Here is a 72,089-nt window from a genome sequence, read left to right as displayed (position 1 = left end):
CAAGACCTTTTCTAGGCATGGGACATTGCTTTCCATATGGGAGACCGAGACCTACAAAACAGCTAAGTCCAATCTAAGGAAAGGTGTTAAGGAAGCAAAGCACTCCTAAGCAATAATAGGAGCATTTTAACAGCTCTGACTCCCGACGCATATGGCAGGGCATTAGGTCCATCACAATTACTTTGGTTTAGCATACCCTGACTAGAGCTGCTGATTAGCTGTGCATACTGTATCTCTGTAAGTCATTGGTACTAACACAAGTAATATTTAGAAATGGTTACTGACTCTCCCCGTTTCTCTTCAGTATCCTCATATGGCACTTGGGGCCACTGCTGTACTGCCAAATTGTTTGCCGGAAAAATGGAAAGTCATTTCAGTTAAAGAAGCACAGTTGTCATTTGGTAGAAGGGTCTTTTAAATCAGATTGTCCTGCATAGCACTGACTCGGTAGAATGGCATTTGGAGGCGACTTGTTGTGTCTAGCTTGTCACAGTCCTTTTCTACAATTAGCTAATAGACAAATATTGTTGCTTTTCTTTTATGTTAGTTTCTACTCCGAGTTTTTTTTTTTTTTTTAAACAAATCTGCATCCTTATACAAGATAGATAATACCACTCACTAAATACAGAACTATTCTTGCATTTTACCTTGAGTAGTCACGGCATTCCATACCTGAACTTGAGGGCCACTGTGCAAGAACAAAGTACTACTAGACTGGCCATCTAGCTCTGTGAAGGGGATTACTTGTATTACATTTTTGGATATTGAATTTATCCCCATTTTTTCACACCCAATTTTTCTGAAAGGGGTCTCTCTGAATTGCCACTCCCAAGATTTCTTCCATTATTTTCTACAAGGTTTTTTTGGGAGTTTTTTTTTTTCCTCTTAGGAAATCAAGGTTGTGGGTGTGTATTTAAAAACTACACAACAGGACCTGATAAAGCCAATTGAGGCATTCCTTTTGTGATTTTGGCTATACAAGAAATAAAAACTGTTGTTTCTGTTGCATGCCAGCAACTAGACTAGGATAAAAATTAGTCATCCTTTTGTATTAAAATTTTTAATTCAGTGTTTTTAAATTAAAATCATCTTTATGAAGAATTTAGGATTTGGTTTTTAGGGCCTGCTTGGCTTTATATGTGAAGAGCTTAAAATGAAAAATGTATAAATGGCGTTTGCACCAATGGACATTTTCTTTTTTGTTGTTGTTGTTGTTGTTTTATGTAGGGCTTGGTAAACAGGAATGTTTAGTAAGTTAAAAGACCTGTCCAGATTGACTTTAATAACTGTGGCTCTTTCAAAAGACATGAGACCTAACAATGAGCTATGCTGGCAAGAGTAAGGAATTTTTAATAAATTAAAAAAAAAAAAAATTAATATGAAACGTCGAGTCCTTGAAATTAGGAAATTATACAATCAGCATTTCTACCATTTGGCGTAGGGTGCATTGATTTTACATGGAACAAGAGTGCTTTTGTTTTATACGTAACATCTGGTGCTTGAAGTACAGAAAAAGTTAGGAATTAAAAGTTTAGGGTTTGTTTGAAGCCTTCTTGACTTCATAAGTAATATTCAGTGACTGAAATTTAAAAAATTCTTTTTGTACCGATTTTTAAAACAGGAAAACTTCAACGCTCGCTATATAAGTTTAGATATGTAGCGAATGTGGTTTTTTCTTATACAACTAAAAAAAAAAAAAAAAATTGTCCCTAATGACTGGAGTAGGACAGGTGGTTCTCGGTCCATGTGTCAAGTGATTGGGCTGGGGCTTATGTGGCAACTTGACTGAATTCTTTTCTACTAGTAGCCATTAAAGACTTTCAAACTACCTAAATTTAATTGTAATTTAGACTTCTATTTGAAAACATGCTATTTTAAATAACATTGTTAAAAATTGTTACTATATATTGTGTACACCAACATCCGACACATCCACCTTTTTTTAACAAAAGAATGATCAGCTCGATACAAAATTGGAGTAGAGGCGGGAATTTGCTTAAAGTAGTAAAGACTCGATTGACTTCAGGGGTTAAAGAGAATTTGAGGACTTTAGTCAATTGTAACCAATTACTGGCTTAAGATTTTAGCACAAATTCCACATGCAGCTTAGAAGGATCCTTTTATAAGCCATTGGTTAGAAATTCTACAATAAAAAACATTCTTAAAACTTCAGATTTTTTCCAAAAAATTTACAAACAAATTTATTGGTCTTGGCCCCTTAAAAACATTAATATGTCAATTGTGTTTTAAAATTAGTAGAAAATCTCAGATATTCAAATATGTACACTGATTTGATCTTCTGTATGTGTAGATATATAAATAAAATGTACACAATTTATCCAGAAGGTCTCTAAAGATGTCAGATGACTGAAAAACTGGAGCATTGGTCAATCCCTCTAACATAGATGTTAATTATATGCAATGCAAAGGTCCAGTCTATCAATAGTTGAGTGTAACCTTTGTGTTTGTGGACATGTGTATATTTCTAGCTCATTGCTTTGGTGATTCACATGCTTATCCCAGTTTGAAATTGCATATGGTGCAAGTACCAGTTTCAAATGCAATTCTGACTGGTGTGCAAAATTGTTTGTGTGACCCATCAATTGCCTATATTGATGTGTACAGTGTATATCCTGTGAAGTATGTCATCTCTATAAAACATTGAGCTGGGAAAAAAAAGGAAGAAAGTGTAATACAAGAGCATGACAGCCAATTTTGGATGAAACCTCACAGGCAGAATTAGACATGTCTACAAGGCTTGGTTACCCTTGCAGGGACTTTAGTGAATGAAAGTATGGTAGCCACTAAGGCCACAACAGAGATGACAATACCTGAAGGAAATGCCAATAATGTGAAAAAAAATTGTTCTTCCTGACTTAAACAGAAAAGATCAAGTTTCCCCTCAAGAAAAGTGTACTTCACAGGGGTGCTTGGTTAAGTTAGAAAACCGATTTAAGAGATGGAGACTGGATGATAAAGACTTTTCAATGCCCCTGAACTTCTTATAGAGCACCATAAACACAATGGAGATTTTGGCTTCTCTGTTTAACCCATCCAGTATTATACAGCAAAAGCACAGAATCAATGAAATGGTAATGAAAATTGTTTTAGCATTTTTCAGGACATTGCTACCATAAATGCAATGTATTTTGCACAAAGAACACCGATCATGGAGATAAAATAAAGCCATGAATCATAGCATCTTCTTGGAGGAAGAAGCTTCACAACTACAGACCTGTTGTGATGAACAGTACATTCCTCTCTTGCACTTCCATTGAGTGTTATTTTTCTTATTCCCTACAGCTTATTAGAAACTGATTTTGATGAATTGCAACTAAAAACTGTTGTGGCTTTTAAGAACAAGAAAGGTTGTGATGTTACCGAGGGATGAATTGCAAACTTCCATGTACCATATATAGATTTTTGTTTTTGATCTCTTTGAAAACACTACAATGTTTTCTACTTTTGTCACTTAAGACTTTCAACCGAGATGTAGGAAGGGGGAGCTCTACCCTGATGTCCAGTTTGAATTGCAAATTTGTAACCAGATTGCAGATGTGAACAACCCATAAATAACCACTGCAGAAAGGACATTACGAAAGCAGTTGTGAACAGATTTTTAACTATCAAGTTTAGTCAGAATATTTTTATCTTGGCATAAGCAAACACTTGACCAAGTTTGTGACCAAAATAATTAACACCATTAGTTATTATGCATTTCTACATTATTACACATGTTTAAAATTATTATAATTCAATGCATATTTTTCAGAACTACAAAAAGTTGCAGATGACCTGGACCTCTTACTGCTTCAGTAGTGTTTCAGCTTAGTTTTGAGGAAAAATAATTCTAAAGTGAGTATGTGGAGAAGGATATATAGAATGCAAAATTGATGAACCTACACAAATCTGAGTTTGCTTAGTTGGTAATCCCTTGGGTTTAATCTAATGATCCATCGCTTGTTGATTTACGGCACTGAAGCATATTTAGATGACGTGAATCAATTACCAAACAAAACACAATACCTCTTTGTAATGTTCTAACAAAGAAAAGGTGTGCTGCATGTTGCTGGCTAACTGAATTATTGTTACCTGGCTAATTAGCCCTAGATCAGGGGTCCTCAACTCTGGTCCTGGAGGGCACAGTCTAACCCTTTTCTTAGTGACCCGTTTTTGCTGCTAATTAACGTTTGAATTAATTTTAAGATTAATTTAAGATTTTAAGATTTGCTCCCTGAATTTCTTCGTCTTTCCTCTGAAGGGCCTCAAACTCCAACCAATTTCACTCTAACCAGTTGCTTAATTAGGCGCCAATTCTTGTCATTGATTAAACCTGTTCTTTAATTCCATGGCTTGTTGCTACTCTCATTGTGCAATGGCAGACATTTCCAAAATTGTTGATTTTCTCATTCCTAAGAGTACGGTTGAAATGTTTTAGGGACCTGAGCAGATCAGCATTCCTGATACCTTCACCTTTCCTTATTTTCAGATATTGTATGGCGGACACAGTTTGCTGGTCATGTTTTTTGCTAATTTTGTATGTCATTTATTGGCTGCTAATTAAGGAAAAAGAAACAATTAAGGGGTCGGAGTTTTCAAGAGCAAATCAATTAAAATGATATTCAGAAGAAGTTAATCAACAGCAAAAACAGGTCACTAATTAAGAAAAGGGTTGGAACGAAAACCTGCAGCCACTGGGGCCATTAAGGACAAGAGTTGGGGAACCCTACCCTAGATAGACCCAATATACACTGAACTAAAAATTAACTCAACTGCACCAAAAGTCCAAAAAGGCTTTTTAAAAAAAAAAAAAAAATATATATATATATATATGATTTATGAGCATTAATACAAGATTAATTTCAGCCTTCTCCAAGCATGGTCAAATGATGGTCTTCTACCTAGTAATTCTACCCCCAAATTGAAGGGACTGCTCTGTACCATTAAAACAGCTAACACACTCATGCTTCAGACGACTTGACTTACATTTAGAATTAAGGAGACATGGATTTGGTTAAGGGACCTCCTCACACAAGTATTTATTGTAAGTTGTGTATAACCACAAAGAATCTGTTTATTATACTGCTTTTCTCTAAATTCACGGTCCTAAATTTCAAAGCCAAACCGTTACTTGGAAATTACCTGATCAAGGTAACTTATTAAAATTATTAATGGCTCCAGACAGTCATTTCCAAAACAGAAAGGAGACCCATTTTACTCTATAAAGTCTCAGATGTTAGCAGTTAAATATATGCTTATGTATACAGCACTTACACGGTCTCAAACTTTTCAATTTTTAGTAATCAATTTCAATTCTGGACCATGAAATTTAGCATGGAACTCCACTTTTTTTTTTGTGATTTAGTGATGGTTTTCCAACACTGCAAAGCAGTGCCTTACCTTTTAACAGAGAACAATATAGTTTTATATTCTGTCAGGTGAGACAAATAAAACTGAAAGCTATTTAAAAAAAAAATCCCCTATACAAGGAAGGGAGAAGACGGAGGAAAAAAAAAAAAATCCTTGCTGGTACTTGTGGAAAAATCAAATCGATAGCAATTCCTTATCTCTGTTATTAAATAAGCCATTTTAACAATTCATCACATTTCAAAAGCAATTAATTCCACTCTGTGTGTTAATCAGCTCTTAAAAAAGTCGGCCAGTCTCTAGGTCACTCATTAGTCTGATCAAGTTCTTGACCTAATCCAACTGACCCACAAAAATGTAATATTTTAGAAACATGACACCAATTTATCTGGTTTTTACAAGCAGGAGCACAAAAGAAAAACTGAGAAAAAATCATGGGGTATAAAATCCTACCACACTAATACTAGATTTAAGGAAAAAGAAAAAAAAATGAAAGGCAGTGAGTTTATAAAAAAACAAATCTGGTTACAAAATGTACAAAAAAATAACACATAGAAACAGAGATATCTGAAAGCATTACAAGTGAATGGTAAATGTAATTTAAACAAAAATCTATTTTTTTTTTTTTTCTAAACAAGGATTAAGAAAACTGCCCATGGTTCCAGGTCAGCTTATATACTGTTCTAAAATGGCTGCCAAAATCACATGACCTCTCCCCTGTGACGTCACAGCCTGGTGTCCTTCTTGTATCTTAGGAAACCTTCAGCAGTTAAAAGAAAAAAAACAAAAGACATAAAACTGTGCAAAAACCCTGTCGATGCAATGTAACACCTTAAAACACATCAAATTTGTAATTAGTAAATATCAAGTCTGCTGTACTGTAACTACCCTTGATAATTCTTTCTTTACCTATGAAAACATGGCACATGGCTTAAGTGTTGTACAGGGAAGAATGGAAGAAGAAAGGATTTACCGTATTTTTTGCACCATAAGACGCACCTGACCATTAGACGCACCTAGGTTTAGAGGAGGAAAACAAGAAAAAAAATATTCTGAACCAAATGGTGCACTAATATGTTTAATAAAATATAGCAGAATAATATTTCAACCATGTAAATTCAACAGCGGTATTAAGAAACATCACTGTCATTAACAAATAAGGAGAGACTTTAAGGTTCAAGCACTCTTCTAGTTTTATGGAAACCCCAAGAACTCCTCATCACTAGTGTCAGAATTTATTAAGCTCAGTTGCTCACAATCACTTTGCAGCATCACGTACCTATCATCACACAACATAACCTGTCCAAAGCAACCAGGGGACAAAGCACGTTTGGACCAATGCTCCCTGAAGTTATATCGCCAGTCTAGTCCCATCTATATTTGTAATGCCACAAAGCCCTTCATCTCGTGTTTTGTTGTGGGTTTCCAGTTTGAAAAATGAGAATGCGGTGCAAGCACAGCCCTCGATTAAAAAAATTGCTCTGCATACCTGTTTGTCTCGTCTGACAGTAGCTGAAAGGCAGCTTCAGGAAAGAACAGCCTGAAGTAGTCCAGCGGCTGGTAATCTATTGAGTCCAGAGTCCAACTCAGTGATAATGCGCAAAACATATGCGCTGAGTATTTTGTTTTCAGCACTCGCTTCGCTCCCTCATGAGATGTAGATGCTATCTTGCCTTTGTTTATATTTGTTTAGATTTCGCAACTCACGCACACGCAAGGATTAGATGCCGAGTCAATGAGTCTAACATTCCTCCAAGCACAGAGGGAATGCCTGTAACGTAACAGTGAGTTTTGTCGCCCTCTACCCCTGGATGTCGACTTTTGTCAGTTATTACACATCATGGTCTGTGATGCAATATTCGCTCCATAAGACGCACAGACATTTCCAACCTTCTTTTGGGGAAAAAAAAGTGCGTCTTATGGTGCGAAAAATACGGTATGCTTATTTGGTGGTTTTTAAGTGTCATAAAAACCTTTGTTTGTGTAGATAACACTGAACCAACTCTATTTTTTTTTTTAATTACATTTTTGTTATTTCACCACTTCAAATAAAGAATCAGTTTTTCTTTTTTATTTTGGATTGGTGTCTAATTCCACTTGGCTCATAAACTTCTACAGTAGATGCACAAGGTGAATTATGCTGGGCCGAGGGTAAGGGGCATCACGAAGAGTACATTTATTAATTGATATTTAAAAATCAGTTGATGTGTTCATGATAGGAACATAATGCAGAGATACCAAACAAGGAACAACCGCGTAGTATTTTAAAATTGGCAGTATAGCCATGTAGCCATAAGTCTGCTGGTTCAATTATTGCCATTGATTTGTACTGTGACAGTAAACAAGTAACTAAACCTGTTAATTGTAAAAACAAGGAGCCTATTGAATTATGCAGATGTGTTAGACAGTTGTTTTACTCAGAAGTTGTTCCTGTCTTGTGCCTGAAGCTGCCCAGTAGGGCTCTTGCTCCCAGTGATGTTGAAGTATAATAGGCATAATTAGAAAATAAACGAAATAGATAAAAAAGACCTAAACTACTGTAGAATAATCTATATACATGAATAATACATTTGTACAGCACCTTTCCAATGCTCCCATACTTTGTAATACTAAAAATCACACATTATACTTTTATTTTAACTTTAAATTTAATTTACTTTCAAGGAGTTAACTTGAAATGTTGCTTATGTTTAAAACATATTATTATACAATGTGTACTGACAAGAATATGCAGTAGTGTAAATTTATATTAAATGGTGAATGTATTTAGGTATTCTATTTACGCCTGAAAAATCTACTTTGGTTTTTGCTTGATCATTTTTTTTAATTTGCAAATTCAACAAATCAGTAATATAGTACATAATGTTGGTTCCTTCCCCATTAATTCAATAGCTATACAAGGTAAAATTACTACATCAAAACATTCTTACCTTTAGGGATTGTCAATCTATAAAATGCATATATTCAAACTCATTTTGGTTAAATACTGTAGAGTCCTTCAACACTCAGCCATGAACTTATCTTGCCACTTAATTACCTGCATCCTTCACTATTGTTTAAGTCAAACCCAACCCCATTGCTGTGTGCCCTTCTGAACCTCAGTGTCAATTATCCACATCCTCCGATATTTTAAAGCCCATTTGCAAATCGATTCAGCCCAACTCCTCTTCCTCTTCTGTTGGTACAGAGCTATCCTGCAGCTTTGATTCACAACAGCCGACTTCATCTAATAAGTTTCAGAACTTAATTATCAAATCTCTGCACTGGCATTTAGTAATATTGGCATTTGACATCCTTTCCTTTTTGTCAAGATTTATGAACTTACATCTTATAAGAAAGTATTTAATAATCTTGAGACACTGAAAGGAATTCTGGGTATATTATCAAAAAATGATGTACAGTAGAACTGTGTGCAGATTTTTTCTTAATTAGCAGGAATGACTGTGTATTCATGAGTGTCGTCAGCTGGCTAAGGCTTCTCTTTAAGTGCCATGCTAGTATTCTGGATGATTTATCTGTAATGCTAGAAGTACAGATTGTTTGTTTGCCTTCCAGAGGTATTACCAGCAATCAGAATGTATCCACCAACCTTAAGAGTGCAACTTTAGAAAACACATCATTCGTCTAATAAAGAAATTGGCTCTATTTTACCTTTTCTCTGTTAATCGACCACCGGTAAAAACATAAATCCCCAACTATCAAAGCAAGATGCACTCAACTTCCAGAGCAGGGCTGGATTATGTAAGTATTAAAGAGTGGTTTGCAGATATTTACAAATATGAAACCTTACTGGGCATTAAAATTGTTACAGATTTACCAAAAATTATATTGTTGAACTTCGAAGCTTCCAAGTCAGAAAACCTTGAACATTTGTTATCGTGTATATATTTGTAGCTCTGCCACCTAATAAGATGTAATGTGGTTTCTGCTGTCTGTCTGGTTTGCTTGTGCAGGTATTAGGATAGCCCATACAGACTGTGATTGACAGCAGCGCCTCATAAGGAAGGACATCTGGTTTATTTTTTCTGGTGTAATTTGCATAAACCGCGCCATTTTTCAAAACAAGGGAGGACAGCTATCAAGAAAAAAGCCATGTTGACAATTCATCACATTTTGGAAGCAATTAATTCTACTCTGGGCCGTAGGAAAAGGTTCTGCTGCTCCAAAAGAATTATCTGTTAGGAGGAGGTCAGTGATTCACTCCTGGAATGCGAATTATGCATTCTGTTATTACTAGCGGATTCGGGTGAGCTTATGAAGACCTTTTTTTCACAGTGATGCAGACTGACTGTAAAACATTTTTCAGTTAAGACTTAAATTGTTTGGGGTCGGCCGGTGTTCTATACTTTAATCACCTGCTGTTAACAGTTGGCTGGAACTTTGGACTTGTGTGTGAATTTCGGAAGGGGACTGTGGTATGATTTTTCCATTGTATATATTTTTTATTTGCACGTAGTAGGGTTATTTTGGGTGGGGCAGGAAAAGGATTGTAACTGTTTTTCATCTTCTTGACTTTCTTTTTTGTATAATATATTCCACATTGTCTTTTTATACTGTATATATTTCATTCGTCTGTTTGAGCTGAATGTTTGAAAAGGGAACATATGGAGGGGCGCTCTAAGGTGCAATATTAGGAGTTAGGAAGGTGCGCGGTAGTAATCAGCCCGTTTCAGCGTGTCTGGGCCGATTCATTACAATTATTGAATTTTTGGTGTAAGATATTTGTGTGGTTTTATATATGTAGACAAATTCTGGAAGGAATTATTAAATGTGAGGACTTCAATTCAAAGGAAACTTGTTATACTTTGAAAACATGTCTCTGTGTTAGAAGGCTTATGCTTTGAATGCCAATTCAAAGCCTCACAAATGCTGTCATAAAGAATGCTGCACTTGTAAATTAAAAATTGACAAAAGGTGAGAAAATCAACAGTTCTTTACAGTGAGGAAAACCTGAGGGAAATATTTATGATTTTGAAAGCTGTCAAGAAATACGAACTTACTGTAAATATAATTTTGAATGCAAGTATATGAGTGGGGGTGTCATGGTTTTGGGCTGTGTTCTTTCGCCAGTACTGTTGGTCCAAGTATCAAGGGTATAACTTCAAAACACATTATTTAAAAGGTTATGGCAGTTTTTTAAATAATAAAATATCTGATAGAAAATTGTATAAATTTCCAGGTTACCTCTTAGGGAATGAATTTGATATGTTTTACTCAGATTTTTTTTTTCAAATGAGATTCATTTACTTCTTGAATTTTCTGCTGATAAAATTGAGTATCAAGCCTATTACTGTAGGTTTAGAGGCCACAAAGTAGTTTTTCCCCCTTTTTCAATATAGCTGAATTGGTAATATTAGTTCATATCCTGGACCAGAACAATAGAGCATGCAGCACATGATGACCAAATAGAGGTGGTCATCAAAATTGACAACTTTGACTTTTTTAATATGTAATCCTAGTTTCCATGAGACCATTACTTATGCAGTCACCAAAACTATTCAAATGCATATGTGTACGTAAGGATTCCTGTTTCTCTTTGCATACTGCTGGCACTGGATAATAGCATTTTTATTTATTTATTTATTTTAACATTGCATTAATTTTATTAAAATCAAATAACATTCCATACAAACAAACTAGCATTTAAGCAAATCAACTCCCACCCATGAGAAAGAGAGCTAGGGCAGCAGAGTAAAACTTTAATAATAGTAAAAGTATGTAAGTAAATAAATCAAAATAAATAGAATAAAAAAGAGGGGAGAGAATCTGCTTCCTCAATTTAAATGCTTATTCTAAAATGTTATTGATTAGATCCTAACAATTTTTGAAAAGGTTTTCTACAGATCCTCTAAGCAAGAATTGGATTTTTTTCAATTTTACATAATATATGACATCAGTTACCCTCTGACTTAAAAGAGGGGAGATAGGATTCTTCCAATTGAGCAAGATAAGTCTACGTGCCAATAGTGAAGTAAAGGCAATTACAGTTTGTTTGTCCTTCTCCACTTTAAGCCCATATGGAAGTGCACCAAACCCAGCTGTTAGTGGATTAGGAGGGACTGGGACTCCAAAGCTGTCTGAAAGGCATTTAAAGATTTTGGTCCAAAATTATGTTAATTTGGTGTAGGCCCAAAACATGTGACCCAATGAGGCTGGAACTTGACTGCAATGTTCACAGGTTGGATCTTGCCCTGGAAACATTTTGGACAGTTTTAAATGAGACAGATGTGCTTGATATATAATTTTAAGTTGAATAATTGCATGCTTTGCACATATGGAGCTCGAGTAAATTCTATGCATTGCTACCTTCCACTCCTTTTATGAGATGTTGAGTGAGAGATCCTTTTCCAACTGTACTCTGGGATCTTTGAAAGGGAGGGACTGATCAGTATTTGCATTTTTAAATGAAAAAGGAATTTGGAGAACCTGAATTATCAAAACAACTAGCCAAAGGTTGAAACTTTGAGGAAATGAAATATATAAACAGAGCTCAGGATGGGAATCAAAGATTAAAGTCAGGATAAAGTACAGGATTTTGTAGCCAAATGGAGACATGTAACCAGAGTCAAATAGAGCAGACTTTAAACAAAGTGAAAAAACAGAAGAATAATTGATAATTGGAGTAAACTAATAAGAATGATCACTAAATGGTTTCCTTAAATTCTCAAGATGGTCAAGGAATGCACATGATGACCCTTATATTGTTGTGTTGATGATACCACACAACACACACTCCCAAGAGTCTTGCATGGTAACTGCATAACATCTGTTAAATACAGGTGCAACCCAATAAATTAGAATATCATCGAAAAGTTAATTTATTTCAGTAATTCAATTCAAAAAGTGAAACTTGTATATTATATAGATTCATTACACACACAGTGATATATATCAAGCATTTATTTCTTTTCTTTTTGCTGATTATGGCCTACAGGTAATGAAAACTCAAAATTCAGTATCTCAGAAAATTAGAATATTACATAAGCCCAATAAAAAAAGTTAATTTGAATACAGAAATGTTGGCCTACTGAAAAGTATGTCCATGTATGCATTCAAAACTTGGTCAGGGCTCTTTTTGCCTGAATTATTGCATCAATGTGCTGTGGGATGGAGGCAATCAGCCTGTGGCACTGCTGAGGTGTTATGGAAGCCCAGGATGCTTTGATAGTGGCCTTCAGCTCGTCTACATTGTTGGGTCTGGTGTCTCTTTTCTTCCTCTTGACAATACCCCATAGATTCTCTATGGGATTTAGGTCAGGCAAGTTTGCTGGCCAATCAAGCACAGTGATACCATGGTCATTAAACCAGGTATTGATACTTTTGGCAGTGTGGGCACATGCCAAGTCCTACTGGAAAATGAAATCAGCATCTCCATAAAGATTGTCAGCAGAAGGAAGCATGAAATGCTCTAAAATTTCCTGGTAGATGGCTGCGATGACTTCAGACTTGATAAAACACAGTGGACCAACAGCAGCAGATGACATGGCTCCCCAAATCATCAATGACTGTGGAAACTTCACACTGAACCTCAAGCAACTTGGATTCTGTGCCTCTCCACTCTTCCTCCAGACTCTGGGACCTTGATTTCCAAATGAAATGCAAAATTTACTTTCATCTGAAAAGAAGAGTTTGGACCACTGAGCAACAGTACAGCCAGCCTTCTCTTTAGCCCAGGTAAGACACTTCTGACGTCTGTGGTTCAGGAGTGGCTTGACACAAGGAATGTGACAGTTGTACTCCTTGTGAATCTCCCCCAAATTCTTAAATTGGCTGTGCTTCACAATCCTCTCAAGTCTGCAGTTATCCCTGTTGCTTGTGCACCTTTTTCTGCCACATTTTTTCCTTCCACTCAACTTTCAAACTTTATGCTTGAATACAGCACTCTGTGAACAGACGGCTTATTTAGCAATGACCTTTTATGGCTTACCCTCCTAGTGGAGGGTGTCAATGACTGTCTTCTGGACAACTGCCAAGTCAACAGTCTGTTTGTGTGGCCTACTGAACCAAACTGAGAGACTATTTAAAGGCTCAGGACACCTTTGCAGGTGTTTTGGGTTAATTAGCTGAGTGGAGTGTGACACCAGGAGTCTACAATGTGTGATGGACGGCCTGCAGCTCAACTTGGCTGGGACGCCCCGAGAAGAACAAGATGGGGGAAGGCAGCTTCTCTAGGACACTGCCTCCCTCAATACGCTAGATGGCAGCTCCCCTGGACTGCAGCGGTGTCTCATATTCCCAATGGGCACTATGGGACATGGAGTTCGGAAACACAGCCCTCCTGGGTACCGTGGGTGCTGCCAGGGGATGCTGTGGGAAGATGGGAGTCTGCGTGTTCACCTTGCACAGAAGTACTAGCGGATCATGTGGGCAGAAACCCAGAAGTACTTCCGGGCTGACAAGAAAACTGAAGTTCTCCATCTGACCTGGAAGTACTGGCAAGTCACAAGGATGGAAGGGAGGAAGCACTTCTGGGTCAAGGACTATATAAAGAACTGTTGGAAACCTGGCAAGTGAGCCTGAGTCGAGAGGAGATGGACAACGCTTGCTGGAAGCTGTGACGGAGAAAGAATATTGTGTTTATTGTGGTGGAGGTGCTTTGGAATGCTGGAAAGAAAGAAGGAGAAAATTAAAACAACTTCTTAGTATTTTAACCTGTGCCCAGAGCATCTGTCTATTGGGTAAAGAGGGGTGACAGTGCCACCTAGTGTCCATACAGTTTATATTAGGTATAATGCCTAGAGTGGCCTGGAAACCCCGCAGATTTTTTTTTTTTTTTTTCCAGCTGTCTGGAGTTAATTTTTGTTTTTTCTGTCCTCCCTGGTCATCGGACCTTACTTTATTCTATGTTAATTAGTATTGCCTAATTTTATTTTATAATGTTTGTCTTTTTTCACTTTCTTCATCCTGTAAATCACTTTGAGCTACATCATTTGTATGAAAATGTGCTATATAAATAAATATTGTTGTTGTTACAATATTGAATTTTTTCACAATATGCTAATCTTCTGAGATACTGAATTTTGGGTTTTCATTACATATGCCATAATCAGCAAAATGAAAAGAAATAAATGCTTGAAATATATCGCTCTGCGTTTATTGAATCTATATAATATATGAGTTTCACTTTTTGAACTGAATTACTGAAATTAACTTTTCGATGATATTCTAATTTATTGATGCACCTGTAAATCACTGTGCCTTTAAGAAAACATTATGGTGCCATGAAAGAATATAATTCATTCTTTTATCATTAAAAATACTTCAAAATTAGAAATAGATAGAACCAATTGATTCTTTGGTATTGAAAACTACGAAAAAGATATTTAAAAAAATGTACACAGCTAAAAAGCAAAGTTTGCATCCCAAATGTTTCTATTGGAGTGAGGCTTGCCATATGATCACTTGTTTTTAAAAGTAAAAAAAAAAAAGCTCTGGAAAACCGAAGGGCCTACTCTGTGCTAAGTTAAGGCAGTCATTTTTAGTCAATCCCAATCAATTAATTGTTTGAGTCTACCAATCTGGATTTATGGATTGTTTGAATGTTATGCTTTGGTCAGTTCTGGTCCTGTGGAAAATATTATTAACTCTGTATTCTTAATGAGTACTTAAAACTGAACAAGGTTCCTGCTAAAGATAATTTAGAGTATGTGAATAGCAACTCGATCATCAAGGGTTTGGACAGGTTCACAGCATATTTTTTATTTTTCAAATTGGTTGTCTCCATTATAAGGAGATCTATTTTTATATTTCTAATTCACCAACTCACAAAATAATTTTGACTTCAGTTCTATTCTCTGGTTTCCAACTGGACATTTGAAGAACTTGTTTCTTGTGGAAATGTAATAGATCAATGATTCCTTTTGTTAAGCAATGTTTTAAATTAGAAAACCTGACCCCTGAACACCATCAAATGTTCTTAGCAAGCAAAGATCATGAAATATGACCTGGGCCTTCTTTACCTAAGGGAAAACTTTATGCCATGTCCAATCTGACTCAAAAACTATGAATAATTATATAGAAGAGATAAAGGGTAGCATTTTCAGAACTTACATAAATTACATATCCAAAAAAAAAATAACTGTTCCCTCCCTTTTAACTTTGATAAACCAGATAACTAATTCAGAGTTTGATTTTAGTAGTGCTTATAATTTAATTCAAGTTTGTGAGTGATGAATTGAAAACAGCCTGTAATACAACCACAAGCCTTTATGAATATCTTGTCATGCCATATGGTTTGGCCAATGCTCAGGCTATATTATTTTTAAGAGGCATTTTGGAAATGTATGTTCTTCTCCATGTTGATGGCATTTTAGAGTTTCCTAGATGTAAAAATGCATGTGATTCATCTTAAAGAAATTTGTTTGTTAAATTAAAGAAATGTGAGTTTCACCAGTCCTCAGCTGAGCTTCTTAGTTATAAAATGGACCAAGGCTACATTTCTGAGATTATTGAACGAATCCTACCATTTGTATAAAGTAGGTTCAATGTTTTGTTGGTTTCACAAACACAAATAGATAAGTCATTTCTAAATTTAGTTCCATAATTGTTAACATCCATTTACTAAAAAGTCCAGTAGTACTTTTTTATACAAAAGAGGCACACATGGCATTTGATCAAAACATCTGGATATTAACCTACTGTAGCAAGTAAGTGCTATCCTCCCTCAAAAGGCCATCAAAATAAAAACCTTATACTGTATCTATGTGAATTTTCTTAATTATCTAAAAATGAAGGAAAAACAATGATGTGCTGACAGAGAATTTCTTCCTATAAAACTGGCACATTGGCTACAGGGGACAGAAAAACTTTTCATGATTTATACCGGTCACAGAAATGTAATTTATTGGAACTCTGAAAAAAAGTTAAAATCAAGGTGGGCTCAACTGTCACTTTATTTTAACCCATTTTAATTTTGTCATTTCTTAATGATCAGGAGACAAAAATGGAAAAGCTGGTGCTTTGTCTCATCATTCTGAAGATAAAAAATTTGAGAAGGAGCCAGAGAATAATATACCTACAGAGGAATTTCTCCACATTACCAATATCGAGGGTGTGACGGATCTTAAAGAATTATGAAAAATAAACCAGGTTTCTACCCTCAATAAATACTCTTTTTGATCTTACTTTTATTTCACCCCTGCTCTATCCAGGATCCTATCCACTCTTTCACAGAGGTCTTCACTTGTGAACCTGGAAGAGATAATACTCTACAAAACTGTCTGCCCCAGAAGCAAACCAAAATTTCAATCCCTGTAATAACTGAGTTCCACATTATCACTACTGTTTCTTTCTAGGGAGTGCTTTTGAGGTTACTCATTTGGGCTACTCATCAATACCTATCATTTGAGAGTTATCAGAGTCAATATCCAGCTCCACAAGGTTCTAAAAATGGTTGGACACCTTCGGCTTTGGGGTTGACTTCTGGACTGTGTGCAACTCTTGCCTTCCACTAGTATCTGACTGCGATTCATGTGCTTCTTCCTCTTGCGTCCGAAGCCTATTCTAATATCACTTCAGGAGTGCAAACCATCTCTCTAAAGGCTCCTGGGCAAAATTTGCCAATTCCATTAACAGATTAGGCTAGCAATGTGCTCCTTAAGTTCAGCGATTCTGAGCTCAAAATGATGGATTTGCTGGCATCTCCTGCAGGTGTAAGACTTTGTGAACTAAGCCCTTATTTTAGTAAGCCTCCATAAAATTAAGTGTCTTAAAGGACTTGAATTGTATTGGTTTAAAATTGGTTTGTGCAACTATTAAATATTAATCCCTTTTAAAATGAAATGTTAAACAAAAATCAAGTATGAGTCTAAATGAATGGCTGTTCCTGTTTAATACCCACTAGACCACTCAAACAGCCTGTTATTTACTGTTAAAGACACTTTCACTACTACTACTCCTACAACAGCATCATACCTTCTTCCAGCTGTTACTCGTGCAGTTCAAGCTGTTTGCTGAACATTTTTATATCTCAAATAGAGACTTTCCCTTTCTCCTTTTGGCTTCCCTAAGAAACCTGTTAATTTGCTTTATTTGCTTTTCTTTCTTTCTTTCTTTCTTTCTTTCTTTCTTTCTTTCTTTCTTTCTTTCTTTCTTTCTTTCTTTCTTTCTTTCTTTCTTATTTAATGCATCTATCAGTACACAATACCTGTTAATTCTAGCATTCTTTTGCGTAATTCCTAACATGGAGATTCAATCATTTATTTACTATTAACAGACACAAAGCTGATTAATTGTTTACTTACTGTGGGACTGCTTCTGCTTGTACACCTGCTATTGCTGCTTCACTTACGTACTGCTGAGCTGCACACACATCCCCATTTACTCACAATGTTATTTGCTCTTGGGCAGCTTAAAATGTTTGTTTCAGGGAGAAATGGTGTAACAAATACTGTCTGCCCCCCTAGTGATAACCAAAAATGAAGCTGAAAAGACACTGTATATTAATTTAGCTTCACTCAGAAGCAACAAGCAGCACTCTGCTATCCAGTACAATGCACCAAACAAGGATGATATCAGCATACTATACTCGGGAGAAGGGTTGACTGTTAGGGGGTTAGACATTTGCAAAAAACAATAAATGCTACAAAAATTGAAATGATCTGAACATTCAATAGGTCATAAGGTTACTCAGCTGCCACTCATATTAAATACATGTTTGTTAGTATTTTCTTACTGTTTTTGCAGTATTTTACTTTACATTTTTGATTTTATTCATTGTTTTAATTTTATCATATTGACATTCTTTTATTTGTAGGCATCGCCATTTTGTGTTTTGCATCTGGATGCAACTACTTTATATTGTTATGGTTGGCAGATAATCAGATGGCACTGGAGTTGTATCATTGCCTGTTACCTATAAAAGGGCAGAGTGGTGGATCTCTGGTCAAACAATTTGTGCTGGTAAACTGGAAGGTTGCCACTTTGAATCCTGGCAGTGTCAGATGGAGTGCTACTCTATTGGGATTTTGAGCAAGGCCCTTAACTTACAATTGTTCCGTGACATTGCTTAAATAGCTTGACCCAGCAGTTGGGCTCCAAGCATCTCTCTTCCTCTCTGTGAATCTTTTGAGAGTAAGTTGGGATATTGCAAGAAATTTTATATGGCAAATGATGTGAATTAAAAGATAGTGGCATGGTGCACGTTGTATCCTAGTCTTGGTATAAATTACAGTCAACTGTTTACTTGTTCTTATTTTGCATTGTTTTCTGGCTTTAACTTTTAGTATTTGTTTTGGCTTAGATACCTTACCTTCTTGTTCTGGTAATGAACTAATGTACAAAATTTTACTACAGTTTTGTCTCAATTTTGGCTATGTTCACCTCCTGGTCCTTTTTCAATTGTCATTTTAGGAGAAGACTTTTTTACTTCAAGGCAAAATAGTGTCCTTTTGTGTGTATGTGTATGTTTAAATATTTTTACACACACACACACACACACACACATATGTATATATATATTGTCACGCACGAGCGCATGGGGAGCAGTTTAAGGACTCAGACCACATCGCGACAACTCATGCCGAGGGACAGCGGCGGCGCACTAACCTTTCTCTTCTTGTTTCATCAGCCAGAACGAGGACTCGCCGGCGTAATAAAGCCTGGAGTAAACAAAAAGACGCCATACTTCCGGGTTCCCTTCTACCCTCCAGTTCAGAGACGATGACATCTATCTCCCATCATGTATCTCGGTGTCCCCAGCATTCCTGTTCAATTTCTTGTCCCCCTGTATAAATGTTCCCCGTTTTTCTTCATACATTGTCCGATGTGACCATTTAATTTTGTACTGTGGAGACGTTACTCAATTTCTGTTACAGTAAACCGGTGCAGAAACCCCAAAAGTTTATACTGTGTGACTTTGTTTTCTTCACAATATATATATATATATATATATATATATATATATATATATATATATATATATATATATATATATATATATATATATATATATATATATATATCAGACTCTCGTGGCCCTGTAGTTAGGATATAGTGGGTTGGATAATGGATGGATGGATGGATATATATATATATATATATATATATATATATATATATATATATATATATATATATATATATATATATATATATATATATATATATATATTCCCCTGGACCCATTTGTTTATAATGTCTTGATCATTCATTGTTTTTTCATGGATTTCTTCCACAGTAACATATCTTTTTCCCTTTAGTCTAAATTTTGATCATCTGTATCTAAAATAAGTCACAGGGATCTGGCAAATAAGGGGGATGAAGACAAATAACAACTACATTATTTTTTGATCAGAACTCTTGGACTGACAACGCTGTGTGTGCTGGCAGATGCATTTTCATGAGGTAAAATGCAGTTTTGGTTTGTGCCACTTTCCGAAATTGTTTTCTCTGATATTTTCCCGTCAATGCCACAGAAGTATAATATAATGTTACTGATTAACACTTGGAACAAACTCTTTATGATCCAGTGTTAAAAATGTGACCATTATTTGTCTTTTGAAAATATGCCATGGTGGCTTGGAGAAACAAATCTCCCAAGTCACCTGTACAAAAGAAAAAAATTCCAGAAATTTGCACTCGATCAACTCAGCATGATACTCCTCCTCAGACTGGTTAACCAGACTGTATTCATAAGATCAGAACTAAGAATTTCCTTGTGTTATATATACATGATTATATACTTACTATGTACATGATTATAAATCTTGCCACTGCTGCTAGTAATCTTTTAACCTGCAGATTCACCGTTCAGTAAAATTATCTTTTAATAAATTCATAAAATTACTACATAAGGCTTTGTGGGCAACATATGCCTATTTTTGAGATTCTGTTTTTCCTGGCCAATGGCTTAATTACTGCAAATATTATTATGATGTGAAATTTTCACAAATCAATGCTTGATAACATTTCTACATATTCCATATATTTACATGTACAGGACAGACAAATATTTTGATATAAAGAGGCACGCTGGCATATATTTGGCTCCTAGATAAGTTTACAATTTCTTAAGTATCATATCTTAATTCTTATATAATTCTCAGCATATTGGCTTTTTTTTGAGATTTCTGTGGCAGCTAATGAATAATCTCAATTTGCCCTGCGTCTTTTTAATATTCTAGTCCTAAATAACCTGCCCAAGTTCCCTTGATGAAAGCTCATCTTTTAATTGGCATCTCCTCCGACCTACAACCAATGCTGACACTTGTGAGAAGGATAAACGGGATAAACAAAGTAGACCTTGTATGTCCTTTTAGCCCTGACATTGATGTGTTGACAGTTATTAGAAATGAGCATTCCAATACAAATATCTAGAAACGTGTAAGCACAGAACTCAGACATTCCTTGACATTAAGCACTTGTGTTAGATTTCAGTGATTACAGTTTGGTGTTAATCTCTTAAAGCAGCAATACTCAATGGACAATAAACAATGGACACCAATATGGCTTATTCTATTTTTACAATATTTTAATAAGCTGACATTCCAGATTGTAATCAAAATATGTCTTGAACAAGATAATATGTCTATTTCTTCAGTCCTTAGAACTAACAATGATCAGCGTAATTCATATATTCCATAAAATAAACATGTTATTATACAAAATAAAGAATAAAGATCTTCAAAGTACAGGAGTTAGGAATTGATGTGTTGCTTCTTTCTAAATACTTTTTGTAAATTACCCACTTAATGATAAGAACATACAAGAACAAACAAAATATAATTAGCAGCTGATCTTCATAATGTAAACCTGCGTGAATTAATTTTTAGCTGCTTTAAACAAATACCTATTGTCAGTTACTGAAATTAACTTGTTAAGTTGGCTATGAGTTCATAAATACCAAGTCTGCTAACAAATGTTTCAAACGTATGCCCCCAGCCCACTGTAAGAGGAGTAATAATAATAATAATTCATTACATTTATATAGCGCTTTTCTCAGTACTCAAAGCACTATCCACACAGGGAGGAACCGGGAAGCGAACCCACAATCTTCCACAGTCTCCTTACTGCAAAGCAGCAGCACTACCACTGCGCCACCTGTGAGTAGTTGTCAAAAGAGCTTAAACAAATGAGAAGTAAAATATTAATAAGCAAATGAATATAATAAAGAAGCAAAATGAAGGCAGAGATCAAGTAGACATCTGTAAATGAAAGCTAACAAAAGTGAAATCTATGAAAAAAGAATAAAATCCAAGTTTAGGATTTCCTATACAGAAGTTGAAAGAGAAATAACCTATTGAGGGTTACAGGTAGTTATTTGAATTTTAAAAATAGGTAGTTCAGATCAAATCTTGTCTGAAAAAGAAGGTTTAAAAACATTTCAAAGAAGTATAAATTGTAATACCCTCTGTTGCTCTTTTGATTTTTTTTGGCTTTGTTTAATGTTATTTATCCACATTTTGGCCCTTGGGTCATGTCTTGTCTGTTTGTTTGTCAATTTGCCTGTTTGCTTTTTATTATTCAAGCCAAAACAGCTGGACCAATTTTCACAGAATTGTGTGAGTAGGTTGCTGTTGGTACAACGTAAAATATAGGCTATGTGACATTTTACAAATTTCCTCTGGGGTTGTTAAATATAATTGAGGAAAGTCCAAAAGCTGTGCATTATTCAGTCTTAATGAAATTTTGCATGTAAAATAAGTTGAACCCATTTAACATCCAGGCTACAATGGCATTATGAAAAATTTCATCAGGAAGAGTGGTCGAAGTGCATGACATTTTTCATGTATATTACTGTTGATACAACTTAAAGGCCTCGACTTTAAGGCCTTTCAAAACTTCCATTAAGAAACATGATTGCCTGTGCAAAACCAGAACCAAGGTATCACATCAAAATGGTCCATCCAATGGTAATGAATTAGTCGTATTGCTTAGGTTTGGCCTAAGCACAGTGGTACAGTAAAAGGTACATTCCACATTAGCAATTCATTGGAAATAATGAGTTGTGATGGGGATCAACACAAAAATTGTGCATCACTCAAAAACAGCTACACTGTATGTCTGCCTTTATTACATTTTGTATTTACATTATTGCTCGTGCATTTTAAAATAGAGGCTTCATTGAGTGTCAAGGATTTCATTGGGTAGTCATAATGGGAGGGCCAACACCACAAAAATTAGGCATTGCTCCAAAACAGCTGAGTGGAAGTTTGTGAAATTTTGCTTGTATTTAACATACTGAGTTTATGGAGTTTCCAAAGTTTCATCATGAATGTAGGTTCAATAGTGGAAACAACACAAAAACCAGTAGTTTACATGTAATTATTATACCTGTCATCTAGTTTATTAATGTGGGATTAAACATCTATTTGTGAAACCACAGTAAATCTCTCTGAATATAAAATCCAACGTCTGTCTGTCTGTCTGTCTGTCTGTCTGTCCGTCCACTTTTCACAAGGGAACTACTTGACGGATTTAGATCGGGTTTTTTTCTATAATTTACTTGAACATTCCGGTTGACTTTGCGACCTCTCTCATCACGCTAAGTATCATAGTTTGCTTTTTTTTGCATATTTACACGAATCTGAGAGAGACGCAGCAGGCCGTGGGGAGGGGGTGGGGCCCTCCTCACTCACGATCCAGCCTCAGGGCGTATCTTACATTCCCTTAGCCAGGACAACTTAACAACTTAGATCAAGTTTTTTTTTCTCTAATTTGCTTGAACATTCTGGTTGATTTTGCAACCTCTCTCATCACGCTAAGTATCATAGTTCATTTGTGGTACCGATTTATTTGCACGAATCTGAAAGAGACGCAGCAGGCTGAGGGGAGGGGGCGGGGCCGGGGCCCATCTTGCATTCCCTCAGCTAGCAAACAAGAGAACTATTTCACGGTTTTAAATCGGGGTTTTTTTCTATAATTTCCTTAAAAATTCAGGCTGATTTTGCGACCTCTCTCTTTGCGCTAAGTATCATAGTTCACTTGCGGTACTGATTTATCTGTGCGAATCCGAGAAAGATGCAGCGGGCCATGGGGCGTGTGCCGTCAAGAGTGGGGAGTCGGTGTACCTCTGCATTTTGGAGTGTACCTTGCCTCCACTTAGCTAGCAATACCTTTTTCTTTATTGATTTTTAAAGTTTGCCCTGTTTCACTACTTCGGGGACAGCTAGTTAGTGAAATAAAAAAGAAATAGCATTTATGGGTCCAACCCAGCAAAGACTGACCACACTGATGATTGTATTAAATTGACCACATATCCGACACATGATGGGCTAACAGGCTACCTACTGACATTGTGAGGACACTACAGCTACATAACCATACATGCTCGGTGCACACCACATACAGGAAAGTCTTCGTACAGCGAACAAAATGTACAACTTGTAAAGAAATATTCATAATGTAAGGTTAATCTCTGCATCCCATCTCATCTTTCTCACTTTCTTTGGCATATTTTCAAGAGACAATGGAGATTACATTTTTGGCATTGATGGGCCAGTTTATAAAGAGTTTGTTCCCCATGAACAGATTATTAGTCAGTGGCATTACATTGTATTGCTGAGCCATCTGATGGGAAGTATCGAAACGAAAACATCCAGAGCAGTGTAGCATGTAGAACTGCATTTTGTACCATGACAACACACCTGCACACACCAAAAACAGTATGTTTTTTACTTCACACTCCCCATATTTGCCATCTCCCTGTGAGTTTGCTTTGTTTCAGAAAGTAAAATTTTTGCTCCATGAAGGAAATACTGGAACAAACACCAGATGCTCCAGACATGGTAACAAAAGGTGCGCATAGGAAAAGTTTCTAAGAATAAGAGAAGTACTTGGAGAAGTGTATTGCATTTCTCATATTTTGAAGATGAATAAAAGGGAATTATACGTTTTATAATGAAATTTTTAACAATTCCTATTTATTTCTTGGCTAATGATTAATAAATACACACAACCAAGTAAGTAATTAAAAAAATAAATGTTACAGTCTTGTAGCAGTGTCATAGAGATGCTGTCCTTCTCTTCCTCCCTTAAAATGAGGAATGCATTAAGTAAATACTGTAAGTCCATCCATCCATCCATCCATTTTCCAACCCGCTGAATCCGAACACAGGGTCACGGGGGTCTGCTGGAGCCAATCCCAACCAACACAGGGCACGAACCAATCCCGGGCAGGGTGCCAACCCACCGCAGGACACACACAAACACACCAAGCACACACTAGGGCCAATTTAGAATCGTCAGTCCACCTAACCTGCATGTCTTTGGACTGTGGGAGGAAACCGGAGTGCCCGGAGGAAACCCACACAGACACGGGGAGAACATGCAAGCTCCACGCAGGGAGGACCCGGGAAGCGAACCCATGTCCCCCAACTGTGAGGCAGCAGCGCTACCCACTGCACCACCGTGCCGCCGCACTGTAAGTCTCCTTAATTTATACCTATTTTTGTCAGCTTTTTTTCTCTCTTCTGCCTTAACAGGAAACTCTTTCTACAATTAATATCTAACTGTTCAGACATCTTAAGTCATGCTTTGTATATTCCTTTATGGTACTTATTTATCCTTGCTGTTAATTTTGTACAATTGCATATACCTTATACCAGTACAGTTCTAAACTGAAACTCAGATAATGAAATAGTGAAGTTGGATTTCCATTTTGGAAAATTTGAACATTATGCAGTGAAGTGAATATGAGAATAAGAATAGCAAATGTATGGTCAAAATCAGCCACAAAATCAGAAATTTTGTATTGTGAGGTTTTCAGTTGTTCCTTTATTAAGATCTGATCCAAGCAATTTTTAATATCTTGTTGTTATTAGTTTGAAAATTCAACCTAAGCAGTTTTTCAGCTTCCTGTATAGTATTGGAGAAAAATCAGCTGTTTTATTTCTTAAGAATCATAACAGTTGTCTTTATATAATGGTAAGTGTGAAGTCTGGGATACATGTACAGTAATTTTAATTAAGTAAATATTAACTATGCAAAGAAATGTATATTTTATGGCTTATTAGGTATAAAAGGAAAACTTGAGGTATTACACCAGAAAAGTCTAAGATGGGAGAAAGAGTTAAGTAAGAAGTATGAGGATCAAGGCGATTTGGAAGAGAATCTGCATCATTCCTACAAACTTTTCTATGAATATTATTTTTTTTATTAAATATATTTTCAAATTAAACATTTATCTTTTTATTTTATTTTTGTACTTTAATATAATATTTCTTAACCAGTCTGTTGTCTGTTGTCACAACCCACATTTTTCCATTTAAATGTTTTTGTGACCCACCAAGGGTGTATTAAGCCCCTTGGCATATCTAGCACGAATGTCAGAGCATCCCTGTTGGTTAATCAAGCAGAAATGTTAGTGTGGGTGGGACACCTCTTGGCAAATTGAGCATGAACCCACTTGCAACTCACTACCATGATAAACAATAGCAGAAACACTGCTTTAATAAATAAGCTAAACTCTTTTAATATTCATTTGTTTTAGATTCTTGCATGTTTCTGGTCTCGGAGGGACACCCTAGAGGTTTAATTAAAGAGTTAAGCAGCGTAAAAGATTTTTAAATACCAAGTGAGGCAATGGCCTGCAACAGTTAACTTAACCTGTGTAAAGTCTCAACACAAGGTGCTAGGGCTAGAGACTTCAAACTGCAGTGCGAACCTTAAGAGCCCTAAGGTCACCATTGTCTTCATATCTCTCACTCCGTAGCCTGGGAAAGAGAGATGTATAACCTAGGGATGCCACTAGGACTGGATCTAGACAACCTGATTAGGTGGGATGTGGCAATGACCTCATGAGTGTCCCCATATACATGCGTGTAAATTCAATGAATAGCATTAAGGATCTGAACTTAATTTGTGTTGCTACAGTGAGCCAGTGTAGTAGCATCCTGAAAAGATTTTAAATTACGCTGCCACCAACAAATCATAAGGTAGATCTCTTTTCTGTAAGGTGTCATTAATAGTGATAAGGCTTACAATGGTAGTATCATCAGCAAATGTAATAATGGTGCCAGAGCTGTGCCTGATCAGACAGCCATAAGTAAGCAAGGAGTACATTAGTGAGGTCAGCACACTGTGGAGTACCTATGTGGAGGAAGTAATGCTCCCAGTATGCACATCCTGTGAATTATTATATCTAAAACTTTGTACTAAGTCTCACAGCTAGCTGATCAACGTTGATGGTACATTGATAGTGTTAATAGTTCTAAATGCTAAGCTGTAGTCTAAGGTGTGCCAGGATGGTATGAAGTGCAAGGGACAGGCAACAGAAAGCTGGCAGCATTCTCTGTATCACATTATATTACAGGACACTATAGCACCTGTTGGGGACATAAGTGGCTGCTTTTCCAGCACTATTACTTTTATAGCTACTTTATAACACGATATTTCACTTTTATACACTATTTGTTTTTTACTCTTTACTTTAGAACATTATTTGCGCATTTCTGGGTTAGTATTCCATTCTCTAATTAAACAGTAGCTAATGCTCTTGTTTCACCTCTGGCACTTTTAAATCACTCTTCCCTAAAAAAGTTTTCTCTCACTCTCTCCATACAACATAACAGCTTCAGAATTCCCATGGTTAAAATAAAAAGATGTGATTTAAGTCAAGTCCCACCTCAACTGGGAAAGGCTTTTCATTATCAACATTTACCAGCATGCTGGTACTAAAGTATTTACCTAAAGTGATGTGTGCATGTAGCAGAGATATGAGTGTCATCATCTGTGTCACGTACAACTATGTGAAAAAAGTTTAAAGTCAGCTTTAGGTGTGCTTCAGTTGAAAGGATTAGAAAGTGTTAATTGGAATCATTTCAGAGTGCTTAAATACATGGCTTAAAGTCTTAGGAAGATAATATGCTAATCTGTGTTAAAGTTGGAGGCTAAAGAGATTACAGCTCTCTAGTGATTTACAGTGTATATATTATTTATTTATTTATTCACCAGCAGTCTCTGCTAACCTGTAAATCTGTCTTTGTGACCCTCATCATTTTCTAAATTGCTAGAAGGCAAATGGAAATACGAAAAGCTTGATAACAGTAGAAATAAATAAATAAAGCACAAAGGGGAGTTAAGGCAGACTTCAGGGTGACAGACCATGCCAGTGAGTTTCACAGGTCAATGTTCAAAGTACCTTTAAAACTGAGTAATATGACGCTTGGACCAATGTGATCAGCTATTGAACATAACATTAACAGAAAAGGATAGACAACCAATTAAATGACTCATGGTCTAATTGTACAGGCAGAAATAATTTAGAAAATTAAAAAAGTGAAAAAACTTAACATTGCAAATAGTATTTGTATTATCATGGAATTTGGGAGACTTACCAGGTTCGTTACTAGTTTGGTCTACTCCTGCACCTTAAGAGTAATACACACAGAGATACACACACACACATTCGAGATCCTGTTTACTCAACTACTGGTAAAAATGCGCAGGCAAAGGACAGGGTCAATCGTAGAGGTGCTGTGAAGGGCATCGGAGGGAGAGTCTCAAAACTGAGATCCAGACCTAGAACATGGTTTGCAGCTCCAATTCAGTAAAGGAAAACAGCAAAGAGACCAGAACATCCGCATCTCCACACAGGGAGATTCGCCTGCTTGACTACAGCTGACCAGCATGTAACACCTCTGTTGCACAGCATGTCAGCACAGCAGTTAACATCTCGGTTGTGCCAGCATGCCAGTGCAGCACATAACATCCCTGCTGAGGCATCTGACAACAAAGCGCTCCCAAACACTGCTGATGTGCCATCAACAACTGCTGCACTACTGAAGCAGGAGAGAAGACCACCCCTCTATTTTGATGAGTTTGTACGCCATTGCAAGGAGTTGGAAGTGGTTGCTGGGGACAGCGACTCTGAAGAGAGGCCTATGCAATGGCGCTGATCAAGTTACATCAGCAAGGAAATAGTCAGCAAAAGAATAAGCTGGTATTACATCATCAATAGCAGGCACGCCTATAAAAATGGCAACTCTGCACAGTCATACATGCTTTTCCAACTAATGTGGCAAAAGGCAAGCAGTCCTTTTATGGATAGCAAGCCACCTCAAAGAGCCATGTAAAGAGCACACAATTCAGCCATTGTGGTTGTCAGTGTCGTAGCTGTAGCTGTGGTGCTACAGTATGACTGAAAAAAATAGAGTCTGGATATAGTCTTATAAAAGCTTACTGAAAATCAACATTGTAAAGAGTGAATGTTGTCATTGGTGGCTTTTAATTTAGTAATTGGCATGATGCATAAGTTTACATTCTCTGACGTTCAAAATAAATGGTCTCTCTCTCACTGTTTCTTTCTGTCTCAGTCTCTGACATTGGTTCTTGTTTTGTTGCTCTCTTCAGTCATTTCTTCTCTTCTGTGGTTCCACTACTCGGTCCTTCAAATGGGCTTTAGTTAATAATGAAATTCCATGTTGGGGCTCTGACATTGCACACATTTGATTGGCTAGCTGTCCTTGTAATGAATGACCCTTTCCACACTTTCACACTAATTTTCATTCCCTAGTAATAAACTAACTGAAACAACAACTACACAGTTTTCCATTTCCTCTACCATTAAGTTATAAACTGAATGAAACAGATGCATTAAAGTTATAAATTACTGATGCAATATAGGAAGAATGTATAAGAGAGAAATACTAAATGTGAATTTCCTCTACAGTTAAATCACTTTAAAAGTTTTATAAATTAAATTCATTCTGGTTTGTTTGAGCGAAATTAAAACTTAAAATAACCAGTCTGTAATTTCAAAATTTGACAATTTTACACTCCAGGGGCCTCATGTATAACGGCGTGCATAGAATTCACACTAAAACAGACAGACAAAAAACAGAAATGTGTGTATGCACAAAAAAAAAGCCAGATACATAAAACTGTGTGTACACCTAGTTCCACACACTTCCCCTTTACAAATCCTAATGAACGTGAAATTTAACGCATGTGCATGTGCCTACAGCCCCACCCCAACTCCTTTCAGAATTTCACATATTTAATATGCAAATCAATATAAATATCACCTTCCATTGGGTGTTTTGTTAAAAAACAATGGAAAAATCAAGTGGAAAAAAGGAATTTCAGGGAATGCGAATTGGAGTCAAGGAAAAATGTACAATTTGTTGCCTTGAGCAGTGGTATAAGCAAAAAAGGAAGTTATGGAGTGATACAGAGTGGCAGAGATACTCGAAAGTTCAAGTTCAGAAAGTTGCCCATTTCCCGAAATAAAAAAGAAGCGGTCAGATATCAAAGTCAATGTGAAAAGGCAAATTGCAGCCCACCATCTGTTTATTCTGTTTCAGACAATATTACAAACGCTGACCCCTGTGCCGATGAAACGACTCCATGCAGTGATGGTGCTGCTGTACCCAACATATCTTCAGATGCTGGCTGCACACACACCTCTGCCTCAGAAATCACTGGCCACCATCTTGCTTTATGTAGACAGACGCTGTTCTGGAGTCACAAAATGCAATAGTGGATGCTGTAAGAGATGTGGCCAATGAACTAAGGAATATAAGTGTTGTTCAATGTGAGATTAACCACAATTTAAATATATTGGTTAAAAAGGAAACTCTGCACCTGATTACCTACTTTTACATTCTGCTAATTACATTCAAATGATAGATAGATAGATAGATAGATAGATAGATAGATAGATAGATAGATAGATAGATAGATAGATAGATAGATAGATAGATAGATAGATAGATAGATAGATAGGGCGGCACGGTGGCGCAGTGGGTAGCGCTGCTGCCTCGCAGTTGGATGATCTGGGGACCTGGGTTCGCTTCCCGGGTCCTCCCTGCGTGGAGTTTGCATGTTCTCCCCGTGTCTGCGTGGGTTTCCTCCGGGCGCTCCGGTTTCCTCCCACAGTCCAAAGACATGCAGGTTAGGTGGATTGGCGATTCTAAATTGGCCCTAGTGTGTGCTTGGTGTGTGTGTGTGTTTGTGTGTGTCCTGCGGTGGGTTGGCACCCTGCCCAGGATTGTTTCCTGCCTTGTGCCCTGTGTTGGCTGGGATTGGCTCCAGCAGACCCCCGTGACCCTGTGTTCGGATTCAGCGGGTTAGAAAATGGATGGATGGATAGATAGATAGATAGATAGATAGATAGATAGATAGATAGATACTTTATTAATCCCAATGGGAAATTCACATTCTTCAGCAGCAGCATACTGATACAATAAATAATATTAAATTAAAGAATGATAATAATGCAGGTGAAAAAACAGACAATAACTATGTATAATGTTAAATATTAACGTTTACCCCCCCAGGTGGAATTAAAGAGTCGCATAATTTGGGGGAGGAACGATCTCCTCAATCTGTCTGTGGAGCAGGACAGTGACAGCAGTCTGTCGCTGAAGCTGCTCTTCTGTCTGGAGATGATACTATTTAGTGGATGCAGTGGATTCTCCATAATTGATAGGAGCCTGCTGTGCGCCCTTCACTCTGCCACAGATGTTAAACTGTCCAGCTCCATGCCAACAATAGAGCCTGCCTTCCTCACCAGTTTGTCCAGGCGTGAGGCGTCTTTCCTCTTAATGCTGCCTCCCCAGCACACCACTGCGTAGAAGAGGGCACACATGAAGATGTAACACTGTCCGATTTGGCTGATCATTTGGTGGGTCAGGGTCAGGTTCATCCTAATGCATCTATTCAGGTACAGGCAAGCTGTGACAAACTTTCTGTGGACTATAGAGCAGCACATTAATATAGTGGAAATGCATTCTGTTTACATAAGCAAATTCATTCTCTGAAGGTGCCTTTACAGTGTAGCATTGATGCCGAGCAACACAACGGATCGAGTCTTTTCATTTTACATGGTTATTTGCGGTGACTCGCTATTATTAAAAGAACTGCTTGCCTTATGCCACACTAGTTGGAAGAAACACCTGTGACTGTATGGAGCTGATGTTTCTATAGGTTCTCCAGCTATATATGATGTAATGCCAGCTCATTCTTTTGGTGATTCATCCCTGGCTGATTTAACTTGTCCAGCTTTGTTGTAATAGCAATGTGTGTGCAGCTGACTGCTCTGATTTACATCTGGAAAACAGGACGTTGCTGCGAATTGTACTTTGTTGTTTTGCTGTTCAACCACTGTGCAAGGAAATCATATATCTGGATGATAAGCGGATAATACCATCCTGTACAGTTGGTATGGCACAACTCGATGATGTTTGTGAAATACCCAACCTGTCAGCAAGTTCATGATGAAAATCTCCTGTGGCTGAAAACCTGAGAACGAACAGAACGTGCAAAGGAGCAGGTAGAGCACAATTCATCAAAGTCTGCCATTGTAAAGCCGACGCCTATTCAGCACACAGCTCTAAGAGGATAGCTCTTGGAAATCGAAATTGACTTAGAAGACAATTATCATCATCATCTATAAATATGCACTCTTTTCTAATTCTTCCATTTGCAATGTCTTCTAACAACACTAAAGCAGCTATGGTAGTCGTTACAGAATGATTACAATCAAGTGAATTAAATTTGTGAATGATATGCAATTAATTTTGGTGTATTTGGTAAATCCCACGTCATTGAAGCAAATACTTTATAATAAAGAAAGGTAAATGACACAGAAACAGTAGTACTGCTTTGATGCTGGGTGCTGCCAGTTTGCAAAACTGAGCAGAAACGTGCGTACACAAGGTTACCATGAAAATGTGCGTGGCTTTACTCCAAGTTTAGTTTTTATAAATCTCAAAGTGTGTGAGTAAATGGACGTACGCAACATTTTTGTGCGTATGCACCATTTATACATCAGGCCCCAGGACAGTATCCACTGATTTTTGGATCATATTTAATTTAAGTTTAGAGCTGGGTATGAACCAACTAATTACAGTGCCAGTCCATTGTAAATGCCCTTTCAGGGTTAGCCACACTTGTCTTAGGGATTAATAAGGAGTGTTACAGAATCTGAAGAAATATGAAGAAAGTGTGCCAACTCCACACAGACAGTGAGTGAGACTGAAGCCAGTCTTACTTTGTAAAATCATTATCAGTACTGATTTTATGACAGTAAAATGCCAAAGACCACTTTTTATTACCTTGTTTTTTTCTTATTTATTGCACTTCAGAGCTTCAGTAATAATCAACAGACAGCCATTTCCCCCTCCAATTTGCAGCAAGATTGATGTACAGAAGAGGGCATCTAAATGTAGATGAAAAATATTGGGTCATGTAATTAAAGTCACGTCAACTTTTCTTTGCCAATATATTTACACTTTATGTTGCTTTCTCTGGGGAGCTTCTTTTCTTGAGTGCTGCTGTAAAATTTTCCTGGCATCCAGTATACAACACCCCAATACAGAATACCTGAAGTTTCTTTGGCTAGAGTGTCATGTCCAGGTAATGACCTGTCTAACCTTAATATGCTGGACACTACTTTGTGTCATATTTCTTTCTAAGACCCAGGCAATGGTTTTTCTTTGATGAATCTGAAACCTTATTATCTGGATGTACTGAATAGACATTATTTGTTAATATTATTTACAACAGAGGCATCTTTTCTACAGAATAATGTATTATTTCTTCCATCCATCCATCCATCCATCCATTTTCCAACCCGCTGAATCCGAACACAGGGTCACGGGGGTCTGCTGGTATTTCTTGTCTTATATTATTTTGTGCTTTCTTTAAATACCATCACATTAGCAATTCAATGCACTCAACTAACTTAATGCTAAATATGCAAACAAAACTATCACAACTATGCAGGAGCCATAAAGCATAAGGCAGCAACTCGGGAGTACCATTCTGTTCTATAAGATGTCATGAGCTTTTTCCAGGTTCATAAATGACATGTACAGGGTCCCATGTGGTATGCCTAAATCTGTCACAGTCTTGCCATTCTCATGGTTGGTACTGAACCTGAACCTCATTGTTTTGTCTTACATTTGGTGATCCCACATATTCAAGGGCATTTTTGGGCTAAGCTGTTATGGTGAATCCTGGTATTCTTATTCAAGAATGTTCACTTAGATTAATTTATAGCCATTGATGAACTGGATTATTCTTTGACTGACAGTGAAATTCCACCAACGATGAGCAATGTCTTATTTCCTACTCATGATTTACAAGTGTAGGATATTAAGGTGAAGGAGTTGTTTGATGAGTGTACAGATTTTGAAATCTGAGTGTTCAATCCCTATTGTCTGCAGGTGATGTTGATATATAAGTGCCTTAAGGTTATGTTGGTGAGTCTAGGGTAGAGGAGATACTGATACTGTCAAGCAGATTGGTATAATGGTGGCATTTCTGCCAATATTTTACTTTTTCATGCAGGTAAAGTGGGTAGTAAGTTGTTGGTAAACTTTTTAATTTATCATTTAGTCTACATCCTCATCTTCACCTATGGTCACAAGTTCTGAGTTATGTCTGAAAGAGTGAGAATATGCATAGCAAGCAGTTGAAGTAAAGTTCCTATGAAGGCTTTTTATGACAGGGTGAGGACTTAAACAATACTTGGGTACTTCAGAGAAGATCCAGTGCTTCTCTGAGGTGATTTGGGCATACAGATAAGATGTTCCTTTGGCACCATCCATAGCAAGTGTACAAGTGATGGCTCACCAAGAGAACTCCCAGGGGTAGACCCAGAACAAACTGATGGGATTAAATCTATCTGTCTCTTTATCGGCCTGGGAATGTCTGGAGGAGCTTGAGATTTATGCTATGGGTAAAGTGACCTTGTCTGTTCAGGTGACGTGGTCACTGCAACCCTCACCAGGAAAGTTGTTTAGAAAGTGAAATGATGTTAAATCAATCACACGCTCTATTCTTTATGCCTCTTCTACACTGTAAACTGTTGGTTTACTTCCAAGTCCTGACATCCACCATTGCTGCTGATTTTTTTGTTTTTGTTTTTTATTTGTTTTACTATATTTATTGTGGATGATGCAGTGGTTGAATGAATACTCCACCCAAAAGTGATTTATTTTATGTTACTTTCATGTATTTTGTAATGATGACCAAGAAAAAAATTTAATCTCGTGGTCTCATGGAGAACAAAGATTAAAAAAAAACAGCTAATGGTGAAAAATGCTGCACAGTTGAAAACAATATAAAAAATATCTGGGGGGGGAATCTCACATTACTCATGTCACATAATGCCTATTTCAGTAATCCAGTCATTTGCTCACAAAGTGCAAAAATCAGTGAGCATCATAAACAGGAAGCACAAATCACATGGGATTGAGCTTTTGAATTGAAGCGAGGACTCTTGACCAATGAATTAAGGGTAGAGGTGTATCTTCACTTCAAGAGTTAAATTCCATGAGATGTGTGTTTCCAGTTTATGGTGTGAGCAGTTTTTTTCTGTAAGCATTTATTTAACAATATTTTAGGCAAAAGGGCTTGCGTCTTGCACATTGTTAGAAAACAACTTGATCACAGACATGTGGATTATGTGACTTGAGTAAAGTGAGATTTTTTTTTTTCCTCAGACATTTTTCATATTGTTTACCTTTGTACAGAATTGTTCACCATTGACGTTTATAACATTATACATTTTTTTATATTCTTTATCCATGAAAACATGAGATTAAGATTTTTTCTGTCATCAATACAAAACAAAAGGTGCATGTAACAACTAAAACATATCATTTTTGGCTGGAATATTCCTTTAATGCTACTTCTTTATTGTTTCATTGAAATTCTCTGAACAATACTTATTACATAGAATGTTTTCAGTACATGGAAGAAAAGTTCTTAAGGAGAAATCAAGTGCGATTGTTATATTTTATCAAGTTAAAGTAATACAGCTGTTTTGTACTAGTCTTCTTTATTTATTCTTTTTGTTTATAAATGTTTCCAGTATTTTACATATAAAAAATGAAGATAACTGTCCTCTAAATTTTATGGTCAGCTGAATGTCTTTTTTTCTAGTAAGGAACAATTTTCTAGTATACTATTTTCTAGTATAGTCACACTTTTTCTAGTTTCTAATTGCCACCAAAAAGCAAACAGAAAGGATCTGTAAGTATAAAACTCTGTGAGAACTCTAACTGAAAGTTGTTTAGCAGGGAATGTTGTTTGTTCTTAGCATCCTCCATTTTCTTTCAATTATCATTCAGTGTAAAGTTAAAATTGTTTAATAGGACTGAGGATCTGATTGTCTTTACCTGTATATTTCTTAACATGTCCGAACCAATATTTAACTTGGTGGGTATATGGGGGAAATTTCAACCTGTTCAACTGACATATGTCAGGTAAATCACTGAGACCTGAAAGAACTGTCTGACTGAACTGGAGTGAAGTGTATTATGGGGAAGCTGAAAGGCAAAGCAGGGTCACAGAATGTTTTGCATAGCCAGTTTGCTTGTAGCTTATTGCAGACTTTCATTCCCATGGCAAAGTAACCTTGACTCTGATGATGTCTTATTAACATAAGTATTATGAGAATCTGCCTGCTTTTCTACCAAGAGAAAAGCAGGTGTTCACTTTGGACAAGAAAAGGGAAGAAAATAACTGCCTTTTATTAGAACCTTCTTCAGAAAAGAGACTCAGTTCAGTTTTCAGTTTTGTTTTTAGTTTAGTTTTAGTTCAGGTTGTGTTTTGTTGACTTTCTTACGGTGGCCCTGAGGGGCAAAGCGTGAAAAAAACACACACAATAAACATTAACAAAAAACACATAAAACAAATTAATAAAAAAACACATAAAACAAATTAACATGAAACACAAACTACAAATTAACATGAAACACATAGAACAAATTAACAAAAAACACATAAAACAAATTAACAAAAACACACACAACAAATTAATAAAAAACACATAAAACAAATTAACATGAAACACATAGAACAAATTAAAAAGAAAATGGAAGTGGACTCTCAAAACGGAAATGACATAATTTTAATGAAGAGAAAAGGAGAAGGGAGCTAGAACTTTACACACCCATTCAATCCATTTTGTTATTTCGCTATTTTACACTACTGTACTGTGTTATGTAATATGTTTTGTCCGTTTTGTGGCGTTTCCATAGTTCAGCAGGCATTATTTTGCCAGAGCTGTGGAAAATCTGTAACTTTTCTGCCCCAAGAATTAAAAGACGCTGTTGGGTCTTCAGTGGAAAAATTAGAAACAACCCACAGAGGCAAGTATCAAGCCAGGGAGTGTCATTTGCATAAACTTTATCGCGGTTTCTTAATCAACATTCTCTTTGACTCTGATTAAATGCAGAGACAGGGACAACCCTACACGAGTTCCTGAGATTTCGAAGCTTAAAACAAAGTGAGCGGCTTCAGACATCAGTTAAGCGAAGAATTACTAAAAATGTTCAGGTACGTTTGCAGTTCTGCTGTTGACATTGTTGTGTGACTATTCAGCAGCAGTGATCTTCACAAATTAATTTATGGAGAATTTTGTATTTTTTATACAATTAGGAGAAATTATCACAATGTTTCTTTGTTAGTCAGATTTTCGTGGACGGCGTGAAGTGAGTGTTTGTTAGGGAAAAAAAACTTATTTATAAAATGATGGCAGTGGGACTCAGGCAGGTGGAAATTGTGACTTCTTATCTAGACTATTTTAACGGCACACTAAGCCAGTGTTTCTGACCCATTGGTCATTTCACCGACTGACTTGATTCACACTATAATGTCTTCACAATTCCACCCCATTTTAACTGGCGGTACCAACAGCACTGCGCGATTATTTTTCTCGTTTATATTCGCGCGATTTTGACTAATTCGATTTATACGTGTGGGTCATCAATGAACATCTAAGTAAAACTGGGTCATAAGGCCATAAAGGTCGAGAACCACTGCTTTAATGCTTCCACGGTTTTACACTGCAGGTCCAGTTAAACTTCCAGACACACACTTGGAGCTAGGAGCGACATGTCAGCCTCTCCATTTCAGTCGAGATAGCAATTGAAATTTCGAATCGTAACATTTTACATATTTTGGAATTCAAATCTGTAATAGCAGCGTTACAGCACACGGCTTTATTTTTTATTACGTGACTGAAGTTAGCCGCTCATTTGAAGCTACTTACTCGACTGGCCTTGCAGAGCAGCTGCTCGCTGCTTTGACGAAAAAGTACTTTTGTAACAGTGATGTAAGCGACATTTCTGTGTTACACAGAAAATTTTTATACGTGTCAAAAAAAACAAAAAAAAAAAAAAACGAACTGAAAGTTCTTTTTCATATAGTGCAGTTCTTACTTTACTGTTTGACCAGGACAAATACTACAATAGTAAAAATGTCAGCACTCCCCAGGATCCTGATCAGAAAGTTTTACCAGTCTAACATTGACCTGACCTTGAAATCTCAGGTCTCAGTGACCATTAAAATGAAATGCATATTCAAGCTGTCTACTCAGAGTTACACTTGAGACCTGTTTATTATCTCTGATGGGAGGTCTTAGTTGAATACAATTTATCTTTACAAAAAGAAACTTCAAAAAGCCTATATACTTGATCAACAGTATTAATTTAACAAATGTGTGCTCTGTATTTACACCCATGAGAAATAAAGTATATCCATTCCCAAAAAGTTTATCTTTTTATATTAACAGTGTGATAGTTGAATAAGATGTGTACAATAAAACTGAATTTTTATCCATAAATAATGTGTGGAGTTGTGAGTGATGTCTTGTAATAATGGAGCATATAAAGCCTGATTTAGGATTTTGTAATATGTGATGTACTTTCTGGGGCTTGTCCAAAACTTACAAGGTTCTACAGGTTTTGCTTAAGTGTGACACATAATCAAATAATTCTGCAGTACTTAGTTTTAAAAGTTTTAATAAGATTCAAAGCTAAACAGTTCACACAAAAATAAAGTTAAAAATGATTACAAGGAAAGGAAATGTTGTGTATAACTTATATATATACACACACACATATATACATACACATATATATATATATATATATATATATATATATATATATATATATATATATATATGTGTGTATATATGTATATATATATATGTGTGTGTGTATATATATATATATATATATATATATATATATATATATATATATATATACTAGCAAAATACCCGCGCTTCGCAGCGGCGAAATACTGGCTGAATATTTAAATTAAGAAAAAAGTAAACATTTTTAAAGTGAGGGAAAATATACAAATAATTATTTGTTAAGGATCTCTTTGTACACGACGTTGTCAGTTCGTCCCTCTGGTTGTAATATGACCAAGCTGTGTGCTGAGCTTACTCTTGAGCATGCAACATACAGTTGGCCATGTGAAAAGCAATCCTGCCTCAAATCAATGCCAACCTTTTGTAGTGTTTGTCCTTGAGACTTATTAATTGTCATTGCGAAGCAGAGCCTTACTGGAAATTGAATGCGTTTGAATTGAAATGGGAGATTAGATGGTATAACGGGGATGCGAGGAATAAAAACTGTGTCACCCGAGGCACTGCCAGTAAAAATAGTTGCTTCAATCAGGTTGTTTTGTAGAGATGTGACCTGAAGTCTCGTGCCGTTACAAAGTTTTGGTGGCTGTAAGTTTCTCAGTAACATTATTGGTGCCCCGACCTTCAAAATGAGATTATGCTCAGGAGTGCCTGGAGGATTTAGAGTGTTGAGAAACTCTATCGGATAATGCACCGCGTCTTCTACTTCTACAACTGAATCAACAGATTGATATGTTTTTGGTTGTGAAGGTAGTTCTTGAAGTAAAATGTGGTTTATAGTCGTAGTCATGTCATTTTTTGGTGTCAGGATAGCTCTCTCTCTTAACCATGACACGTTATTTTGGTGGAGATTTCGTAGATCGGGGTAAACATTTTGAAGAAGGCTTTGTAAGGTATTCACGATGAGACAGAGATTTGTAGGAATATTTATTTTACGATTTTCTTGTATGAAGGTGCCATCACCTATACTCATCAGAAGAGCAGAGAACTCCTCGGCTTTTTTGTCGCCTTTCAAATGAACTCTCATGTTTATTTTTAAAGTAACAACATTGATTTGTGGCCATAAGTATGAAGATTTCAGAGATGCTTTAACTTCATCAGCGCGTGTTCCTCTGGGCACGACTGGAAGGGTTTGGCGGAAGTCTCCAGCCAGTAACACTGTCAAGCCTCCCATAAGTTTGTTGGTGTTTCGGATGTCTTGGAGGGTCCTATCTAAAGCCTCAATACCTGCTCTGTGTGCCATAGTGCATTCATCCCAGACAATAAGCTGACAATGTCGCAGCACTTCAGCCATGTTGCTTTGCTTTGATATGTTACACATGGGGGATTCAGTATGGTTGAGGTTCAGAGGCAGCTTGAAAGCTGAATGAGCAGTTCTGCCACCCTCTAGAAGAGTTGCAGCAATGCCAGAAGAAGCCACAGCTATGGCAATGTTACGTTTTGCTCGGATTTTTGCAAGGAGAAGGTTTATTAGGAATATCTTACCAGTTCCTCCTGGAGCATCAAGGAAAAACACTGTGCCAGTGGCTGATGCAACGCTGCTCATGATTTGGTCATAAACTGACTTTTGGTCACTATTTAGCAAACGCTTGTTATTTGTGACTATATTGGCCAATTGCGAGGTGTTGTAAGATGTCTCTTTCAAGTACTCGGGATTTGACGTAAGTTGTAGCAGTTGTGTTAAAGGTGAAGGCAAACCGTAATGATGAAGAGATTGACCTCCAATACCAATAACGTAGTTTTGAAGCAACTGTAGACAGTTGTTATAGATCAAATTTAACCACTGGTGGACTTCTGTTCGTATATGATCTTTTTCAGTCTGTCTCCTAATATCATCTGCTATGCTGTCTTTATGTTTTTCCCATAGGTTTAAGGGGTTTTCCATTTGGCAGAACACCAACATGACAGCAAACAGTTCACGGATCTTTTGAGGTGAGCGAGACAGAGCAGCTTCCTGTAGAGTCTCGTCCCAGTTGATATCGTCATGTAATAAACCGAGTGCCCTGCAGGCTGACTTATAGGTCGGATGTAGGACACCATCAACTGTTCTGAGAGATTTGAAAGATGTGGGACCTGTGATTTTGTTGAACAGCAGTCGAAGATGGTAGCATTCAGAGTTATTCGGGTGTACAGTGTAGACCCGTCCCAGCACATTATGCTTTTTCACTCCCGAATGTCCTGATACAGGGTTGCCTTGTTTTCTTCGACGAAACATGTTGTTTGCCCACACATAATATGATGGAATTTCATTATAATGAAGTTGTTTTGCAAAATCATCGTGTTTACAAAGGTCAAAGAATGCTAAAAGTGTGGTTTGTGGTGGATTGTGTACTTTATCGGCAACGTTGGCTTCTGTGAAATAAATTCTTTGTCCGTTCTCAAGATGCACAGCAAGATGAACGACCGGAAGGTAACGTTCGTGAATGGGAAAACAGAAAATGCGCCAGGCTGCTTCAGAGCTACTAATGTAACGACCAGCTTCGTATCGAGATACTTCGTCATTTTCATTTTGTATTGTAAATACTGCCTGGTCACTTCCTTTGTTAACATACTTGCAGATGTATTTGATTGATTTTACTGAAGTGCAAAATTCGACATTGATGTGAGCATTGACGAAGCGGGACAGCACAGGACTATAAGGGACCACCCATCTGTTGTCGATATGTACTCCTTTTATGTTAATTGTATGACCTCCATCAGCAGGTCCGCGCCGGCGGTACTGAGGGTAACCACCTTCTCCGGTCTGAGTTTCTGAGATGAACGGACGCGGGTACTTCTTAGTGCATATTCTGTTGATCATGCAGGGTGAGTTGATATTATGAGGTCCACATGGGCCGTGAATCATGGTGGATTTTACTATTTTGCGTAGGGCAGGGTCAGTCTGTGGATCAGGAATTTCCACACGGATGACTTCATCGATGAGAGCTGCTTTAATCCTATCTTTTAACCACAATAGAATGTGTGCATGGGGAATACCTCGCTTTTGCCACTCTATGGTGTACATGTAGCAATTTGTACAGCCAAAAATGTTACTCTTCGTGAGCAAGTCTATGATTTTGCGAATCTTGAGATGAAATACACGACTGATAAGGTCGTGGCGATCGTGAGGTTTTTGACGTGGAAGGAGAATTTCAGTGATCTCAGGCCATTTAGGATTGCAAGTAAATGTGATGAATAAGTCAGGGCGGCCATAATGACGTACGTATGTCATTGCGTCTTGTGTATGCTCGTGTATATAGCGAGGTCCTCCAGTGAAAGAAGATGGTAATATCACAGCTTGACCAAGTTCTATTAAATCAGTGTCTTTTTTGTGAATAGCATCTTTTAAGTGAACGTAATTTTCAGCTCGTAGTTTTTTCTGATTTAGTCTGATATAATTGAGTCGTTCAGATTCAATTTTTGCATACATATCAACTAAAAACTGATTTAATAAAGTTCGGAAGAAAAGGATAGTATTATCATGATGTTGTCTGATCATAAGGCGGTATGAATAGAAGTTTGCTGCAGAGACGGTTTTGTTCATAGGTAACTTACTGGTAGCATGAACTTGAGGTATAGACACAGAATAGCCGTCTTCACCATAGCAGAACATGAGAGGATATTGAAGTGCATCATAGGATCTGTGGGTTTCCTTAATGCGTTGTAGTTTATTGTCTCTGGTTTTCAAGACAATATCTCTACTGTTGAACGTTTGCCCAACGATGACAACACCAACTTGATGAACTGTGGGTTTATTAAATCTGCCTTTGTGTGCATGTAATGGTTTTTTGTCTGTGTGAATGACAACTTTGAAGTGTTTGTCATCATCTGAAATACTGTCCATTGTGGAGTGGAAGTCCTGGATGTAAGTGTTACAGTCATAGAGCATTTTTTGTAATTGCTTGACCAGGGGTATGTTAAGTCCAGAAAAATTAGCGCAGCGGATTTGTGCTTCCTTTTCATCATCCCCGACAAAATAAATTTGCAAAAATTTGTGTTTCTCTCTCGGCATAGGTAAAAGACTGCCAATCAAGTGATACACTTGTCCCTGAACTTTAAATGAAGGCATAAAATTTCCCTCAACGATTTGTTTAGCACCAAATGACGTCATTTGAAATGCGCTGTTGTACTTTCGAATATTGTTCAAGAAATGCTCAGTTTGAGGATGTTCGCCATTTAGCAGGCTCTCAAGAAGGTCAGGAAGCTTACGTAAAGGAGTGAGAGAGACTTTACCACCATTACAGCACAAACCAGGAGACTCGCATTTCCACTTCTGAGCCTGACAATAGTCACAGTGAACATCAATGGATCCAATGTGTACTGTTTTGTCAGACTCATAATGTATGTTTGGGTCATACGCAAATCCACAATTGGCTTTTTTGAGCCAAACTTGTTGTTTTCGTATGATCCGCTTTTCATTATTGGGATCGTATCTAGAAACAGAAGCTCTATTAACTTGTGGATTTGCCTCCGTGTATTTAGCGACAGCGTCTCTATGAACTTGTGGATTTGCTTGCGAGTATTTAGCCACAGCGTCCCTATGAACTTATGGATTTGCTTGCGAGTATTTAGCGACAGCGTCTCTATGAACTTGTGGATTTGCTTGCGAGTATTTAGCCACAGCGTCCCTATTAACTTGTGGATTTGCTTGCGAGTATTTAGCCACAGCGTCCCTATTTACTTGTGGATGTGCCTGCGAGTATTTAGCTACAGCGTCCCTATTAACTTGTGGATGTGCCTGCGAGTATTTAGCCACAGCGTCCCTATTAACTTGTGGATGTGCCTGCGAGTATTTAGCCACAGCGTCCCTATGAACTTGTGGATTTGCTTCTGAGTATTTAGACACAGCGTGTTTATGAAGTTGTGGATTTTTGTGCGAGTATTTGGCGGCAGCTGCACGAAGTTGCTTCTGTCTAGCTGCATCAGAAAATCTACCACGACGTCTGATACGCCTCCTTTTTACTGTGTTCTCACAGCTTGGATTGCTGCTGTCATAATCGGCTCGAGCTGGATTTGTGTTGAACTGACATTCGGTATGTGTCAATCGATATAAGCATACAACTGGCTTCATCAATAACTTCGCATCCATGTTTTGAGAGTTGAAATATTCATAAACATCAAAGTGTCCACTACTCAAATCGTCACCTGTGAATCTAAGATGTTTAAGAGGCATTGACGGTTCTCCAAAGGTGTAAAATATTTGGCCATTTCGGTATACTTGAAAGCGACAACCAAACAATTCAGCAGCAGCCATCAACTCACATGCAGAACCATAGGTGAAGGGCTTAAGCATTTCAGTGTTATAGTGCTCCTGTGTAGTATAATTATCTCCTGTACCATCATCAGTCCACACTTTGAACCTGTCCCAGTCATTTAATACATAAGACACAATGTCCCTGCGGATATCAAAAGAGAGCCTGATATGTCCGTGCAATATGTAACACACAGAATGGAAAAGGCAGGCGCCATCTCCGGGCATACACACCACTCGGTAAGTGAAAGTTCTTTGATTGATGGTGATCACGTCGATAGACATTTTAATAGGGGTAGAGTTGCAAGAATAAAGGGAATGGGTACTTGATCAACAGCAGAGAAGTCGCGGATTAAATAAAGAAAATGGGTACCTGAACACTAAAGTAAGTGTAAAATATCTACACAATAACTATAACAATGTTAAGAAATGAAGAATAAAACAGCGGAGAAATCGTGGATTAAATGTGCGTTATAAACTGCACAGCGGCTAATATGGGCAGGCAGTCAGGCAAAGAAAGGGATTCAAATATATAAACGAAGAAAACAGCAGCAGAGAAGCCGCGGATTAAATAAATAAAATGGGTACCTGAACACTAAAGTAAGTGTAAAATATCTACACAATAAGTATAACAATCTTAACAAATGAACAATAAAAGAGCGGAGAACCCGTGGATTAAATGTGCTTTATAAACTGCGGAGCGCCTTATATCGGCAGGCAGTCAGGCAAAGAAAGGGATTCAAATATACTATATAAACGAAGAAAAGTAGAGAAGCCGCGGATGAAATGTGCCTTATATGGCGTTCGTTTATAACACAGCGAAAAAGATGTGTAAAGACCGCTTCACAAAAAAACTGTAGAGCGCCTTATCTTCGTTGGCGAAGCAAGGAAAAAGGACGGCCTTATATCTCGCTCGTTTATAACACAGCGAAAAAGATGTGTAAAGACCGCTTCAGAAAAAAACTGCAGAGCACCTTAGCTTCCTTGGCGAAGCAAGGAAAAAGGACGGCCTTATATCTCGCTCGTTTATAACACAGCGAAAAAGATGTGTAAAGACCGCTTCACAAAAAAACTGCAGAGCACCTTAGCTTCCTTGTCGAAGCAAGGAAAAAGGACGGCTTTATATCTCGTTCGTTTATAAAACTGTGGATAAGCTTTGAAAAGAATGCCTCCTTGGCGAAGCAAGGAAAGGAATTCACACACCACAGCGAAGAACGGCTTTATATGGGCAGGCAGTGAACTACGTGAGGGGCGTGGTGATTTCCGCAGCAGCCGCGGGGAGGCGTGATGACGCAAGACGCAACCGCCTGCTATGGCCGTATACAGTATAAGAGAAAGGTTCCAGTTATGACCGTTACGCTTTGAATTTCGAAATGAAACCTGCCTAACTTTTGTAAGTAAGCTGTAAGGAATGAGCCTGCCAAATTTCAGCCTTCCACCTACACGGGAAGTTGGAGAATTAGTGATGAGTCAGTCAGTGAGTGAGTGAGTGAGTCAGTCAGTCAGTGAGGGCTTTGCCTTTTATTATTATAGATATATATATGAGGGACATACAAAATGTTTCCTCATTTTTTTTTTTATCTCTATTTATTACGAATTTCCAAAACAAATGACATCACTTTTCTACACCGTCACCTTTTCCCAGCATCATACCAACTTTTTAATGCTCAATTCCTCCTCCTCCCACCTTCACCGTTACCAACGAAAATATAAAAGTGCAGAAACTTTTTGAACTTCCCTTGTATAAAGTTCATTTAAGACTCGCATATCCTGTTTTTTTGTAAGCTAATGTGAGAGTCCATGCCTCTGTCAGAGAAGCTATTTCCTAACTGCCTAATTAACAATCACAGAAATAGCTAAGAAAGGTCTATTACATTTTAGCTTATGGGTGGTGAAAGATTATACCATCCTGTAAGTAACTGTGAAATTTGTATTCAATTCAAATTAAGCAAACATTTGTGTGAATTTTAACATTAACATTAACTTTCTGAGATTGGTCCTCACATGTACATTATTCTAAAACTACAGGGGGGGGGGGGGGGGGGGAGTAAAGCATTACAAATTAAGTATTAAAGTTTAGCATAAATATTTTACTTATATTTTTATAAATATGTAAAAAAATTCTGTTTCAGGTCAATGTGGGTATTATGAGTGTCCATGATAAAATACTTAAAAAGGAAAGAGGAAAAACATTGCCATTAGTGATTTCATCAGAAAGTTCTGCACAACAGCTGCTTGAGGCAGCAGAAGCAAAGCTTAAGACATTTCATCATCTTCCCCATATTTCATATGTTATTCTCCATTCTGATGGATTAGAAGTGGATAAAGTTCCTGGATCTGAAGAGAGTTTTACTATTCAATCATTCAAAGATGCAATTGGAAAGCCCTTCAACAGGTTAACATTTTTTATCTGTGCAGAGAAAGACTACAAAACACTCCGTAAGTAAAAAATTGTGCAATGTCAATAAAAGAGTCAAATAAATAATATTAATGACTTTATACATGTGCATAATTTCAGAAAATCAAGTTGAAATATCAGAAAAGATGATTTAATTTAACTTTGTACAAATTAAGTACAATTTATGTAATTAATATATTGCTGATTAGTCATTGACTATGAACTATTTAATTTTGAAGGTCAAGGGGATGAGACTGACAATGAAGTTATTATTCATCCAAGATGGAGCATGAATAGAGACAACTTAGAAGACACCTTGGTACATTTTGTAATAATATTCTCTACGTGTTTATTAATCTTGTGTGTCCATCCATCCTTCCCTTCATTACATAACATGTTCATCTATTTCAGGGTTGTGAGTAGCATTTGAAGCAAGGTGGTAATGAGGTGCTAAAACATAAAGCTGCACATTTTTAGTCTGTACAAATCATTAAATAGAAATAATGGAGAGCATTTTTTCTATCTGTTGTAGCCATTATGTCATAGTTCACCAAGAGAGGAATCTAAGCCTGACCAACAAAAGGTAATATAGGAATCTTGTGTTTTAACTTGTTTGTCATTGTTTGTACACCTCTTCACAGTAATAATAATAATAATAATATCAATTTTGTATATTTATATAGCATTTAACATAAACATTTAACATAAACCACTGGATGATGCAACAGCAGCCATTTTTACACTAGCATGCTCACCACACATTAGCTGTTAGGTAGTGAAAGGGTGAAAAAGATAGACAATTAGAGATGGGAGATAATTAGGGGAGCAGAATGGCCAGGCTGTGTTGGACAATTTAACCAGAACATCAGGGAACATCCTGTTCTTTTTTGAAAGATGCCCAGAGATCTTGACTGAGCACAGAGTCAGGACTTCGGTTTTATGTCTCATCCAAAGGACAATGCCATTTTTACGGCACAGTGTCCCTGTCATTGCACTGGAGAATTGGGATCCACACGCAGACCACAGGGTAAGCGCCCCATGCTGGCCTCACTAACACCTCTTCCAGCAGCAACTCCAACTTTTTGCTGGTGGTCTCCCATCCAAGTACTGTCAGGGCCTGAACATGCTGAGCTTCCAGTGGATGACCTGTTCTGAAGTACAAATGGTATGGCCTTTGCTCATCCTTGAAAAAGGTCCCAATGACACTCTCATACATTCAGTTAATAAATCCCCCAAAACACATATTTTGTAATTTTTTTTAAGTTGCAGTAGACAATGGTAAGGTGTAAAACACTTTGAGTAAATGTTTTAAACTTATGTTTCTTGAAGCTTGACTGTATTTGTACCTCAGATTTCAGTAGTAGTAAATGTGTTACCAAAATACAGCAAAAACACTGAATTCTACAAATAAATGTGGTTATATTTTGAGAATCAAATATTAATTTTTCCTCTTTAGATTTCAGTCCCAATTAGTGAAAAGCAATTAGACAAATGCACCACAGAAACATCCACAAGTTCATCATCCCTGACTGGGTCACAGTGCTACAGGTTAGACCATAAAATTAAACTTTCATAATTTTGTGTTTCATTATTGATTTTTCTCCCTGTTAACTGAAATATTTGTAATGCATAATTATTACCATAACACAGCAACTATGTAGACTTTTATTCACCCATTGTCATTGAGGACAAGGAAAGCTCCTCTGAAGAAGAGTCTGAAAACATAGTAAGGTAGGAGACAAATTATTTTCTGTTTCTTTTTTCCAGTGATACTTTATAAATGCCATAAGCCATCACCCTTTCTTGTTTCATGAAACTGTTGTAAACTGACGTATGTGTAAATCAGCTGTCACAGGTTTTCATTTGGGAATGGCAATTTGACACCACAATGAAAATTCTTTCTTGTTGGATATCCATCCATCCATCCATCCATCCACTATCCAACCCGCTAGATCCTATCTACAGGGTCACGGGGGTCTGCTGGAGCCAGTCCCAGCCAACACAGGGCGCAAGGCAGGAAACAAACCCTGGGCAGGGTGCCAGCCCACCGCAGGGCACACACACACACTCATACACCAAGCACACACTATGGACAATTTAGGATCACCAATGCACCTAAACTGCATGTTTTTGGACTGTGGGAGGAAACCCACGCAGACATGGGAAGAACATGCAAACTCCACGTAGGAAGGACCCAGGAAGCAAACCCAGGTCTCCTTACTGTGAGGCAGCAGCGCTACCCACTGCGCCACCGTGCCGCCGTCTTGTTGGATAGTATTTTTCAATATTAATCACAAGCGGTTGTCCACACGTGCATGATTGTTCTAGGCTGATGAATGTATTAGTAAATGCAACCCATAATTGTACTTTTTTTTTTTAATTAAAGTATTAAAGATCCATCAGTTGATGTGAAAGCAATTTTGTCTGATCTGGCCATGCAAATACTACCTAATAAAGTTTCAAGATTCAATATAAACAGAGGAGATATTTGGGAAGGAGCCCTGCGTGGATTTAAGAGACAGTCCTATGATCCGACTTACACAATGCTGGTGAAATTTACAGATGATTACGGTGTAAATGAAGATGGAATTGATGCAGGTGGCCCAAAAACGGAATTTCTACAGTTGTTGATGTGTCACATAAAAGGACACAGTTTACTTGAAGGGAAAGAGAATGAGAAATTTTTGCGATGTGACAGTACAGGCAGGTACAATTTATTTACTGGGTAACCCTTACTAATGAAGCATGATACTCCAAATATAAACTGCTGTACTCAGTTTGAGGATTTGTCATAGTCATTTATTGTAGTTTTAAAAATGTAATTAATCATTTGTCATTTGCTTGTGGCTATTCAGTTACTGTTTAAAATGTATTCAGTGAGTTCTACAATCTATGTTTGAAACTTTTGTGAAACACAGTTTTGTTTCAAATGTATGTCTAATTTAATATAGATTCTCTGTACACCTACAGTACTTCCATACATTACTTGCAATAACCATTTACTGAGGAAAAAGTGTAACATACTAACTTACTCCCTCTCTCTTCACTTAATTCCCAAACTACTCTGAATTGGCCCTTTTCAATCCAGAGAAGCAGTAGGCCTCGCAGTCAAGTGTTAGACTTTCATTCAATACCCATAACTCCTACTCAAAGGTCAATGATGGAGATGTAAACTGGTAAGATGGCCAATTAGAAGATTTCACAAAGATCTAACTTCCTTTTTACAACACCATCATTTGTAAGAATGATTTCTAAATCATGCAGTCACCTCGCCTTACATATGAACCAGAGCCCAGGATGTCTAAACGTTTCCACCTGGGTCATGCAGAGAGCAAGTCACTCCATTCTGGAAAATGAACCACAACCTCAGATCTGAAAATTATCTGACACAATTATTTTGAGATATCTTGAAATGCATTTGAAATATCTCAAAATGTATTGCACATACCTTAAAATGTGAAGGAAATTATTTTAAGATATCTTAAAGTGAATTTCAGATATTTTAAAAAGTAAATTACATTTTAAGATATCTGAAACTCATTTTGAGATATCTCTAAATGTTAATTTGGATTGCCATAGTACTTTTTTGCACAAGTTAACAAAACTGATCTAAGTGTTTTTTAACTTATACATGTTTTGCTTTTTTTGAAAAGCTTGCATCTGCTGTATTGCTGTTATCAAACATTTGTCTTTTCCTTCAATTTAAAGAATAAATCAAGGGCATCTTCCCAGACTTGTGGTGTTTGAAGGTCATATTGTTCTTTCACATATGTGAGGTAATCTTGTATATCTTCATCTCCACAAAGACCAACAGTTTCACATTGGTCCCTCAGGTCCTAAAGCTGCTGCTGTGCAACGTGAAAACCACAATCCCTTGAACAAAACCTATAATATAGGAATATAAACATTCAATGGCAAAATTAAATCTTTGCTTAAAAATATGATATATACTTAAACTGATCCTAAAAAAAATAAATTAGGACCAGTGCCTTAATTTGCTCAGTGGACAAGAAAGCCTGAAAGTTGCTAAATATCCCAATATATGGAAATGATCAGAACATGTTTGGTAAATGTTGATAAATGACACAATAACTACAAATGTTGCCAACTTTCTTGTTAAAAAAAAAAAAGTTTGAATGTTCATAGTCTGTATAAACAACAGCATAAATTATTATGCTATAAAACCAAAAAGGTGTGTATTTGTTTAAAACAGAATATATAGATACAATTTAAAGAACCACAATAAGGCAGGAACAATCCGTGTACATGGCGTCAGTCCATCACAGGGAAGCAAATCTTTTCCTACAAACGCAGAATCGAGGTTCGTCAGTGAGGGGTTTAATCAAATCTGTGTGTCGTTAAGCAGACTAATCAGACTTAATATGAAACCCCTCACATTGCAAAGTGCCAGTGTCAAATGAACTCTCACATTATTTAAGTAACCGTTTAAGACTTAATAAACCTAAAATGTTTGTATTCCACTATTTTATTGACCTTCTTTGATCGAGGGATATGCTGCAGAGTACTGTGAAAGGCTGCATTGTTTGATCCACTTTAGAGACACAGAAAACAGACAGGCGTGAGTAGATGCTTGTAGCGATTTATTATTGCAGCCGCAAAAAAAGCTCCAGTTTTCATTTTTATTCTCTTCCGTTCTCCCACATCCCTCAAGCAGCTAACCACAGCAGAAAGCGCCAAAGTAACGTTAAATCAAGCGGCATCCCTGATGGACATTCAAACAATAAACTTGCAAATATGTAATCACTACATGACTCGATACGCTATTTGGCTGTCAGTGCATTGCAAGTTCTGGTAACTGAATGGCTTACTGAGGAAGGTCTCATTCCTAGTTAATTTCATAATATTGTAAAACGAACAGGCCGATTCTCACACACATTCACGCGTGTCACTCATTTCGAGAAAGCCAGTGAGAGTCTAGAAATGCTATTCTCACGAGTGTAACTGCCTTCTCACCGATAAAAGGTGTTCGAGAAACCGTTCCAAGTACACCCTTGTGTTTGGTGCTTGAGAAACCTAAAACCACTCACATGGAATCTAAAGGTGACGGTTTTAACAACTGTGTTGCACTGTTATCAAAACAGTCGATTTTGTCTTGCCTCCTTTTAAGGCAAAACCATCTCGTATTGGTTAAGACTCATAATGATACAAGTGTGTTTTTGATTTTAGCTATGATGGGCAACAGCTTGGGTTATGGCATTACTAATATTGTACTAAAAAGCACAACTTTTGAAAGTGACGACTGCTGTGAATAAATATGATCGTCAAGGCTGAGAAAGGCACAAATAACAACTGTACCTGTTGCCAGCCAATCAAACGCAACACTCGCGCACACATATAGGATGGATTTGGAGCAAAATCTCCATAAACTGTAATGCGGAAACGATGATCATCACTACGCCACCTACACAACTTTACATAAAAGATAATTCAAAAGGGACTAGACCTGTGAGGCAAACTGTACAATTCGTTGGGAATTCCTGTGGGGCACATAGACATTCTGGAAGGTCTGATTCTATGCTGGTTCCATAGTTGCTTGCATTCCTCTAGGTCATTCTGCAGGATATCAGTGAAACAGAAGCGTAGCAAACATTTGTGTTCATGACTGCCGTTGAAATGGCCCAAGTCTTTCAGATCTTCGGAAAGGTCCATCCAGAACTGTGAACTAACAGAAAGCATGTGTTATAAACATACGAAACAAAATGATAATAAAATACTCGTAAATGTTTAAATTATATCAAGTGCGGCGCATTAATTAAAATAAAGATAATGCGCTTACCGTTGTTTTCTGTACTGTGCCCACCAGGATTCAATTCTTTGATTGGATGTAGATGTCCCATAAATATGACTTGTTTCTCCTGAAAAACGGTCACTGTGATGCGACCTCAGAGCATATTGCATTGCTGCCATTATTCCATTTTCTGTTCCACAATCTGTTCTCAATCGCATCGGAACAACTCGAAGGTCATAAATGAGCTTCATATAGTTAGATGCCACTACTGCTGGATTATTATTAGTTGGGCCACATGTCAACCATAATATTTTTCTCGAGAATCCATCAATGCACCCGCTAATAGCGAAACCATATGGTTTTAACTTATCATTCCCATCGACGTGCCAAACATAATTAGGCCCCAAAGAATGATAACTTCTTCGGAAAAACCTTCGGATCCTCCTTGCTCGAGTTCCAGAGGGATTCATTTCTGACATAAGCTTCATTACATCACTTCTTCTAGCTCGCAACTGATACTTTTGTTTTTTAAAATCTGAAACATTGTCCGATAACCAAACAGCTGTCCAGGTACACGTAGTTCCCTTTGAATCGTGGAACGGACTACCTGTAAAGAAGTGAAATTGCCTCGCTTCGAAAGACCAAGCAGTCTTAATTTTGTTTTCAGAGTCCGGAGACTTATGCTGAATCCATGATGCGTCTTGAGGAAATTTAAAATTACATCGTACTTGTGACCTTTTCGAAAATATTCATATATTAAATCAGACATGTCTGTGGTATTCACAACACCTATTAAAAACAGTATATTATTTAGTGTGGCTGGATATTTAGAGCACAGTAACCCATAAAAAATTAAACGACATTATATAATAATCATACATTATTGCTCATTTTAAAGTTTCAAAGTTACAAATTTACAAAGTTTCCCGTTTTTCATTTATTTCTGATAACTCCGCTTACCTCTTCAATGTTAGAAGTTCTTCTAAAAGTGATTGAATGGGCCCTGAAATGGACTGGCGTCTCATCCAAAACTTTTGGACTTTAGCTTAGTGCTAAGGTTCTGAGGCTCCCTACATCACTGAATTTGAATAAGCGCTATATATTATGTTATTTTTGCAACTTTAGACAATACAGTGATCCCTCGCTATATCGCGCTTCGCCTTTCGCGGCTTCACTCCATCGCGGATTTTATATGTAAGCATATTTAAATATATATCGCGGATTTTTCGCTGCTTCGCGGGTTTCTGCGGACAATGGGTCTTTTAATTTCTGGTACATGCTTCCTCAGTTGGTTTGCCCAGTTGATTTCATACAAGGGACGCTATTGGCAGATGGCTGAGAAGCTACCCAGCTTACTTCTCTCTCTCTCTCTCTCTTGCGCTGACGTAGGGGGGTGTGAGCAGGGGGGCTGTGTGCAGCTGCTTCCTGTAGGACATGCTGCACGGTGCTTCGCATACTTAAAAGCTCAAAGGGCACGTATTGATTTTTGACTTTGTTTTTCTGTGGCTCTCTCTCTCTCTCTTCCTGCTCCTGACAGAGGGGGTGTGAGCTGCCGCCTTCAACAGCTTTGTACCGGCGGTGCTTCGCATACTTAAAAGCCAAAAAGCCCTATTGATTTTTTTTTTGACTGCTTGCTTTGCACTCCTTTGAAAAGGAAGATATGTTTGCATTCTTTTAATTGTGAGACAGAACTGTCATCTCTGTCTTGTCATGGAGCACAGTTTAAACTTTTGAAAAAGAGACAAATGTTTGTTTGCAGTGTTTGAATAACGTTCCTGTCTCTCTACAACCTCCTGTGTTTCTGCGCAAATCTGTGACCCAAGCATGACATTCTAAAAATAACCATATAAACATATGGTTTCTACTTCGCGGATTTTCCTATTTCGCGGGTGGCTCTGGAACGCAACCCCCGCGATGGAGGAGGGATTACTGTATGTCCAATGGTATTAACTTATGCATATATCACTACCATTTACTTGCAGTCAGTTTAAGTTTAGTATGCCATTAAAAACATAACATACCTGAATCATTTTCTAAAACGCTTGTCAATACATTTAGAGAGCGGCTGCAGTTATGGCAATATGCTGTTCTTAACCGAAGATTTGTGCCACAAAAAGGACAAAACATGTTTATTTTAAACAATGTTGGAACGAACTGAAAACACCTTAAAACTATGAAATACCAACGCAAGGCTTGCTTTATAACCAATCGCTGAAACTATACTAAAAAACGAGACTGATGTGACAAAAATGATATTGTTTCTGTATCTTCAAAAATACCACCAGTGCAGGTCTTCTTCTTTTTCTCCTTTCTGGTAAATTAAAAATTATGTAATTTCCGTTTTGAGAGTCCACTTCCGTTTTCTTTCTAATTTGTTCTATGTGTTTCCTGTTAATTTGTTTTATGTGTTTTTTGTTAATTTGTTTTATGTGTTTTTTGTTAATTTGTTCTATGTGTTTCATGTTAATTTGTAGTTTGTGTTTCATGTTAATTTGTTTTATGTGGTTTTTTATTAATTTGTTTTATGTGTTTTTTGTTAATGTTTATTGTGTGTGTTTTTTTCACGCTTTGCCCCTCAGGGCCACCGTACTTTCTCACACTTTGACACAAACCATAGACATTTAAATGGAGCTTGCTATCTGCTTAGCTGCTGGACACTTTCCAAGGAGCACTGTCTCTGGCAAGAAATCTTTCATTTTTACTTTCCCATTAAGGATATATATTCTGTAACTAAGGAACTGGGTCGTCAAGGACTAAATGAAGACTGAATGAACATACCCAGGTTGTAATATTCTTTGTATTGCTTATATTTTCTGCTATTGGTTACTATGCAAATAAATGTAATTTTTAAATAAAAGCTTAAGATCAATGTCTGATGTTTGATTATTGATTACAAAAGTTGCTGAGTGCTGGATTAATCACTCCTCTTCTAGCCACAGTCACTTGAGGATACAAAGGATGCTTTGTGAAGTCCTCTATTTTGGGTACAGTAAATTGAAGTAAAGGAGTGAAATTAAAAGACAGTCTCAGTCAGTCAATAGCTTGCTGACAGAGGTGCCTAGGGTTGAATACATGGGACAAAAAACATGCAGACAGTGAGTCAGGTAAAAGGTTACAGATAACAATAATAATAATAATAATAATAATAATAATAATAATAATAATACATTTTTGAATAGCACCTTTCCCATACTTAAGGTATAACAGTTATATAGCTGGCTTTGATGTTTCTTCCTCTCCCCCATTAAGAAAAGAGCTGAAGAGGTTAGTTGGTACATTTACATTACTTACATGACCCAGAGGAACAAAAGATTGGTTAGAGAACTGTATCTGGTTGTGTACTTTGTCATATACATTTATTGTAAATATCTTGGGTAGGGTTTGAAAATGTATGCTGAGAATATTTTAGAGGATTCTGTATCGAGGCATTAATTAAACAAAATCAGTAGGAAGAAAGATGGCAACCCTCATACTTTGTGTGAGACATACAGTAAATAGTGCCAATGAAGTGATCCATTTTTTTCCCTTGTTTTCTTAAGTGTCTGCCAAGAAGTAAATGAAACTGATTTACTTAGACTGTGTGGAGCAGTTAGGTTACTGGTTTAATTGCCACTTCTGACCCACAGTGTGACATTGAGGAAGTCTGTGCCAAAAATGTCTACAGTAATATTGTGTATCTCTGCATATAAAGCTCTGGTGGTGTTTTGCATTAGAAAGATGCCATATAACATAAACGCTGTTTGTTTAAGCTGATTTAAAGTATCTATCATAGTCTATCCAAAAGAGAGAATGAGGGCTTTATTTTCTATTTATTTTCTTTCTTTTGTCAATGTGGAGAATGTCCATTTGGAAATTAAATACAACATACAGTATATTGTAAATGAGCAGTGGTATCAAGGGTTGGGGTACCTACTGACACTATCTAGGGGCAGAACATCAACTACATTTTGAAACAAAATATAGCCTACAGTCTTTCTCTGTACAGATGGGTAATGTGTGCAATATTTGGTGGCGATGGGTTCAACAGTGTGCATTCTGAATCCTCTATTAAGAGGTAATAGCAAATCAGACAGCAAAATTTTCCCCTTTATCAATATAGTAACTTGGAGACTGGCTTAAAATGGGTGTACAAATCTCCAGTTAATAAACAAAGAGCAGGTGTGAAACTGCAAAGAAAAAAAACAAATAACATTCAGTACACAAATCAAAGACATGTTAAACACTTCAAGTGAATCAGCGCAGTAGCAAACACATCTGAGTGGCAAGAGGACCGCAGCACACAAGTACCTTAAATTAGCAGTTTGAGAATAACTGGTTTTAAACTATACGTGGCAACATATAATGGTAATGTTTTACATACATAAACTTATTGACTATGCTACTAAAGGCTTAAATAGGCAGGATGAACCTGGATGATTAAAGAAGGCATGTGGTTGAACCAGGCACCACTGATTAATGTTAAGAAAATCCCACTGTAAGGCGACTCAAGAAGGACAAACATCACAAGGTACACATATTTAGAACACTGAACAAAGCAGTGTAGAATAACAGAATAAAGCTAATCTTTAAACCATACATCTATCCCATCTTTTCAAACATGACAGTGTGGAGTTGTATACCAAGCATACATACACACACGCGCACACACAAAAATCGACTTTATAGATTAGATACTAAAAAACTAGAAGTTTTTAGAAACAAATATATACAGTAAGTCCCTACATATAAACCTTCAAGTTACAAATTTTCAAAGATGCATATCCAATAAATTAAAAATTATTTAAATACTTGAAATTTTAAAACTGTACCGTAAGTTCAAATTTTGAGGCAGCGCCTAACTTAGTTCATGTGTCTGCCCACTAGGCGGAGCACAAAACCCACGCAATTCTTGCTTACATTCTCATTCATGTGCGTACATACTCTACAATATGGTTGTGCTTTTTGCTTTAAATCTGTTTGGGTTAACTTAACACACTTTATTTGAAGTCCAAGATATCTGGAATCAAGCATAAAAGCAGTGGTGATGTACTGCTAAGAATGTCCAGGCGATAACAATGGAAACAAAACTGAAAATAATTCAGTGAGTAGAGTGAGGAAAAAGATGGTCGACATCGCTCATTCATATAACATGAACCATTCAACCATCAGCACAATTCTAAACAAGGACAAGATCATGGAACCTATCTTTGCTACGTATGCCAGCTCGCTAGCTGTAAGCGAGTCTACCAAGATCAGCTGAATGAAAACATGAGTGAAAAAAATAGAACTTGGTTGTTTGTTGTTAAAGTGCACTCCAAATCAATACAAAAATACTGTACATAAATAGTATGTGGGTCACAGATTTGTACAAGATTGAAAAAGGGGAGTCTATATTTCTGAAAAAATATTAGTTTTATTTACATCTCTAAGTTATTCAAATGGGAGCTGTCTCTTCAGCACTCTCAGAAACCCCAGCATGAACGCAATGACGCTGTCGTCATCTTGCAGTCACTCCCTTCTCAGATTAAAAGAATAGACAGACTTCATGCACAAGTGAGAAAACAGTAAGCGAACACATGGCCAAATAAGCGGCCAGTTTTATACGTTCCCCGTATCAACCGCCGGGTGATAGGTGCTATACGTGGCGAGCCACTGAACTTGCAGTAGAACAAGCAGCGGACAAACAATAAATGCCTGCATTGACAAAGTTTCAACACGCAGAACAGTTGGGGGGTTGTTGGGGTCTCAAAAATCTCATAGTAAAAATAGTAACTTTTAAAAGCTATTTGTACTGTACCTACAGTACAAATAACGTGTCTTCGATAAGAGTTGAGGAGGAAGGTATGCTAGGTCTGTAAGTGAGTCTACTGTAACGAGATCAAGTGATAGAAAACAATGGGAATAAAAAAACAACTTTCAGTTGTTATTAAAATGCACTAGAAATCTATAACAAAAATACAAATATTAACTTTTAAAACCACTTTCCTATGTACAAATAGCTGTATGTGTGCATGTTTTCTATAGGAGGTGAGGGTTGGGGGTTGCATTGTGTTCGTTAGGTGCCTAGGCTAACTTTGCTGGATTTAGGAACAAACTGAACTTACGAACACATTCTCAAAACAAAACTTGTTTGTATGTAAGGGACTTATTGTATTGAAATACAATTGTAAAAACGTAAAAATTATATCTTGCAATATAGCATATTTTAAAATAAAGTATATGTTATTGCTATTTTAGTATACTAAGATTTTTTTTTTAAAATGCACACATTTTTAATTGTCTGAATATTTTTTTTTTACAGTTGATATCACAGTTTTTCTTAGCCGCTTAGATGCATATCTCAAAACACTAACTCCATTTTCAACACAGTGTCTCAGAACTTCACAGCAATAAAGCTGTAGGCCAAAGCACTATTTCAGTTCTCATTATAGTTATTAAAAATGTAAAAACTTAAGCACATTTTACAAAACACTAAACACACCTGTCGTTGCATAGATGCAATTCTCATTTAATTATGATGTGATGGCCAAAACAGTTTGTATTTTGTCCATGTTCCTGCTATTGGACCCTACAACACAGAGCATCTTCTTAATTTCTTGAATGGCTTATGCATTGCTTTCATTCCTCAGAATAACAGTAGAATAACAGTGTAGTGGTGAGGGCTGACTTGCCAAATTATATGATATTTTGTGACAATATCAGGTTTCTTTCAATGTCGTGACAAATTGGTTTGCTGCTCACCAGCAAATGTTAATGGACTTTCTGCTATTCTATTTACTTTTCCTCAGCCCAGATGAGGAATAATTTTCAGTGGGTATCATTAGTTCCATAACCAAATGTCCTTAGTGGGAAAATGGATGCAGCTTGTTAGAACATAACAGGTGAGGATTGCTGAGTGTGGCCAAGGCATACTGGAACATTTTTTTTTCTCAGTGACATGTAAGGCAAAATGTTCACTGTGACATTGACAAAATTTTGTGGCCCAATAGAGAGAAGAGAGTTGATGGGAAATAAAAGAAATTAACCTTAGTGTTTTGGGCCATTTCAGTATTTGTGTCTTAAACTTTGCATTCTAAGGAACACTAGGCAGCATTCAAATACTTAGAGTTCATTACAATTGCTTATTCACGTTACAGGGTTCTCATTATCCAGACATCCCACCCAGTGAACAGAACATCAGTCACTGTGCACAAAACCATGGAGTACTATTCATTCTTTTGCCAAAAAATGCAGTCAATGATCACAACTTTCAAAATATGCAAATACTATTCTCATTAAAACTCCTCCACAAGCAAAACACATTATATCCACACCACCTTTTGCAAATGTCAAAACTGTTAAATTTAATTTCTAAACGTATGTAGTTCTACATAAATAAATAAATACATTATTTAGTTCTACATCATTTTGCAGAAAACATAATTTTATAGTAGAATGATCCGCTATCGCAACCACTAACGGGAGACAAAAAGAAGACGAAGAAATGATGCCACTATTTCTTTGTTTACCTTTCCGTAATCCCATAGAGGAGTTCTTTTTGAGAAATGTGTGTAAGTGATTAGTAGAAACAATGAAAGTCTACAACCTTACTTAGATTTTATTGCTGTAAAAGCTTGAACTCAAGACAAATCACGTGACACCTTTTTACCTTTAATAAGATATTCAATCTAACAACAGCTTAGATAGATAGATAGATAGATAGATAGATAGATAGATAGATAGATAGATAGATAGATAGATAGATAGATAGATAGATAGATAGATAGATAGATAGATAGATAGATAGATAGATAGATAGATAGATAGATAGATAGATAGATAGATACTTTATTGATCCCGAGGGAAATTCAAGTACCAGTAACCAAGTAATTATACTAAGTTAAATTAAGTACACTTACTACACAAATAACAAACAACAACAATAAACATTATAATGTTATAGATTAGAAATTAGAGATCTTTATTGTCACATACACTGTTAGAGTATAGTGAAATCCTTGTGCCACCGTTTTTGCTTTGATGTATAATCACAGTAAATAAATAAGTAGAAGGTTAATAATAAGGAGCATAAATGGATAAAAGAAGAGCAAAAAAGGTACATACAGTACAATTACACATAAACCAGCAGGTGGGTACAGTACACGTTACAAGGCAGGTAGTATTAGGTTACTGGATTCAGCTCTCCTCAGAGAGCTGGTTTAGTAGATTATATGAAACCGTGGAAGGTCAACCCTAATAATTCTGGAAGTTGTATGGACAGTCCTTTAGAGGAGTTTGTGATCCTGGCAAGTAAGGTTACCAAACCACATCGTGATGCTTTCAATAGTGCAGCAGTAAATGTTTGCTAGTCTTTTGGTTCTCACACCAAAGCTCTTTAGCCTCCACACCACACAGTGCCTCCCACTGTGATTTTATATATTCTTAATGTCTGTTACAGCGATTTTGATACTGCCAATAAAAGTTATAAATATTAAATTTATAGTGTGTCACACCTAGGGCCCATACTAATTCTGAGTAGGTTAAGCTTTCAATAGTTAGGCTTCTTAAACTCTAAAGAAAAGCTGTGCAGGCTCTTTGAGGCTGCCTTCAATGAAGAACACTTTATAAGAACAAATTGAACAAGATTGACTTACAGTGGTTCAGTGCCTAATACTGTTGTCATACATCTGCTGAGTCCTGAGTTCAGATCTCACTCTAGGTGCCTTCTGAATGGTGTCTGCATATTTCTTCTTTGTTTTTGTGGGATTTACACCAAGTACTGTGCTTTTTAAACAGATATCCAAATGATGTACATGTAGGGATGAGTGGCAAATCTAAATAGGGCCAGAATGAGTGTGACAGTCCAGGTTGGCTGCAGTATCCTTGTAACTCTCTTGAATCTGGGACACATATAGTGGCAAAGGTGGGATAAGGCAGTGAAACACTAAATAACATAGGTAACTGTACCTTTCTGAATACACTACATTTTGTTCTGCATCCCTCACTGTCCTTTTGTTTTTAAGATTTCATTGAAACAATAATTTTTAGGGATTCTTTCTTAGCTTGGTATCTGTACTATCCCTACTAAGATAGATCATAGTTAGCATCCAGGATGAGATAGATAGATAGATAGATAGATAGATAGATAGATAGATAGATAGATAGATAGATAGATAGATAGATAGATAGATAGATAGATAGATAGATAGATAGATAGATAGATAGATAGATAGATAGATAGATAGATAGATAGATCGCAGAGTGGTCTTTTGCTTTCACTACTGGTCCACACTGTCTATTACACTATATCAGAAAACTCAAACTGCTCTGTAATACTGTATAATGATTAAATGCAAATGAGCGCAAATATGTCAACATTTGCACTTGATCAGCATTGAGTTAATGTTTTGGGGGACCTCAGCAAGTCCAGCATAAAGTTCTTTCGCTTTCCATCCACACAGAAGCCAATTTCACTTCCAAGAGTTAATAACGACACAAAATAATTACCATTTAAATCAGGCAAAAGTTTAATTATAACCCAAAACAAATAAAAACAAAACAAAAATAAATAATAAACATACCAGATCTCTGGTACTGCCTGCATTCCAGTACGGTAATGTCAAATTAATTATTAACACCAGAAGGGTTTCTGAAAATGACAAACAGACTGTTTGCTTCCAGTAAAAATAACAAAAGACCCTCCGCTCCCCACTCCTCACCCCCCCCCCCCCACGCCCATCTTCACAGGAGAATGCTAAATATCTTCAAGCGCTCATTTCTTCCACTTCTCTCCTCTTCCCTCCAGCTTTCCATTTCCAGCACTGTGAACAAAATAATCGCCTAATGACATCCTGTCAGAGGCACATCACATTAATCTGCAGATAAGCGGCTATATTGACAAAGTGATTTTTAATGAAATTCTCTGAAAAGGCAGGCCAGCTGCAGTAATTGTTCTAATTTGCAGAGAATCAATGAATTTGCTGGAGTGCAAATCAGACAGCAGTTCTGCACTGGTGCGAGGTGCACACAGAGATGCAATTTCAAGTATCAAATAAAATGTATGTCTGTGTGCACTTTCTCTCACGTAGTGTACTTTGTTAGAGTTAAATGTTAAAGCATGCAGGTTACCTTCCTGATTGTTTACTACAGTGCACTCCTCATTACCTGTACTGTTACTAAAATATCTTTCAGTTTATTGTGAGTTCTATTTAAATAAATTGCTAACAGGCCAGTCGTAGGTCTTCATTATTTTAGTATTTTATTAATTTTTCATAACCTCCTTATTCGACTTGTGATTTAGTCTTTAAACGCTTCCCGTTGTTGTAATTCTCTTTGTGGAGTACCCAGAGCAGGCTCTCCGATACAGTTTCTGCCTCTCGATATGACCTTATAGTCCTATTATCATAACCAGAACAGGGGAGATTCTTCGAGGGACATCTTACCCTTCTTGGTTGGGTTAAACTCAGTTGATTCTGTTTGGCTCTGAGATGTGTCTTGTACACCTGGTTTTGGGTTAATACCTGAGGAAAGAGATGAAAGACGTGGACAAGGAAGGACATGTATGTGCTTTAACACTCCATTTGAACTCTACTGCATCAATCTGTTCATGCTCACAACTCGGTTTATATGATTCATTGAAAAGAATGCATCGTTTGCTAATCAGCCGTCAGTGAACAAATCATTTGATTGGTGAATGAATCACTACGTGAGAATCAGTCTAATGATTCTCATTCATTTGCTTTGTGAACGAGTCATTACCCAAAAATCAGCCTAACAAATCTCGTTGACTTGACTCATGAACAAATCACGCCATGGGAACCAGTCTAATGACTCTTGTTAATGGACGGCACTTCTTTGATTGCTTACATTTTCCACAATATGAAATGATCACAATCAACTCTTTATATGTGTATTGCTTTATCTTTTACAATATATGGTGTCACATTCTAACATTGTGATTAAATCAGCCTTTTCCATTTATTTTTCATAACCTGTTTATCCATTCTTAGCAACTAAAACATTAAAATTCATCTCAAGGTACACTCATTCATAGATCCACACTCACAAATGCTGGGTCTACTGTATTTAAAACCACCAATCCACTGTGAGAAAGGAAAACGACAGTACCCAAAAAAGTTCACAAAGACATAATGAGAATTGTAATAATTCCATACAGTAATGAACTGAGCTACAACCTGAAGCCACTCTCCTGGATCTGTAAGGTAATTGCTCCATCCACTGCGTCACTGTGCCAGTCTGGTGAAAGAAAGAATTGACTCAAATGGAAAATATTTTGATTGATATAAACATGCAGTGTGTCAGTCATACTGAAATCTGAAGGTTTTTTTCAGAGTCCACTGCATAATTTAAGAATTATAAAGCAAGAAATGTGCAAGTGATTTGATGAGGGACCATGCTGTTTGAGACAACTGTTTAGCTACTGCATATAGAACAAATGTGATGAGTAAACACATTTTAAATGAAAACAAATATTATAAGAAAGAAATTATATAAAATACAACTTGTTCAAGGAACTGTGACATATGTCCTATTTGGAGTGAAGGATAAATTGAAATGACTAAATAACCAATTGACAGCATTTGTGAATGTGCTGCTAATTTGATTGAACAGGCATAGAGATAACTGAGTGATCTAAGTAAACAATGAGCTGCTGAAAACTGGCCATAAGGACACTTGGGCACATATGATCCTGTGTAATACATGTCAAATATCAGATAACTATCTTTATATGTAATGCATACTTGTAGCAGAATGTGAAAAAAATGGCAAAAAAGATTTTCAGTGAAACCAGAATGGCCCTTGTGCTTGTGTGTATTACATGTATTACTCATTTTAAATTGAACGTTCTGCTGAAAAGTGATCCTGAAACTGTTCTCATGAAGATAACTAAGAAAAGCTAAAGAGTCAGCATAAGGGCCAGTAAATTTGGCAGTCCAAAGCTCAGATAATACACCTGCTAAGAAAAACTAATGAAACATTAAAGAAATGAGAAGAGCATTGAGTTGAAAATGTTTAAAGTATGTGGGAGTTTCACCAGTCACTTTGCACTCAAAGAAGTTACAACATGGTGGGCAAAACTTTTTGTATTTTATTTTTGCATGTCATTTATGACAGGAGATAAACAGCAACTAGTTTTAAAATATTTACTGTACAAAATATTAATTTACCTAAACATGAAGTATTTTATACATTTCAGTTTTAAAAATGACCAGAAGAGGCTCTGAACATTTCATTTTTTTGGAATGCTGTGCTGAGAGAGCAGTTCCTGTACAAATGTCGTAGTTGTTCCCATAGGTGGAGTTTGACATTTAGGCTGAGTGAGACCAGATGAACCATAAAAAATAATTGCATGTTTGTCAAGTTACAACCATGAAGCTACATATTTATGTCAAATATCATAAATTGTTTGTAGATAGATAGATAGATAGATAGATAGATAGATAGATAGATAGATAGATAGATAGATAGATAGATAGATAGATAGATAGATAGATAGATAGATAGATAGATAGATAGATAGATACTTTATTAATCCCAAGGGGAAATTCACATACTCTAGCAGCAGCATACTGATAAAAAACAATATTAAATTAAAGAATGATAAAAATGCAGGTATAACAGACAATAACTTTGTCTAATGTTAACGTTTACCCCGCCCCAGGTGGAATTGAAGAGTCGCATAGTGTGGGGGAGGAACGATCTCCTCAGTCAGTGGAGCAGGACAGTGGCAGCAGTCTGTCGCTGAAGCTGCTCCTCTGTCTGGAGATGATTTTGTTTAGTGAATGCAGTGGATTCTCCATGATTGACAGGAGCCTGCTCAGCGCCCGTCGCTCCGCCACAGATGTCAAACTGTCCAGCTCCGTGCCTACAATAGAGCCTGCCTTCCTCACCAGTTTTTATTTTAAACTAAATTTCACTTACATTATTGTGTTTACAACTTTGAAATTACTAAAAACTGCGCAATTGCAGTTAACAACATTTAAATGATGGAAACCTTTCTTTTAAATTTGTTTGCCTACTTAATTGTGGCAAAATAAGTACAGTACCTTCTTTTTTAAATAAGTTTGAAAAGGACACATTCTGGTATTGAGTAATTTTGAAAAATTGAAGCATTTTTAATTTTTAATTTACCTCGTCAAAGATACATTTTTGTTTATTACATATTTTGTCACAGTGGTATGTGTGATGATTAATCAAAGTTTTATAAAGCCACTGCTTATACATGCAGCACATTCAGGCATATGCCACAACTAAACAGACATGTGTTCGACTCTGAGGATGTGAGGTGCTGATCCTTTTGCTGACAAGAGGAGCTGTCTGACATGCAAAAGAGGAAAAAACTGTATACACAATATGCAAGCTGAAGGGACCACTCTCAAGCTGACCTTGAAAGGGTCCACTAATCCGCAATTAAAGTCTTATTGAGTGTTTCTCTGTATGTTTTAAAGGTAGGCAATGTGCAAGAATGAGTTGCTTAGGGTAGGCCACCCCTTAAATGCTACTCAAGGTTCTTCCTATTTGCCTTCAAGGCAGTCCTTTGTACTTTTGATTTTCTTCTTTGCTCCACTACATAACATCAACTTGTGTTTGTTAGGTTTTAGCCAATGTTCTCCCACTGGCTGGGGTTCATATTTTTCATTCATGTCTCTTTAGTTCACTTTTTATGGTTAAATGGTTGATTATTTAATTTCTATATGTCAATGTTTCTTTTTTTATGTATCATGTCATGTTTTGTGGGGGTCTCCCAAGAGGTGGGGCCACATGGACAGCACTATCAAGGGATTGTCCTCAGCTGTATAAAGGCTGAGGAAAACCCACAGTTCCTTGCAGTTCATTGAATGTGCAGGTGGCAGTGAGTTTCTCTGGTGATTATTCTGTGTTTTTGTGAATTTCTGGATTTTTGACATCTGTGCTCTTTACATTGACCATTCTTGGGATTTCACTGTGTTTGCTTTTAGGATTGCCTATTTTGAAGGGATTGTGCTTCCCTGCCTTTACTGTTACAGAGCATTTCTTTAAAAGTAAATCTTTTTAATTGTAAAGATTCTACATTTGTTCTCTCGTCTGGCAGTTTCGCTCCTCTGGTGGTCATTTTGAGTCATTTTTGAGGCTTTTGTGTTTAGGAACTCCAAGTACACAACAATGATCCTTGAAGAATGCAATTTATCTTTAGGGAGAATACTGAAGAAATATTCACAGTTCACAACATTGATAAGCTGCTTGGTCCACTTCAGGCTTCTGGAAGGCCGGGTTTATTGTGGAAACAGTTGGTCCAAAGTATGGAAACAGTCTAGGACATGGAGCACTGACACGCACACACACAAGGAGCCAATCTGGAATCTCCACTTAACCTTTAGGGATGGGGAAACACATTGAATTACTCAAAAGCATAAATTTGTGGAGAACATGCCAACTCCGTATGGACAACAAACTGATTTAAGTACACTGGATCTAGAACTATGTACCACACCATTCAGGCACAAGCATCAATTCAATGATTTTGTTCAGCATATCTTTTCATTTCAATTTTAAGTTCTTTACATTTTACTCCCATTATTCTTCTTTACTTTTGTCACCTTTCACTAATTACTTACCATCTCCCAGCTTTTTGTCTTCTCTCATGTTTAGTTTCTGCCACTTATATTCACTTGGTTGTTCATGCCACAAATCTAAACTGCATTGGTAATTTTATATTATTTTATAAATTGCTACGTTATTTTATATCTTAATTTTTCTGTGATAGCTCATCAACCAATTTCATAACCAATTACATAAAGTTAAAAAGCTTATTTGCAATTTCCATAATTGTTTACATCAGTACTTGGCTAATAAGATAAGAATTGCTTTTTTATTGAGTTTTCTTTAAAGGGTGATTTTTCAGAGAATTTATTCCTTCCAAATATATTTCTAAGACCAAATTCTATTCACAGATATGAGTATAAATACTCCCAAAGCAAGTGTAATGCTGTCAGGCAGAGAAAGAGGCTTTTACATGGCCGTATCTGTATTACATTTTTTTCTTATCATAGATAAATGACAATGACATCTTTGGAAATAAATGAGTTCTTTGTTTATTACACACTCAAGCCTGTGTGTGTGTTTTAAAATACAGTAAGTGGTTAAAACAGCTAAGCTGTCAGAAACATTTTGCTTACAGCTAGTATTTTTCACTTTGTGTAATGTTAACTCTAGTCGAATTATCAATTTGTGATCACATGCCTGTTGATTTCTGGCTGTTGCAGAAACTGCTGCTGTATGTTATAATAAACAGAATCTGTTATATCTGCTTATCGAAAAGGTCACCATTTTATTCATACACCTATTTTTGAAAGCCAGAATAGCTGCTTGGAAGCAGGCAGGTTCAACTCATACACCAGCCATTGTGTCTAAGAAATGACACTTGAACACTTTTTTATGTTTTAGAGTAACCACAGCACAAAAAATTGCATATCATACACACTTAGTGTTTTGGTCTGAAATTTTGTATACAAGTTGATAAATATTTTGTATGTATTTATTTGTAACTTAGAGAGAGCAATGTAATATTAGGTGTATATCATTGATAAGACCCCGCTCCCAGTCTTTAGGACTGAGTCTTTGTAATTTTATGACACAGTCAGGGGAAGGGCCTAAAACCAGTTTGGCAAGTGATTCTCTGCAGGACTCTCTCAATCAACCCCCACAGGAAAGCCAGACTACCTTGCTGGCAAGCATCAGCTCAGCAAATGGTTTTGGGAGCAGGTGTGAAAGGTACTGTGTGCCCCCATTGGTCTGAAGTATGGCTGTTTGGGGTTGGTTTGAATCACAGGCCATTCTGTAGCACGATGCCTTATTGGTGTAAGGATTTGGACAAAGAATGTATAAATTCAGTTTCTTTACCTCTCCCTATCTCTCTCACCATCATGATAAAGGAGCAATTCACACACCATGAACTGAAAAGAAGACCCCACAGAGAAGGGCAGCTCAGCAGCCATATTGAGACAGGCATGTAGCCTGTCCTGAAGAATGTCATAAAATGATGACTTAACTAGAGATGTTTAAAGTAACTGCAAGTGTGTGTGCCGCCTGAAACGACATACGTATTACCATTTATCAGGTTGTATGGTTGCCAATATTCACATGTAGTTTGCTTATTGATATTATTTTATTAATATTACCAATAATACATTACTTAAGTTGTAACTTAACTCCTGTTTGTCTATTACTCTATGTAATTGCCTGAGGTTATAGATGTAGAAGGGAAAGTGGGGAGAAGTTATAAAGTACAATCTATACATATAAAAGGCAAAGCCCTCACTGACTCATCACTAATTCTCCCACTTTCCATATAGGTGGGAAGCTGAAATTTCACGTGCTCATTCCTTGCAGTGTACTTACAAAAGTTAGGTATGTTTCATGTCCTATTGCAATACCCAGGAAGGGGAAACCCCTCCTCACTATTTCTGTGACTTCCAATATATGTAGGAAGCCCAAATTTCCCATGCTCATCCTTTACACTGTACTTACAAACGTTAAGTATGTTTCATTTTGCGCCGTGCCCCATAACGAACTTTCGAAAATAAGGTCTTCTTTTTGGTGGGTCTCACCATTATGCCGTAAGGAACTTTCGGAACTGACCTTTCCTTTTGGTGGTTTCATTCCTTATTTCCGTTAACAGATGATTTATTTCATGGCCCCCCTTCCTTTTTCCGCTCGGCCGCTGTCCGTGCACCTACCACGTGCTGCTACCACGTGGCTGGCTCCCTGCCTATATACATTGACGACATCCTGTGCTCATGTGCCTCCTTACTTGCTTCCTTACTTTCCTCAGCTGTTCGTCGTGCTCACTGCTCCCTTCTTCTTTACTCCACCACTTCAAGGCTGTCATTGTTGGGTTCCCTTACTTCCTCACGTCTCCCTCCTCGTATTATATATAAGATAAACAAGAAAATGTCATTTGTTTCGGAACATCATAGCTAACGTGTTGGTGTTACAATTTTTTCGTAAAAAAGAAATAGGAATTTGTTTTTTTAATACGTTCATAATCAAAAAAATAATTTAATTAACCTATCAAAATCGAAGGTAAAGTATGAAACAAATATAGCAATGATATTTAACTTTTATTTATTTATATAGATAAAAAATGTAACGTTTCATTGATTCTAAAAGAATTTCAATTGGAAGAGACTAATTGCACATTTGGTCTTGTATGTCTGTTATCATTCACTTGACGCTCGGAACGTTTGAACAATCAATGAAAATTACTGGAATCAATTTGGACACAGCCTGTTTCTCACATTGACAACTTTTTTTGGAATGTTCAAGGGTACTAAGTCCTAAGAACCTTTATATATAAAACTAAAACATTTTATATAACAAAGCACTTCAGTAAACAATACAAGCACATTAGTGATTAATTAGTAATTGGTAATTAGTTTTCATTGTTAATTTATTTTATTTTTAAAGTTGCATTTTTTTTAAATTATATATTTCTCAAACAATTAAAAAAAAAAAAACACTTTAATTTCCTCCCGGGCAATGCCGGGTATTTCAGCTAGTATCTTATAAACAGTGGTAAGTCTATGGGATTGGAGGCATTCTGATAAAGGCTACGCATTAAAGAATACAAAAGGGGAAAGTAGAGTAATATAGGACTCTACCAAGACAAAACACGTCAATTTCAGGATTAGCAGGATCAGAAGCATGGGATTCTAATCTGTGAGGTAACAACACTAATCAGTACTCTACAGTTTAATGAAATGAATTACCACATAAATTATTTTCAACAATGGCACTGCAATGAATATGACAACATAACTACGGACTGTCTATTTATAGCACTACTTTCCACAAGCTGTTGTCTCCTAAAAAAATGTTTTGGCCTTCCACTAGATGGCAGCACTGTAGCAGACATGGCAGCAAGGCTCGCTAGCAAGCTTGTTGCACCTATAGCGGCTGCATACTGAGACACAAGTTATCTTGTATATTGCATTTTAACAAGCTGGGTGAGATACGACTTAATTCGTATCTCACGTTCAAAGTGTTAAATATGTCCCTTGAATCCTAGATAGAAAATTCCAACTGAAGGAGCTACTGAAAAGAATGAAAGCAGGCAAGCTCAATTACTTTTTGTGCATGTGCAAAGGAAATTTGCTCTTTTGTTACAACAAGCAACACTATTGTGTTGAATTAAAAACATTTGTAGATTTCTTTGTTTGGTTAGCTAAGTACGATTTTGTCCCATAGGTTTTATTTATTCATTTCCTAAATAGCTATTTACATATAAAACACTATTAGAAAGAAAAAGATGCCTGCAAACTGCAGACAGTGCTTTAGCTCTTCAAAACATGACATGCTCTACAAGTTCTAGTCTATTCAAAAGGAACACTTGGCCACAGTCACTCATGAAGGTCCAATTTAGAGTTGCCAGTTTACTAACCTGCAACTTTTTGGGATGTCAGAGGAAAACCTCCCACAGAACAGCAGAATGTCGCATAAACATTAGCATCTGGTTGTGTATAGGAGATACCTTAAACATTTCTGGAATAATTAATAATAATTACATTTATTTAATGCTTTTTTAGCCTACTCAAAGTGCTTTACATAGACAGTGGGTAACCACTTCAACCATGATGATGTGATGGCAGCCATTACACCAGTATACTCACCACGCATTACCCATTAGGTGGTGAAGGAGTAAGAGACACATAGTTAGCCAATAAGGGATAGGGGGTGATTAGGGGGCATGAATGATCAGGCTGTGGTGGTTAATTTAGCCAGGGCATCAGGGTACGCCCTACTCTACAGGGATATTTTATGACTATGGGACCTTGGTTTTACATCTCATCTGAAGAACTGCACCGGTTTCCACAGCACTGCACTGTGACATTGGGATCCACAAACAGACCACGGGATAAGCATCCCCTAATAGACTCACCAATACTTCTTCCAGCAACAACCTAAGCTTTTCCTAGTTGTCTCCAATCCAGGTACTGACCAAGCCCAAATATGCTAAACTTGAGGTGAGCCTTTTGTTTTTAGTTTGAAGTCTTGTCACACTGAACAGGAGTGCAGTGCATGCTGGGAATGTTTGAACACAAAGCAGGATTCTAGAGTGTTTTGCTTATTTAGCTTTGAATCCCAGAAAAGTAACTTTTGAGTTTAGTGATAGTAACATACTCTTAACATTTTTGTTTACTTGAGAGCACATAATCTTAAATAAAGGAACTGGACCACATGGGATGTTCACCAGCACCTTGATGTTACTAATGTTATGATCGGGAATGACAAACATGGTGAAAATGAATGTAAATTATCCAAAATGCTCCATAAAAGACAGTCAAGGACCTTCACCAGCTTGACCAGAAGAGGCCTACCCCAATGCAGCTTACTCCAAGTGCTAACTCCTAGTTTCCAGAAATATCCTGTCACAAAAATGGGCAGCTGGCTCAAAACTATATATATATATATATATATATATATATATTATATATATATATATATATATATATATATATATAATATATATATATATATATATATATATATATATATATATATATATCTATACTAATTAATAAAAGGCAAAGCCCTCACTGACTGACTGACTGACTGACTGACTCATCACTAATTCTGCAGCTTCCCGTGTAGGTGGAAGGCTGAAATTTGGCAGGCTGATTCCTTACAGCTTACTTACAAAAGTTAGGCAGGTTTCATTTCGAAATTCAACGCATAATGGTCATAACTGGAACCTCTTTTTTCACAATATACTGTAATGGACGGCAGCTCGATGGCCGTGGGAGGAGTTGAGTGTCACGTCATCACGCCTCCCACGTAATCACGTGAAAAGACTGTGAACGCAGTAGGGACAAATGAAGGAGGAGCCGCAAACAGCGAAGAACAAAAAATTCATTAAACAATTGAGAAGGGAGCGAAACAATAAGAAGTGAGCGAGTGAAGCATACAAGCATGTTCATAAGGGAAACAAAGCACAGTGTAAAACGTAAGTTTAAATTAAGTTTATAGAAACGCTCCCGCTGCGGATTGCAATAACATATTCGCGAGATAAAAGTTTAATGAGAAGACACGAGGTATAAACGAACCACACGCCGTAGCGCAACGTTAGGGGCAACAGTTTCAACCATTCTATGATCTGCTTCTCGCAACTGAAAGACGGCACATGGCGGATGTTAGTCGACTTGCTGACTGCAACGTTAGGGGCTTCACCTCTGGCGCTGACGACAGAGATTCGATTCCCGAGAGGGGATGCAGTGAGTGTGTATGCCTGATGAGCCCAGAATTAGGGAGAAACACGTGTCGCATACTCTTTGCATTATTTGAAAGTAAACTATTAAAACCATTCTATGATCAGCTTCTGGGAACAGAAAGAGGGCACGTGGCGAATGTAAGGCGACTTCCTGACCAACCACAAGTGTAACCTGGCAGGTAACCATCCATACAGTCAGATTGTGATTCAGAAAACGAATGCCATGAATGTAATTACCACGATCTACATACTGTCAAATAAACGAAACACACGCCGTAGCGCGACAGC

At 37.0% G+C, this 72,089-nt stretch overlaps 1 protein-coding gene across 1 annotated transcript; it reads left to right on the top strand.

Moving 5' to 3' along the window:
- The first annotated feature begins 45,562 nt into the window (after window positions 1-45,562).
- On the top strand, window positions 45,563-49,117 carry LOC127529409 (uncharacterized). The gene is made up of 6 exons (XM_051932850.1): window positions 45,563-45,869; window positions 46,068-46,147; window positions 46,361-46,411; window positions 47,285-47,376; window positions 47,479-47,559; window positions 48,215-49,117. Exons 1-6 carry the CDS (start codon window positions 45,578-45,580, stop codon window positions 48,555-48,557), a joined length of 939 nt encoding a protein of 312 aa, XP_051788810.1. The 5' UTR covers window positions 45,563-45,577; the 3' UTR covers window positions 48,558-49,117.
- Window positions 49,118-72,089: the final 22,972 nt, after the last annotated feature.

The sequence above is a fragment of the Erpetoichthys calabaricus genome, chromosome 10, assembly GCF_900747795.2.
Source record: "Erpetoichthys calabaricus chromosome 10, fErpCal1.3, whole genome shotgun sequence".
Taxonomy (NCBI): domain Eukaryota; kingdom Metazoa; phylum Chordata; class Cladistia; order Polypteriformes; family Polypteridae; genus Erpetoichthys; species Erpetoichthys calabaricus.
The sequence above is the reverse complement of the archived record's forward strand: the minus strand, read 5'-3'. Positions and strand labels throughout refer to the sequence as shown.

Coding starts and splice junctions, on each gene's coding strand:
- LOC127529409 (XM_051932850.1), top strand. CDS start 45,578: ATGAGTGTCCATGATAAAATACTTAAAAAGGAAAGAGGAAAAACATTG. Junction 46,148..46,360: donor ACAACTTAGAAGACACCTTG/GTACATTTTGTA, acceptor TATCTGTTGTAG/CCATTATGTCATAGTTCACC. Junction 46,412..47,284: donor CTAAGCCTGACCAACAAAAG/GTAATATAGGAA, acceptor TTTCCTCTTTAG/ATTTCAGTCCCAATTAGTGA.